Here is a 60,948-nt window from a genome sequence, read left to right as displayed (position 1 = left end):
GCCACAAAAGGTAAGATGTGGTAAAGTGATCTCAAGCTCTCCATACCAAAAATGGTGAAGATCCAACTCGATCAGAGGAAGAAGATCCTTGGAAGCATGGCTCGTCTTTGCTTTTGCTCAACCACTACAGGAGGTAGCTACTGTAGCTACGTAGAGGATGAGGCAGAAGTTAGGGCAGATGGAGCTGTCATCATCAAGAACTCATCAAGGGCTAGGAATCCTTCTTGGAGTGCAAGTCAAGATGGAAGGCTCGGATTGATGAAGTTTGGTACAAAAGAAAGACACAGAGGTAATTGCATGTTGGGTTTTACATTCAGTTTTCTCTCCTCTCTCTCTGGCTGAACCGGTTTTGGTTTGAAGAAGAAGAAGTTTAGCTTGGTTCAACAGTTTCAACCGTGGAGGCTTCCCCTTCTATAAATAAGGGAGAACAGCCAGGGCTTGAAGCAAGGAGTGAGAGTACAAGGCATAGAGTTCTCATAGCTACCTAAGCTAACAGAAGTTTTTCTCCTTCAATGTTCTTCATTTTGTATTTTTTTGTTTAATTTTGTCTGTCTTGAGTCTCATGGAAAAAGGCAAACAGTGAGGTTTGTAAGAAAAAGCCATAGAATGGAAAAAGGCAGAGTATACAAAATTAAAGAAAAAAGTCATAAATGTTCTAGAGGTCCTTTGTTCATCTGTGTTGTGTTTCATAATTTTATGGGAATCCCCTTACAAGTTGGGTTATCACTTAGTAGTTAAAACCTTGGTAGGTGACCAAGTCAAGTTCAGGATTGGGGTTTAGATTCTGGACTTGTCCCGGATAGGAAGGGTAGTTCCTAGGGAGAATTGGTGTTTGTAATCATGATGATTATAGTGAAATTCCATCATTGTTGTGATGGAGACTGGATGTAGGCTGCATTACACTTGGCAGCTGAACCAGGATACTTTGTAGTGTGATTCTCTTTATCTCTTCTACTCCATTTCTGTTTCTGCTGCATAGGAGACAAAACTAAAAATTATCTCTTGCCTGGTTACGAGACAAAAAGAAAAAGACTCGTGACTAGGTACGAGACAAAAAGCAAAAAGTCTTCTGAAGTTATCTCTAAGACCAGCAAGTGTTATTAAGCGAAAAAAAAGGGACTAAGATTCAACTCCCCTTTTCTTAGCCACTGATAAACCATCATATACAAATTATCAAAAAAATATTTTGAAAAAATAATTTTAATATAAAACAAACTAAATTTAATATTAATTTATATATTATCTAATCAATCTCTAAATAATATAATACTTATTAAAATACACTATATAATATAAATAATTTACCTCTCTACACATCGTATAAATTTCACTCTAATTTATCTAAAAAAGACAAGCGAATGAAAATTTTTTTTTTTGGATGGATTGAACTACCCCAATCCTATACCACACCCACACATACAAGGGTTCTATCAACTACTTGGTTATCGGCAAGATTCAAACCTGAGTGCATATATTACGAGGTAATGCATATAGCCACTCAACCAAAGTCTCAGCAGCAAATTAGTTTATTATGTCATATTTTACGAGAAGTAGGAATGGTAAAACGAGCCAAATTTGTCAAATTTGTTAAAAATGGTGGATTGTGTTAGGATTTGAAACTTGCCAAATAAAAATAAATAATAGACAAAGCGAATCAGCCGGCCAAATTCAAAAAATTTTTTATTAAATAAAAGAGTAATTAGTATTATAAAATTAATAATTATATAATTTTTAAATATATATTTTTTATTTTTTATTTTATTCTTTTTTAGTTATTAATTTTATTTTATATTTATATTTATATATATACTTAAATCATGTAACTTATATTTTAAAATAAAAATAATTTTATTGCCGAATGTTATTTTAAATAATTTTATTAGAATTAAAAATTTAAAATAATAAAAACTTATATTATAATTTAATTATTTTTTATTTGTATTAATTTTTAATTATTATTTTATATTAATTTAAATTAACTTTTCAAAAAAAAAAAAAAAAAAGAGGTTAAACAGACTAACTCGTCAATCCACTGATTCATTATAAAGGAGGACGTGCTAACATTTGAAGTGCACTTTATTTGACGGTGCGTACCAGTCCGCCTGTTTGAAGCAAGTCAATGTAATTGTTCTCTTTGGACAAAAATATTCATCAGCACACAATCCAAAATATACGGATAGTAACAGTATGGAGTATGGACTTCCCTTGAGAACTAAATTCTCCTTATTTTGATTTCTGAGGGTGACGTTCACTAGATGGGGCATATGCTTTAATATGGAGAAAGGATATGCTGACCTATTCCTATTAGAATGGGAGGCAGAGGCTATCCATCGAAGGTCCAAATTTCTGTCCCTTTTAACAATATTAAAATGTCCACTTTGCTTTAATCAATAAGCTTAAATAACTATTTTCTTAACTTTCCCTAAAGGTACGATTGTAATACAATTAATTTAAAATTAATTTAAGGGATAAGTATTGTTTTGGTCCTAATATTTGGAGTAGAAATTGAAATCATTTTTCGCGTAATTTTTTATTTAGAATCATCTCAAACGTTTTATTTCGTATTAAAATTATCTTTTTAATAAAATTTTTAATTTTATTACTAAATTACCCTTATTTTAATAAAAATTTCTTGTTTGAAATAAATTAAAGAATAATTACCCAAATCAGTCCCAAGGATTTTAGAATCGGACATTCTAGTCCTCAAGAAAAATTAATACACAGATCAATCCCAAGATTTTACTCCGGCAGACAAATCAGTCCCCAGTTCATTTCCGGCAAAGTAATTACCCAGATCAGTCCCCAAAGATTTTAAAAACGGATATTTTAGTCCTCAAGAAAAACTAATGTACAAATTAATCCCCAAAGTTTCTCACTTTCTCTCTGCTAGACATAATAGTCCTCCATCCAAATATAGTACAAAAATATCAAATGGTTTTAACCTTGAATTTATTGTAAAATAATCTCTAATAATTTTATTATTATTATTATTATTATTATTGATTACATAATAATATTGTACCATAATTTTTTGTATTTTCTAAATAAAAATAATAATAAATTTATTATATATATATAGTCACTCAATAATAATAATAATAATAATAATAATAATAATAATAATAATAATAATAATAATAATAATAATAATAATAAATAAATAAAATTATTAGAGATTATTTTACAAGAAATTTAAGTTTAAAATTATTTGATATTTTTGTATTTAATATAATCAAAAGATGTACTATTTTAAAAAATATGTTTGTATTAAAAAAAATATGTATTTAATATAAATCCAAATTAAAATATTTTCTTTTAATACATATTTTTTAATACAAACATTTTTTTTTACATAACACATCTTTTAATTATATTAAATACAAAAATATCAAATAGTTTTAATCTTGAATTTCTTGTAGAATAATCTCTAATAATAATAATGATAATAATTTATTATTATTATTATTATTATTATTATTATTATTATTATTATTATTATTATTGAGTGACTATATATATATATATATATATATATATATATATATATATCTAATGAATAAATTTATCATTATTTTTATCCAAAAAATGCAAAAAAAATATAAGACAGTATTATTGTATAATTAATAATAATAATAATAATAATAATAATAATAATTATTATTATTATTATTATTATTATTATTATTATTATTATTATTATTTTATTTTATTTTATTTTTGGACGGAGGACTGTTATGTCTAACAGAGAGAAACATTAGGGATTGATTTGTATATTAATTTTTTTTGGGACTAAGATGTCCATTTTTAAAATCTTTGAGGACTGATCTGGGTAATTATTTTGCCGAAAAATAAACTGAAAATTAATTTGTCTGCCGGAATAAAACCTTGGAAATTAATCCGTGTATTAATTTTTTTAGGATTAAAATGTCAAATTTTAAAATCTTTGATACTGATTTGGTAATTACTCTAAATTAAAAAATTCTTAACTTATTTCCTTTCAACATATATTTCTACTTGGGCGAGGGCCCAAAAAGTTGACTACAATAAATAAAGTAGATTCTAATAAGAACGTGACAAAAAAAATTACATAGCAGACATGAAATTAACTCATTATTTTTTATTATAATTTAATTAAATATAAAGTGTAGTATTATATGATTTTTCCCTATATCATATTCCTATCCGATATTTTAACCCAAAAGGAGTGAGGATTATAAAAAGAATAGTAATGTAGTATCAAAATAAAAAGGAAAAAAAATGAATGCAAATAATACAAATAAATAAAAAATAGTAAAATCTTGAAATAAATACTGACATTAACGGTACAAACTAGGATCTGACTCAGTGCTTATCCAGTAATTGAGGGATATAGAATACGATACATTAGAAAATTATGACAATGACCCATTTGGAATTGGAATTGGAATTGGAATAATTCAGCTTTTCTTTCTGGTAGCCCTAGTAAACATGTCTTTGATGTTATGTGATTCTGTCTCCATTTTTATTTTCTTAGCTTGTCTACCCCCCTTCTTTGCAATCGCATTTGAAACCTTCTTTTCATCACTTCGTTCCTTGAATGGGAAAAAAAAGAAATTATTAAACACTAAACAAATCAACATCCAACAAGGCAAATATGCTAGGGCTCATGAAAGGAAAAAGGTCTTAAAAAGGAAAAAAAAAAATGATAAATACCTGTATATCATTGCATAAATGTGAGCTATTAGTTCCATCAACGCTTGTATGTGCTTTACCATTGACCTCAAGTATATTTAACCTGCAAAACCAAAATTATCCTTAAAAGGGATGAAAATTCAAAATTAAAATGTTCAAAATAGGACATTTTGGAAGGGCATACTTAAGGTGGTTACACAAAAGCTTTAACCAAGGCTCATCCTTCAAGTACTCTCCTAATATAGAGACTGCATCCATCACTACATCAGTAAAATTCAGAATGTTCATAATAATTCATCAACCAAGAAAAGAACCGGTGACCAAAAGTATGATTTTCGCATAGGAGCAAAGTCAAGAATTCTATTATACTCTAGTATTTATATTTCCTAAATTTAAAAACGTACATCACACATCATTTGTTTCAACGCATTATGATGTACATATCTCCAGAAAAGGTTTCAGCCAGCTTTTCACTAAATAGAAACATCAGTTCTACAACTTGCAAACGATGGCACTACAGAATGCTCACACGTCTCTATACAAGACCCATTTGATTGGTTGGGACCCATGTTAAGGAGCATTTGCATAACTTTTAAATGTTGAGAGCATAAAAATTTAGACAGGAGAGACGGGACCACAAAAGCTCAAGTGTCTGGTAGCAGCTTCCATTTGCATATATACCCTCATCATTTTTGTGCAATATATACCAAAGTACAGAAAAATCCTAAATCTGAGACCAAACAATGTGCTTGTGCTCTCACTACCGCACAAACACATATTTCAAGGGCAACATCTATCAGTCTTTTTTTTCTCCATATGCAAGCTATTATTTAACTCCTAATTTGACCTTAACAGAAAAAAATTCCACAGAAGTTAGATGATAGAATGGTCATGGGCACTTTACATGTCTCTTTCTCTCCTTGAACAGCATAGTTTTTGTCCAATTTCAGTAGTGTCTCTTTCAGCTGATAAACCTAACATAAAAAGAACTATAAAACCTCAATAAAACCAAATACTAGCAAGTAGCAACAAAATCAAAGATAGCCAAACAAACACCTTAAGATAAAGAGAAAAGTAATAGATAGATTGCAGACCCTTTGTAAAGGCATCCAAGTATACTTTGGGCGCCTTTCTAGATGGATACTTGTAGACGAGTAATATTTACATAATAAACCTCACGTAGTTAGGCACTCGTTTGCTAAATAATCTACCACCTTCATATCATATAGAGGATGGATCCAATATTCAACTACATTTGTGTAAACTAGATTTCTTAGTGTCATGTGAACTAAATTGATAATTAAGAAAATATAGACACACCTTATAGCACAGCCAACGTAGAACCTTTGAGTCATCAAGCCTAAAGAATTTTGAGGATCCAACTTCTGCATATGCAAATGGGAGGAAGGGGACAAATTTAATGAACAGAATAACATTTAACTTCGATAACTATTACAACAACATGATCTCAGTAGAATAAGTCCAGACTCTATCTTACGTTGCATTCCATTAAATAGTCACCTTTATTGACAGTTTTATTGCAACATTACAAAGAAAACTTATCCTACTAACTCTGAGAATTAAAAAACAAGAGAATGACTAACAATGAGATCACCATGCTACATTGTCATCACCAGTATAAAGAAATAAACAACAAACTCATCATTTTTTTGCACAATAAATTTCTCCATGAGATGACAAGACAAATGAGCAGAATTTTAAATTAACAGAAGGTGTATAAGCAACGAACTACCTTTGACATCACAAACTACTTGCATGCAGTTCTCCACAGTCGAAAATAGTTGTTGATAATCAGGGAACCGATCAATAAACAAGATCTCATCTAACTGTCTGAACTTTCCAGGCTCATCCCCTTTCTGCATGCATTTTGAAGAATCGGTGCTATTGAGAAAGAAATAACTTTTAGGGAAGAAATACCCCAGAACTAACTAATCCCTTCACAACCCTCAGAAGTATAAGTTTAGTGGATCCAGGATGGCAACTAACGTCCAATCTGGTTCATCAACTGTAGTTCATCTTACTCAGATGAACAAGAACATATTAAGAAGAAAAAGAAGCACAGAATTACCTTCATTCTAGCTTCATCAAATACAGGCAACATGATGAAAACAGGATCAATTGGTGTGGATAAATACAACCGACCATCTACCAGAGTGAAAAATAAGAAAGATAAGAAAATTTGCAAACAATTTCTCTGAAACTATTATTTAATTACAGTTTCTTCAGGAGTGACAGACCAAAAGATAGAGACTACTAACACAAGGAGTAATAATGATGTTTCAATCAGACTAAGAAATTATATGGGACTATTACTTTCATCAGATAAGATATTAGTGAGAAAAAGCAATGTATCTAAAGTAATATCAACAATAATGCCCCACTTTGCATCTTAGAAAATCAAACATATACCTTCAGTTATATAATCTCCCAGAAACCAAGATCCATATAAGTTCTTAAACCACTGAAGTTCTTGAAGCACCCCATTTACAAAGAGATACTGTGTTGCATTTCCTGTCAAACAAATGAAACTAAACATTCAAAATCCTCAAGAAAGATCACATGAAAAATAAGTATGACCTTCTTGTCAGACCATCAAATTTAATGAAATTGTCAAGAAATCGAGATAGAAAACGAGAATTAAATCCTATCACGTGTCAAACAACTTGCAAATAGATAACACAATCATCAAAATTCATAAGACAAAAAAAAGGATATTTCTTGACATACCAGATTTGGGATGACGAAGCAATATCGTTCGTGCCAAACCATTTCCACTGCTACCAGGATCTGCACTTCCAACATTTATATAAATAACTAAATAATCAACAGCAGCTCTGCAAAACTGTAACTTGCCTACACTGTTGAGAAAAATACATAAACCACTGAAAAATACATGACTACAAGCCTTATGTTAAGGCTAGTAATCTTAATTCATCAATTAGTGTTGGGGACTCATTCTCTTCATTGTGCTTTGCCCTTGTCTACCCTAACATCCCAACCCTTCTGTATAGATCTCCATATATGATCCAATTTCAGTTAACAATGGGGTCATGCTTATTTATATGCATACTATTGTTCAGGTTCACCTGTCATTTACAATTTCTTCAATTCAAAGACCAATGGTTCCATAAAACTAAAGTTCATAATTGGTACACATATATAGAATATGAATAATCAAGAGTATCAGAAAATGTTAAGACTTCCACAAAATATACAATATTAATAATTGTTTTCCACTAAAAAACATAAAGAGAGGTCATGGCCTTCACAAAAATAAAAATATTAACATTAAATGGAAAAGTAAATAAATAGCCAGGCAATTGGGTGAGTTGCGTAGCTAGCTGCATTCTTCTTCCATTCATATGTTTCCTCTTGAGAATAATGTAGTATATGTCGAATATTAATCCTTTTTTTTTCTCGGAAGTAAATGAAATTCTTGTTATCAACTTCCATGATTCACAAATTACAAAATTTCATAATAATCAACTCAAACAAAACCACCATATACACTGTATTTGAAATTCACAAGCTCCACATTTCACAACTTGAAATGAAAACAATGAATATAAGTAACTTACCGGGTGCAACGAGAACGCGGGGTTCCTTAACGCCTTCGCACCAACTCATAGATTTAACCAAAAAAGAAACTGATTGAAATTTCACACACTTTTCCGTTTTTCTTCACTCACCAAGTGAGAAATCGAATGAATCCTGAACCAACAAACACAGCAATCTGCATTAGGGTTTGAAGCAACTGAAACGAACCGAACACACTTTGGCGCTTTGCAATGAACACACAAAGAGCGGGTTCGACTTTGCGCGCGCGCGCGCATCTTTCAGAGACCCTGAATTTCTTGGTGGGTCAGGCCCAGTGATAGGCCCAAGCCCAATGAAAACTAAACCACGACTGAGCTGACTGAGCAAGCTTCATCAGTCGGTTTTCTGAAAAGGAGGAGGACCCAACCCTTGTGCGTTCCCCACATTTTCATACCCTTTCCTTGTGTTAAGAAAAACGGAATTCATCATTTTTTCTGTTTTTGGACAAGAGACTCAACAATTCCACTTGTCTTTGGTGTGGGTTGGGTTCTTCCCGGCCCATAACAACGACTGAAAAAACCCTCAGTAAATTGCCAAAATCATGAGTTTAATACTTTAATTAACATACACTAATTAATCCCACGTTTTATTAACGATAAACTTAAAAAAAGTACTCGAAAATTTATGTCGTAAGCAAAACTAATTTTAAAATATATAAATAACAAATAAGTTCTCTAAATATTTAAAATTTTTAAAAATAGATATTATATAATTTTTAAAAAATAAAAAATTATATTTTAATATAATTTTTTATCAATATTATTAAAAAGTTGAGATATTTTAATTCTTAAAATTTGATTCTTTTAAATTAAGTGAATATTTGTTAATATTTTTGTGAATGACCAAAGTACTTTAAAAAGTAAATAAATAAAATTAGATATCGAAATTTGTTCTAATTTTTGTATGCAAGAGATAATTATTTAGAAGATTCATGCAAAAAAAGAAAAATAGAGTAAAATTTGATCTCTAAACTTTTTTTAACAAATTCTTTTAATAAAAAATTGGTCATTCATGAAAAAGATATTAAAAAAATATTCACTTAGTATAAAATTACTAAATTTTAAAGATTAAAATATCTTATTTTTTATAATACTTGTAAAAATTATATTAAAATATAATTTCTAAAATTTTTTAAAAATATATATTTAATATTTGGTTATTTTTGTCACGCTTTTAAATATTTTAAAATTTATTTATTATTTATATTTTTTAAATTTATTTTTGTTAGTAATATAAATTTTATAATTAAAAAATTATAATTAAAAAAAAGATCAAATTTATAGTATTTCTTATAGTTAAAAAATTTATAAAAAAATATAATTAAAAAATCAAATTTATTTTTTTTTCATACAAATAATTTTAGGATTATTTTTATGAAATTATGTAAATAAATAAATATTAATGAAGGTAATTGTATCAGTAGTAGTAATAAATATTCATTGGGTTATTACTTATTACATATTTAAGAGGAGAAGTAAAGTAACGGTAAAATGAATAGAAAAGAGACTTTTAACGAAGATTGTAGTGCCTTGTATCCCCTTTGAACGCACTTGTAATGGCGAAGAAGATAGCATGTAGATTATCAATTTTGAGTAAATTTTATAATGGTCTTTGAGATTCAAGATATTATTCAATTTAGTTTTTGAAGTTCTAATTTTATTACGGAAAATGCTAGTTTTCCTTTAACTTTCAACTTTTAGTCAGTCTTTTTAAAGATTTATTATTATTTAATTAATTTAAATACCTACTTTCACGTATTAGTTAGTCAAAAAAAATCAGGAGAATTATTTGCTTTTTATTTTCTCTTTTCTCTAAAATTTGAATAAAGGACAATATTTAAAAAATACCTAGTTGTACTGATTTATTATAATAGTCCTTTAGATTGAGTTTCGGGACATTATAATGATTCTTAGACATCTTTTCGATGCTAAACTGTCAAAATGTTGATATAGTCATCCTTTGCCACGCAAGATATGCAACAGCAAATTGACATGATAAAATTGTAATTGGACCTAATTTAGTCCCTCCCTCTCTATTTGACCCTAATCTTATTTGCTCACTCCCAATCTAAATGTTAACTTCGAGTTAAATCTCAATTTGGCCTGATGCTCAAAATGCCCCCCATAATTTCGTTGGCCCCAATTAGAACCCCTAAATTTGCATATGTGGCTCCGCCTTGTCCCTACGATTATCTCTGTCATCGGAATGCTGATCTGGCGCAATTATATGACATGGTGGACTACACGTGGTCTGTTACGTGCTGAGTGGGATTGCTAACAGTTATATGACCTGGAGATGGAATTTTTTCTCTCAATCTAGCCCATATGATTGAAATAAATCTCTAGAAAAAGGCCCGAAACCCCCAAACTGATAATTCATCATCGTCTTCATAGAGATGATTGGGAGCAGCAGTCAAGGTTCAGGGAGCTCAAGTAGGTCACGTTCACATGGAACGTGGGCGAGGACCACCAATCGCATTAGAGCAGGAAAGGTTCCTCAATGGCGTGGATGCGAGATGCGCCCTATTCTTCGTTGGTCTGGTACAGACGCCAATTCTGAGCGATCATTTTTTGGTTGCCCAAACTACAATGTGAGTTGTTGAATCCTGGGAGCTTATTGGAACCTTCTTATTAATTATTTTTTATGTTAGTTTTTTTCTAGTATTGTTGCAAACCATAGGGAAGAGATGGTGCAGGCTTTTCGTATGGGCGGATGAGGAGGATGAAGCTATTGTTGGGAGAGTTGACTCTGCAAGAGATGTTGACCATTGGAAAATGAATTTAAGCTGGACAATTAGGAATTTAGAAGCTGATGTTAGGGTTTTAAAAATATGGAACTGTGTTTTAAGTTTGTTTGTGTCTTCGATTGTGGTTTTATGTATTGGTTATGACTTAGTTGTAGGAAAATAATATGTGAAATTATTTCTGATTGTACAAATAATATTGACTTGAATGCAATAGATATGTTGAATATCACTTTTTGCAAGTTTTATTTTCAAGTTGGCTAATATGGTGATGTTGAATATTATCAATTTTTGCAATGTAGTGGTATGAAGTTGCAGTAAAAAAATAGCACCTAATTAAACATAAATTATTATAATAACTAATATGTAAGTTTCATTTTCAACTTGGCTAACATGGTGATGTTGAATATTATCACATTTTGCAACGTACACGTATCAAGTTGTAGTTAAAAACAACACCTAATTAAAGATAAATGATTATAATAACTAATAGGCAAGTTTCATTTCCAAATTGACAATAAGGTGATACTAGAACTGACAGTTATGACAGTCATCAGCATTGATGTCTATCTAGTATCATCATTATACAAAATACTAAAATCATTCAAAATAGAACCACCTATTTAAATCCAAACTTAAACACTCTATATCAGTTTACTGTTTCTGACTTGTACATAAACAAATCCCAAAATACAATCATCAAGATGAACCCAAGTTTAAGATAATTGGAAACTACAAAATAGAAAGCATCTCATCACTTCTTCCTTAGAGGTATGAAGCCTGGCGTAGGGATAAACTTCATGACCCCTGCCAATCTTGCTGCTGCCCCAGAACTTGCTCCCTGCATTGGGTCTATATTTGCAGCAGGTGAGGGTTGAGCTGATCTTCTCTTTGGGGGCAACTTCTTTGGCCTTGTAGGTTGAATTGAAACCGTGGAGCAACTTATTGTAAGATAGTGAGTCAGTTCTGCTACAGAAATGTGTAGGCAAGAATTATTGTTTAATTCTTTGGAGTGAGTTGGGAAGTCATATCCCTTCATTAATCAATGGTTGTGAATAAATGGGTTGTGTGATTTCAACCTCTGAAGCTGCAGTATCATTTTCAACATTGTTACCAGCATCATTTTCAATATATTAGCAACATCATGTCCATCATTACTAGCAGTATCCCCATTATGTTCATCAGCACCAACATTGGCAGCATCACCAGTATTTGCAACAACAACAGCTTTAGCAGCAGCAACAGCTTCAGATGGCTTCATCGTCAGCCTTTGTATGACTGTAGCTCCTTTTAGTGTGGCCTTTTGTCCCACAATAGGTATAAGTAAACTGCTTGTACTTTCTGTTCAACTTAGTTGCACTTTTTTGCTTTTTACTACCTGAAGATTCCTCATTGGCATCTTTTCTTCTCATCTTTTTCAAAGTTTCTAGCTTTCTCTTTACTTTAGGAGCTAGAGGCTTAAGGTATTGAGATTTTTTTCATAGTGCTTCTCCTGGAATTGGATTCAATGAGTGCAAGTATGTAGCTCTATAAGAATCCATAGTCAGTCATTTGTGACAAAAGTCCTTAGGATCTTTGTTTACCCTTTATAATGCAGCACATGCGTGAACACATGGCATTCCTACAATTTATGTGACTTGTTAATGAAATTTACACAGTAAGCCCAATAACATTAACAAATATTTTATGGCTAATCTTATGTACTCTAACTATAATTAATTACCATCAATATTAAACTAATAAAAAAATTTATCTAGGTAATAGTCACCTCAACAACATAAACAAATCTATATATATTAATCTGGCTCAACAACATAAACAAATACATATATTAATTAAATTTGCCAAAGTAGTTCAAGTCAGCTCAACAACATAAACAAATATATATATTAATGAAATTTTTAAAGTACATATATTAATGAAAGATGGATCTATTATTTGCCAAAATCTGCAGGTACAAATGCTCTTTCCCAAATCAACTGCCATATTGGTTGGCCACCCATGAATTTCAAATCTTTCATAGTGTTCATCTCCACTCCAAATAGGAAGCCACTTTCCAGCTTCTTTCCTTATTTGTTGTAGTCTGCTATGCTGAACTGGGGTAACTTGAATATGTGATTGGCTAATTTCACTTTGTTCTTTGCAATTGACCTCATTGCAAACATCCTAACCTCCTCCAAAAATGTTATAATTGGCTTTATCCGGTACTCCTTGATCCTAGAGTTAAAAACCTCACATGCATTATTTATGATGTTATCAATTTTTGGTCATGCCTAAAGAATGCCTTGGTCTACGATTCCTTAGGCTATTTGTCCAAGTAAGCCCACGCTTCTTCACTTCGATTCTGAATTCTATCCATTTTCTGCTAAAATCCATGCCTTGTAGTTTCTCTAGCACACTCCCATAAAAGACCTCTAAGTTCTAACTCCTTCCATTGCTTATTAACGTTCCTCCACAAGTGTCAGACATAGAACCTGTGGTGGGCTGTCGGCATTACCTCCCATACTGCTAGTATAAGTCCCTGCACCATTCAATTTATTTAATATCGTGCCTCAAACAGACCCCTCAAAATATATTAATGTACTCAATAAGACCCCTCAAATATTTTAATGAACTCAATTAAAACCTTCAGCAAGTTCAGGAAATTAAATAAATGAATGAATTCTTTTACCTTCTGCATGTCTGACATTATGCACCACCCATGATTTGGTTCATCAACATCATCAACCAGTAGCTCCAAAAACTACCTCCAGTTCTCTTTGTTCTCTATCTCCACTATGGCCCAAGCAATGATGTAGACATGATTGTTGGCATCCTGGCCAACTGCAGAGAGGATTTGTCCTCCAAACTATGTCTTCAAGAATGCTCCATCTAGGCCGATTAGTGGTCGACACCCAGCCTTGAATTCCTTCTTGCATCCATCAAGGCAAACATATATTTTTTTAAAAATGGGATCTGAATCGAGTTGGGGACTAACACCAACTTAATGGTGGATCCAGGATTATTCTTAAGAAGAGTCTCTGCATAGTCCCTCAACCTTAAATACTATGCAACCATATCACCATATACACATTTTGTGCACCTGTAAGGGCTCTAGTCAATGATGATTTGTTCAAATTCAAGTCACATCTTCTCTTGAAATATGTTGTTTCCTCTCCATGTTTTAGGTTTGGCTACTTCCTAAGCATCTTGACTAATTTTCCTGCAAGCCACTTTCTATTTGCAGCTCTGTTTTTGCTCTTTTTGGGACATATATGATCATTATAAAATGTCTTCATTTGCCAACATGTCTCCTCATGATCTTTGCTTGCATAAGCCACCCACTTACATCCTTGTTTTTTCACTTATAGATTGCTTTTGCCATATAGCTCTCATTCGTTCTCCATTTGCTCTGCCTCCCCTCTTATATAGTGAATTCCCTAACCGCTTCAATGAAGTCTTGTTTAGTGTTGAACTTCATTCCTACTTGAAGGTTGTAGTCTCCGAATCTAGCTCCCTCATTAAATTGTGGGAACACATCATCACTATCATCTGCTGTGTCCTCATCTTTGCTGTTTGGGGGAGTTTTCATCTCTTCATAGTACCAGGAGGCATTTCCATCCGAATCAGCAAAATATGGATCATAGGTATCATATTCTCCACCCTCGGCAACAGTTTTATTACCTAACACTTCTACCAAGTCAACCTCCTCATCAGAGTTCACCACTAGCATATCTTCTTCCAATAGCATTTTTTGTTTTCCCTTGCTCCAAGCAGACCCAGGTGCATGTTTCAACTTATGATTCTTCTTCGTCACTTCAAATCGTCCATTGTCAGTCTCAATTTTACTTGAGCTTTCAATAGCCCCTGGCTTATAAAGAGAGTCTTCAGCACTCTCATATGAATCATTACTACTGCTGCTGTCATCCTCATTACTATGCTTATTTTGTTAAACTTTAGGTGTTGATCTACTAGCTGACCTGGTCACAGGGGGAGTGAATTTGACAGTGGTTGTTTTGGCAGCTTTTGGTTTGTTAGAATTTGGTGTAACTTTTTTAGTTGTGGGCTTAGATGACTGGGACTTTGGTTGGGTTTGCTTGATAGTGGTGGGTTGACATAAGTTGGGCTTGGAGATAGTGTGCTTCGTAGTGGTGGGCTTAGATTGGTTGGCCTTGGATGTAGTGGGATTAGCAGTGGTGTGATTAAATGAAATAGGCTTGGATGTAGTGGGCTTGGCAGTGGTGAGCATAGATGACTTGGGCTTCGATGTAGTTGGTTTGGCTTCATTGGTGGTTGTTGACTTTGTTGGGGCATTAGCTGATGCATTAGGTGGGGGTTCGGTAATTGAAGTATGTAGTCTCAACATTTGATTTTGTGCCTGCATTAAAGATGGGGATTGTTGGTGTTAAATCAATAGTGGATTATTTGGTGGTGGTATGGGGTGGGTGCTTGTATTTGGGTTTGGGGTGGAAATTGAAATGGGGTTTGGAAAAATCTCATACAAGTCTGGACCTCCTCATCATCAAATTCTGGTTGGGACACTCCATGTTCAAAGTAAACATGTACAATTCCTTGGTTATTCTTCGCGTGAAAACACATCTCCAACAACTCAGAATCATGTGAAAGAGATCTTAACCCAGTCTTCAGAGGTCTTCCAAGAGCCAGCCACCAACATTCCACAATGTTATCATACCCTAACACTTTGTAGTAGTCCCTAATTGAAAACACATCCATCGTGTCTTCATCTAACCCAATCAACTCATTAGTGTTGTCTCTAACATATACTACATTACCATCCTCCTTGGTAACAAACCTACCTCCATGGTGAAATACTATAGTTATATGGTCATCCATCTGCAAAGAAATTTCAAAAAAATTCAGACTAATCTTTATACATACGACATTCATAAGAAACCATCCCAAAAGCACCACTGTCAAATCTTTCCATTACAATATTAATCCTAGACCTACAACCAACTAATATCTCACTCATCAAGAAAACTAACTTTGTAGCAAACTAAAAAAAAAACAGCATCAAACCCTAAGTCCTACATTTCATGTGTACATTAACCACAACAGTTTATTAACACAATGGAACACAAAATATAGGGAAAATCAGTAACCAAAATTAAAGTAGAAGATAGCACATTGGTAGCAATGGATTTCATAACTAACCTCTTTATGAACAATATAGTTTTATGCTTGTGGTTTCTTCACTCTTGCCAAAATTCCAAGTTTGCATAGATTTTCAAAATGGTTAGAAGGAGCTCATTTGGATTTCACAGCAACGCATCAAGGAAAACAAGGAAGAAGAAGAAGAAGAAGTGTAATGGTTTTCTTGATGTTTTGCAACTTATGATCATCGTAGTGGGAAGAAAGAGAGTTTTAACCCACAAAAAACTGAAACGACGTGGTTTTCAAAGGGTTTGGGCGCAAAATCAATACGCCGTCGTTTAATAATGTCCATCGTGTAATGTAATTGCGCCAGATCAGCATTCCGGTGACAGAGATGATCGCAGGGGCAAGCCAGAGCCCCGATTGCAAATTTGGGGGTTCTAATTAGGGCCACCAAAATTGTAGAGGTCATTCTGAGTATCGGGCCAAATTTCAGGGGCCAAATGGAGATTTAATCCGTTAACTTCTAGTGCTTGCTTCTTCCTCCTTCTTCCTCCTATCCACTCCGATAAAAATTCATCACAACCAAATAATCTTGTCACTTTAATCACACAAAACACTCTCACTGTTGTTTAGCACAACGCACTTTAATCATCTTCGTCCCTCCAAAACCCTCTCAATCCCCTTTCTTCTCTCTCAATTACCCTCTTCATTCTTTGTTCTCTCTTTCTTTCCCTCTCTTTTGGATTTCTCAAATTCTATGGTTAGGGATTTCTCCTTTTTCTTCAATTTTTTACGACTCTAAGAGTTACCCACATGGTGCAGACGTGAGGGCACCCTCACGATTTCTTCTTCAATGGTGGCCACAACCGCCGTTGCCGCTACCGCCAACCTACTGCTGTTGCTCGCAGTGCCTCTCTCCATAACTCAAGGAATGGCATGCTATTTCTGAGAACCATCATTCGTCGAGATACCTTGAGGACAAGGTGTTGGTTTGGTGTGTCAACATCTTTTTCCAAGAACGATGCTGGAATATAAGCGTTGTTCTAAATCGAAAAAAATAGATGATTCCATCTTTTTGTTTGTTTTGTTGCTAGGATTTGGCAAGGTGTTTTAATGCTATAGTCCTTTTTTTCTCATTTGAAAACAGATGTTGTTTGGCGTATTTTATGGTGGACAGTATGATCATTAGTTTAGGCAAGTTGCAACGAAGCATCTAAGTTCTAAATACTTGATATTTGATTTCTAGCTCTTATTTATATTTAATTGTTTATTATGTTATTTGTTATCGAGGGAACAAGGCCTATACATTTCTAATGTCTGATAGAATGTTGTCTCATATCAATGTTGAGTAAATTTCAGTAACTGCAGATACTCTGAAGGCTTTGATTAAGAATAAGAAAAAGAAGAGCAAGAAGAAAGGGAATCCAATTTGAAAGTTGGGATGAACTAGGATTTTATTATGGAGGATGGATTAAATTGGCTCTAATTGCAATCTTGCCATGTCAGCTTGCTGTTGGACACTCCTGCATGGCAAAGGATGATCATATCAGCACTTCGACAACTGAGTCAGCACCGAAAAGATACCCAGGGACCATTATGGTGTCTGAAGCTCAATCCGAGGGACTATTATAATGAATTGGAATCTTGAGGATTAAATTAGGTAATCCTGTGAATCTCAAATACCGTTATGAGGATTTACTCTCTCAATCTAATCACTCTCTTGCGGGTAAAGCAAAGCAGTCACTAACACCAAGCACCATGGTGTGTGGGTTAGGTTCTGCTCTTCTTTTCTCTTTACTTTTCTCTTCTCTTTTGTTATCAATGTTAGCATTTTTAATGGTGCCACCAATTCTCACTTTTGCTATCAATGTCGATTTTTATGATTCTTTCTTTTTTATCAGGGTGTATAAAAACTTTTTCTTTCTTTAAGTTCTCTATGCTTTAACATCTTAATTTTGACATGTTAAGATTTTTATTTTTCAATTATATGTGTGAATCGACTTAACCAATTTGGCTCTTTCTTGATTCAACTTTTTCCAATATTGGATGTGGTATTGCAGAACATTTTCTTGAAGGCAAGGGCTCTTGAGCAAAAAGGGACAAGGGGAAAAGTTGGATAAAGGCTAAATTTTGTGGTATGAACGCCTTTTTCTTCTTTTTTGTTTGTTTTCTTGAATTGCTTCACTTTATTTCTTTTGTGAGTTGGGGTTGGGGTTGAAGCATGATATTAAGGAAAGATCAAAAGTAACAATGATTTTTTTTCTGTGGGGGTAATCTTTTAAGTTTTAAGAATGAAATCATCTTTAAAAATATATTTATCAAAAATCCAGATGTGAAAATTACAAGCAAGGGTTGATTCTAACCATCTCTTACATAACATACAAAGTATTCTATGTCCTGCAACACTGCCATCTCTATTTGCTTGTAATTTATGAAAAAGTGAACATATATGAACCTTTCTAATCCTTGTATTCATTCAAACTGGCTATATAACAGATTCTTGTTTGCTTCCCTTAGGTATATTGATTGTTTCCAACTATATTTAGACTATTGCTGCAAGTTAGCTATTACTCTCCTCGAATTATCATAATATTGTGTCTTGTATAGTCTTGTAAGCCTCCTACTTTTATTTACTCTTCTTGAACTTTTTCTTGATAATAATCCTTTTTTAAACATGTTGGGTGTTACTTACCTGACAGACAGTAAATATTGTATATTAAGTTTATATACATACATCTTTGCGATAGTTTTAAACCACCGCAAAACGACATACTGGAGGTTTCAGAAACGTTACGGTTTAGTGGGTGGAGATTTGATTTTGTGGCGGTTCTAATGAACCGCTGGCACAATTGCAGCAAAATCATGGATTAGTGTCGGTAGATTTAAACTGCCGCTATTTGACCAACTTTGAATTCGACGACACTTTGCTGACGGTTTTGAACCACTGCTATTTAAGGACCGTTGAGTTTTTCAAATTTATTTAGCGGCGGTTAAAAATCCCGCTATCTGATATCCATTATTTTTAAAATTATTTTCGGCCATATTGTAACCGTTGCTATTTCCCCGGCAATGGCCGCAAAAATATTGTATTTTGCATCGACAATCAATGCTTTTTTTTTAATTTGAATGTATTTGGTATTATTTTTTATTTCTTTTGTTATTTTGGAATTTTTAAATATTACAAATCTTAATTATTTTGTATTTGAAAAAATAATTTGATGAGTAAACAACATTAGCAAAACTATAAAGCAAATTCATATATTTATCCAAATATCAATAAAGTGTATTCCTTAATAAAAGTTGCATAGTTAATAATAAAAAAGTGTATATTTAAAAAAAAATTTCCAATCCTAAGATGTACTTTTCACTTTTTCCCTCCAACGAATTCATCCATGCAGGGAGGTCTAGTGGCAGCTCCCCACATTCCCTTTGAATTAGACATCTCTGAGCACTCTCCATCGCCTGTATATTTATTTTTCCGGCTGCTACTTCATCCTCACTACCTTTCTTTTTAATTTCTCGGTCGCTAGCTCTGCTTGTAGTTCAAGCAACACCCTTTGGGTTTCCTCTCTTTGAGCTCCATTACTCGACTGATGGGAATTCGTACCGAAGACTTGACTAGAAGTCAGTCTGATACCCATGCCATGCACTCTACCCGAGTGCTCCTTTTCGAGAGCTTGAGCAAGCGAATCATTCTGAGACAACAGTCTAGAGGATTCATCATGTTGCTCAATCTCCGCAATTATTTCCTACACACATAGATAAGAAAATATAAGCATTTATTAGCTAGTTGCTAACCGCATAGACTTTCAACACAATTTTAAAAAATAAAATCTACGAGAAACAACTTAGCAATTCTTAACATATTACTTATACCAATAGACCGAGTTGCATCATGGAGATAGGAGCCATTAGGTCGTTTGTGCGTTAATGTCCACAACTTTCCTCTACCAACTCTCCTCCCTTGTCGTTCCGACGGTAACAATATAGTTTAAAAAGTGAATATGTAGATGAAGAGAAGGTTCAAAAAGTGAGTCAAACGTAAATTACCTCTTCTTCTCCGAGCCTTCCCAAGCTTTTCGATCTGCTAGTGTGAGTGTATAGCTGCTTCGATCGATTCACAGTATTTTCCCTACACTTCTCCTATCATGCCAACAAAAGTAAAGGTTACTAGACACCATTTTTTACTAACTCAATGTAACATAAATAGACTTTTTCTGTTATGAAATAAAATTATATTACCTTTGTGTCTTCACTATTGCGATAATCAAGATACCATCTCCAATGATCTGCAGTAATCCACGGTGGGCGGCCTTCAATATTTTGTTCAATAGTCAGTTGTGAGTCATAATGATCATGGTACAACCTGTTCCTCGTTTCCTTCCAAGCCCTCCCTAGCATTTTTAAAATTGTACGCTTGATAATTCTCCCATTATCTTCATCAAAATAGAACATTTCCTACAACAGTAAAATTAAATTGTTAGTAGGTGTCAAATTAAGATTCTCGAATTCTACAAAAATATAAGTTTTTACCTTTACACATTCATTATAGATCTTGTCCTTGGAGCGAACCTTTCTCCAGTCTTTCTCGCAAATTGGGAATTTGGTGTAGTCAGATCCGAGCAATCCGAGAATGTCGCTCAGTATACCAGCTTCAGCTCCAATTGGTTGCAGGTTCCTGTTGTACCTGAGTACAATCTTTCTACTATTAGGTGGCTTCATAGCTTCCTTACACTCAAATGAGCTTGTTTGATTGTGCCATCGGATTCTGTACATCATAGAACTACAAGAAAATGGAACATTTATAACAAAATTTGTATCAAATTTAAAATTGTTACAAAAAATTAGTATTTTGTAATAACAATTTTTGATTGTTACAAAAGAATAATGTTTTGTAACAACATTACAAGTTGTTACAAAACATGATAATATTTTGTAACAACCTGTTTTATTTTGTTACAAATCATGTTAGTCTGTATGAGTAACATGTTGTTACAAAATATTATTCTTTTGTAACAATCTGTTTTATTTTGTTACAAATCATGTTAGTCTGTATGAGTAACCATTATGGCTAAGATGCGATGAAATCATAGAAAAATAGAGAAAAAAAAATTTTATTAAATAAATTCTTGTATACCAATTGTTTTTACATCCCAAAATTCAGTGGTCTTGCTTCCCTGCGCTTTTGAGCCTCCGATGTAACAAACAGGTTATCAACGTGTTGCTCAAAAGAATCTACCTCATCTGCTTCTGGGTTTAAGTATTCATCGTTTGAATCTGAGTTTTGAACACCATCCGTACAAGTCTGTGGAGCAGGTGGTGGTTCGCCACGGGGCGGATGAAAGGGGCGTAAAGATGAGGCTGCAAGGGAACCACCGCCACTGGATAGGGAATTGGGTAGTCCACTTGATGGGAGGATGAAGCTGCAGCAGATCCTACTTGAGGTTCCTGGCATGCTGTGTCTAACTTGGATATCTTCGTGTAACGACCTATCCTGGACATCTTAATATACTGCATTTAGATCATAACATATAGAAAAAAGCATTTGAATATTTTTTTTCTCATATAAAAATGCATCCATACATAAACTAAAAAATCTTCACTGCCAAAAAATATAAGCACAACAGCAAAATTTATGTTATAAGTGCAAACTATATGTACAAAATTTGATATTTATTAGCACAACAGTAAATCCAAACCAAAATATAGAGAAACATAAAATCTTTGAATCAACACCAGGTTCAAGGCAAAAAATAGCAGCAGCCTTCAACATAATAATGCAAGTAGACTTGTTCAACACTTCAACCTCAACACAAAAAAATTATTAGGTTATATAACATATTTGATTATTTTAATAACTGATTATTATGATCTAACAAAGTATTTTAGCATTACAAATACTCTCACATTGGACATGGGATTGATTTTAAACAAAAAGTGACCAAGATAATGCTCAACAATCACAATCCAAGGACAATTTTGATAACTTTTGTGGGGCTATATTTTATGTTAAGCAGGATCACTACATACAAAGGATAGATTATTAGTTAAACTAAATATTGTACAAGCGAGTGATACTTACTGTAATTTATGCATGTATAAGCAAAGTGAATTAAAGGGAGTACCTCTTTATTCATTGTAGAACAAAGCTCAAATAACACAGGTGTAGAAATGTAAACCGGTCTAATCCAAATAATACAAAGAAATTCTTTGAAATATGAACAGAGGAAAGGATAGGTAGCCATAAACATAGAAAATGGTTATGTATATACTTTGCAATTATTTAAATAGTGTAAAAATGCATGCAGGAGGAACATGGTCATTTTTGAATATAAAGCGTACGAATATTTAACAACTAATAGAGTGTAGAGTTTGGCAAGAAGATGAATGACTCAAATTTTGGGAGGAAGCATGTTTGCTACAAAATTATTTTTTAAAAAGGAATATATATCATAATGTTTTTCTCTTTTCACTTGAATTGAGTGTGTGTGGCAGATGAATAAAGCACAAATAATGAGAGAGTCACTTCTTCAACACTTATTTCTCCCTTAAACATGTTGCATTTCTAGAATTGCAGTATTAGAAAATCAGGAGAACAAGCGGCAAAAAAGAATACAAATAAACTAGGTAACAATAAGAAAATTAAAAGGGACATTGCAATTACAATATTGTGACTACCCAAATTGTATTGGCTTTACACAGTTTTCAATTTTTGATTATTTACATACAAAATTAGAATTTAAGAATAACAATTAACAATATGGAAAGCAATAACTCCTGTTAGATAACAAACTCAAATTAAATTAAATTAGCAACACCAATATAAAGAATATACAGTCAACAATAACTATGAAGTGTATATGCAATAATGACAATTGAAGGAGTAATAAATTGAAAGAGGGAACAATAGAATACTGAAGCTAAAAGATTAGAATTGCTGAGAAAAACTTTCTCATTAGTCTCATTATAAAGCAATCATATTCAGCAACAAAATTCAGGATTAAGAAATTTTTAACACAATGAATGGCACCAACATATACGCGCACCTAACAAATCCTACTCAGCATTAACTCACTTAAAAACACATTAAAAAATACCATAAACCCAAGTCAAAACTCCCTCAACAAAATAACTTAGCTAACAAGATCAAGAAAATCATGCATGTCAACTATAAGCTCATTAATGGCCTCACTTTCTCTAAGCAAATCAGCAACCACACAGAATGAATAATTGGTGCTTACCAGCAGCAGGAGGAATGGTATTGACGGCAAGAGAGGAATGACGGGGCCTCGGACAGAGATAGAAGGGGCTCGAGGACAAAGGCTTGCTGTGGGGACAAAGACGTCTTCTTTCGGCCGACGATGACGACAATAGATACCAGCTTGGGGATGACGACGGGTACAGCGACGCCACACCTTCAAGCACGACGTGGAGAAGAAGACCACAGCCGACGGCAATGGATAGAGGGGCTGAACTATGTAGGGTTTAGTAGTAGTGAGAATAATAAGGATTATATGAGTGGGGTGAGTTCCACGATTTGAGAAGTGAAGGAGTAATATATTAGAATCCTCATTAAGTGCTAATGGTAGCATCAAATTATTATAATTAAAATAATAATAACAATAAATCATTGCAACAGGATAAAAGAATGCAAATAATAATAATAATAATAATAATAATAATAAGAAACTAAAACAAAATACTAGTAATAATAATAATTATAATTATAATTATAATTATAACTATACTAATAATGATGACAATAATTTAAGTTATAATTATAATAATAATTACCGATTTTAAATTAATATGAGTACATTAACTTTGTTGCTTAAAATTACCGATTTTAAATAATTAATTTTTTAAAATCCGGAGTAACATAATTAACGGGAAAAGTATAATAATGCTACTATAATAATTTGGAGCAAAATAAATTAAATCATTATTTTAAATTAAACTTAATTGAAATTTTAGGTTATAAATTCTATGCCTAATGATAAATCTGTATTCTATTTCGTACCCAAAATCCACGCATGTCTTTTAATTAATCCATATTATCTCAACGATGTAATAATCATGATAATAGACAGCAATGCTTTAAGCAGATTCACTATTTAGGGGATATATATTTATATTCTTTATACCATAATTACATATATAGAAGAAAATAAAAAATATAAAAGCCTTATATTCAAAGGAATCATGTCTCCAAATCATTCCAAGTTACAAAATACTAACTGCGGTAACTCAAGTCAATTTGAGTTCAACCTCCAACAAGTTCATTGCTACTTTATCAAATTCAACATCCAAATACAAAGTTACAATCAATTTAGTCCCAAATTTTCAGGCAACAAGTCCAACCAAGGTTCGTCAGAAATCAAAGGTATCTAACAAGAAACAATTGTAATCTAAAATCCAAGTCAAACTATCAAACAAACATGGCACTGGATTCGATGGTCCCAGAACGTTTGGACCATTAAATAGTCCCATAACAAAACATGTTTTATAAATTTTTTTAATAACTGTTAAATAGTCCTTATTTAATTTTAATTACAAATTAATCCTTTATATATTATTTAATTATAAAATTTATTTTTTATTTTATAAATTATTATTTTATCATTCATCTATCATGTTTATTAATAATAAAAAACTAAAACAATAACAAATTAGATCTTCCATTAATCGTAATAAATATTTTGCAATCTTAATCGATCATAATTTTATCATTGATCCATTTACATACATATTGGATTGAGAAAATCGTGTTTGTTAGAAATTCAATCGATTGGATGCACAAACCAATCGATTGAAATTCAGGCTTTCTAAACTTCAATCGATTAGAATTGATACACGATCGATTGAATTTTGCACGGCATGTGGGGTTTTTCTATTCAATCAATTGAAATCATCAAAGCAATTTAACAAGAATTTTTTCATTATAAATTAAAAAAAAAACCATTATTGTACTTCTATATACTCTGGAGACGATGATAATTGTTGCCATTGTGTATTGTGAAGCTTAATAATTTGAGTTAGCCATTTTTTTTAGAATTTGAAATGAAATTCGCCTTGCTCTGCATAAAAAAAATTCGTATTTGAGGAATTAAAGTTGAAAAATTGAGTTTTGGAAAATAATAATTTTTTTTATTTTATTTCAGAAAAAAATCCATTACTAAAATATAAAAAAATATTTTTTCATTACACAATCAATTTCATAAATAAAGAATCGAAATAAAGAATTGCAAAATTAGAGATTATATTCACTAATCTCGATTTTGTAATCAAAACAATGGATTGTTTTCTAAACACTATAGTAAAAAAATTGATTGGATCTCTATCGCCAACTGTGATTATATTGGATATTAAAGAGATGGATAAACAATGAAGAAAAATTTGATATTAAGTAGATGGATAAACAATGAACAAAAAAATGAAAAAATTGATAATCAATTAGGATTGAGTAATTGTTGATAGATTATTCACTAATTTATAATCTTAATATTAAAGAAAAGATAAGATTAGAGTATCTAAATCAAAATAAAAATTTAAAAATTGAAGATAGAATTTTAAAGATAAGATAGATGAATAATAAAATAATAATTTATAATCACGAGTAGAAAAATTTAGAGAAGCGTAACATATAACGCATTGCACAATTCAATCGATTGAATTGTGAAAATCTATATTGGTTTGAAAACTTAAATCGATTGGGTAATATGACCAATCGATTGAATAAGAAAAACCCTACATGCCTTGCAAAATTCAATCGATTGTATATCAATTCCAATCGATTGAAGTTTGGAAAACCTGAATTTCAATTGATTGATTTGTGCATCCAATCGATTGAATTTCTAACAAACACGATTTTTCCAATCCAATACGTATGTAACGGATCAATGATAAAATTATGATTGATTAAAATTACAAAATATTTATTACGATTAATATAAGATCTAATTTGTTATTGTTTTAATTTTTTATTATTAATAAACATGATAGATGAATGATAAAAAATAATTTATAAAATAAAAAATAGATTTTATAATTAAATAATATATAAAAGATTAATTTATAATTAAAATTAAATAAGGACTATTTAACAGTTATTAAAAAATTAAAAAAACATGTTTTGTTATGAGACCATCAAATCTTTTGCCAACAAACATGAGTCAAAAGACCTCATTCTCTTTTGGTGTTTTATTGAGGTCAAAAGTTAGCATGGAAGCATTGTGTCCAGTAGAAACAACCTCATCAGAACTATCGGCTGGCACAACGTCTTCTTCTTGCATTGAATCTTGAACTATATCTCTTGTCTCTTCTAGAGTCCCTTGAATCCTATCCCAAGCTAAACCTGAAAGATACATCATAAGCAATCAAGTCCAAGGTATTACAAATTATACAAAAAAAACATGGTTAAGCTTAACACTATAAACGTCTTGTTTGGCTTACGTTCCCAAATTCGTGTAAGACCTCTTTCTATAAGAATGAATTCTTCTCGAGACGTAATTTCAAGTTCAACAATCAGACTATTCTCATAGCATGCCTGCACAATATAAGAAAGTACAGTTTGAAGCAGTGCAATAATTGGAAGCTAGAAGTCATCAACACAACTAATCAGAGGCACTTTTCATTCAACATCGACAACATTTTAAGCTTCGAGACAACTAAAGAATATGTCAACTGGAAACCATGGTAACTAATTAAATAATAAAGTGCAAGAAACTTATAAAAAAGTAGAATTTGATATGGACTAAATTTTTGTTCAAAGCAAGCAGAGTTTGATATGTAGTTCAAAGATTCAAAGGTAAGGACTGATACATTCACTACCAATAAATTACAATAGTGAGTTATGGATTTCAAAATATGCCATTCACTAAACAAAACAGTCCCAATCAACATCACTAGACTATCAAAAAGTTTAAGTTTGCAGTTAGATGAACATTATTTTATTAATGATTCTCCAAAAGGGATACATGATTGATCACGTTAAGGAACATACATTGCAAAATAAAAATCAAAATCAAGCTCCAGATAGTCCATGTTATTCTATTGTGGACAAGAACTTGGAAAAAAGCCAAAGAAAACAAAAACAATATCAGAAAGTGGCAGAAGCTATAATGAATTATAAAATGAATGAGGAGACCGTATTTGTAACTGGTTGCAACTGCAAGATACCTCTCACGAGGTTTCATGTTTCACTATTAACAAAATTACAACCACAATTTCTTTCTTTTCTAATTTATATATTATATATTTATTCAAGACTTAGTATTAAATTAGTAGTAGTACCACAATAATGGTAATAAAATAAGGTTTAATTACTCTGTTGGTCCCTATAGTTTTGCGAAATTTTCAATTAGGTCCTTGTACTTTTTTTCCTTTTAATTGAGTCCTTGCACCAATTTTTTTTTAATTGAGTCCCTACACTTTTTTTTCCTTTTATTTAGGTCCCTATACCAATTCTTTTTTTTTTAGTTGAGTCCCTATAAAATTAAGCCAATTACTACTAAGAGGGACTTAATTGAAAAAAAAATTTAGTGCAGGGACCCAATTAAAAAGAAAAAAAGTATAAGGACCTAATTGAAAATTTTACGAAACTATAGGGACCAACAGAGTAATTAAACCATAAAATAATTCAGTTTTATCTCTTTTTTCTGTAATGCAATGAATAATAATATTCCACCTGAGTTATCATAAATCGCAATGTCTTGTCTACTAATTAATGATATATATATATAAAGATACATAACATAACCACTTGGGTGGTGATTAGTTTGTGAATTGCAACTGTTATAAACAAGTACTATCTTGATTGATTTCTCTATTACAAAAATGAAAAGTATGACTTGAAAATTCATACAAATGAAATGGACCCAATACTTTCAGCATGAAATCAAGAGCATGTGTTAATAGAAAATTCTGTAATTTGACTTTGCTAAACTATTGAAGATCTAAAGCACTTTACTCTTATAGAAAAAGATCAGGAGGTGAGGGGATCCTCTTTGTTCTTGAATTGAATTAGTAGGAAGAAGTCAGTCACTAAAAATATATTTGTTTTAGTTTTCGTAAATTTGAGTTGGAAAATATTTATAGAAGAGTTGGTCAACATCAAAATATGCCATTTGGCGCATGTTGTGCCCTATGGGGCTAAGTGGATAAATATAAATGGAAAGACACAGCATATTTGAATGCCACCTCTAACAATAATAACATGCATTGGGACATGTAATAGCACGGGTCAATGTACTTTCATATTGACAATTCATACACTTGGTTCCTAAATCCAGATTTTACCTTCACCTCCTCCAGTATTTGGTGTGAAAGAAATATCTTTGCTCTGAATTGAATCAATTCCTACAATGTTGAGAGTCTCAAAAAATGTAAGACCTTTGGTCGTGTCTTTTATTTACAGGATAATAAAACCATTACATTGATTGTGGCAATTTAAAATAGTAAAAAAACCCTTTTTGCGGGCAAACATATGAGATCATACCGTCCTAATTTCTTTATGCGCTATACTAATAGTATCACCTATGTTCCTGTGTGCTGAGAATGCATCCAGCCATGAGTTAATAGGCGACCTGCTGAACCAGAAGTCTCTTGCGAATGATGTTGCATGCTCCAGTGAAGAGAACGGAGATACCTGTTCTATCGCGTTGCAAAACGAGATGCTAGAGCCACAAAGAAAGAGGTCCCTCTCTTCCAATTTCCCTGGTAAGTTCGATCATGTCAATCAATATATAACTCCAAGTACAGTAGGTTAAACAAATGACAAATTAAATAACTTTAGGATAAAATAGATTATTAACATCACTTTCTAGGTGGATCAATTGTCACTAATGAGTAATACGATTCAAGTGTTTTAATGTTCTAATTTCTATTATATGCTAGTTGCTAGTTACTAATATTGCAAGTGTCTAACTCTCAACTAGACTATACATATAATAATAGTGTACATTTTCTATATTGGTAACTAAATACATCTATAAATCGGCAGCCTTTTGGCAAGTATCGATGGCATCAGTGGTAGGTTCTTCTAAATCGCCATTCCTTCTTAATGACAAACCTTCGACGTCACACTCAGACAACCCAGTCAAACTTGGCTCAGGAGAAAGTGCGACCTGACAATGTTCATTGTCTTCACCCATGTCAAACAAATCTCTTGACTTCACATGGACTACTACACTCCATTCCTTATCAACTTCATCATTCACATGGTATACAAGGTGAGCCTCGGATGCAAGAATATACGGTTTGTCATCTTTTCAATCACTGGTATGAATCGGATGAGAGCACTTGACCACTGTGTGTCCCAAAAAGTCTTGTTTTATGCCTCTACCAGAGGTGGTGTTTTCCCAGATACATCTAAACAAGACGACTGTGAATTGACCACTGTAATTCAACTCAATGATTTCCACCAGTTTTTCGTAATACGAGACGCTACAAAACCCGTGAGATTTTGAACCTATTTGATTGGTTGCATCTTATCAACCAATATTTTATTTTGGTGTGTGTTGTTCTCTCAAAAATTGTGATCTTTGTCTTGCTTGATTCTATATTTCCATTGTTTGAGTATGCATGCACCTACGTGATTGAGGCCTTTGTTTCACTATAGCTTAGCTTACATACCCATATGGCCTTACCCTTTCATTATCCTTTGCAAACCAATGTTGAGCCTATTTTACCCCATTTGTTCTTTACTTTAGCACATCATTAATTCTAAGCAAAAAATAATGAGTGACCTTAATTTAAATCCTTGGTTAGCTTAGACTAGTAAAACTGCTCATGATTTAAGTGTGGGGAAGTTAGGTTTGGAAACATTTGGTTTGGAAATCGGGTATTGTATATTTTTTGTGAAAATGTGAAAAGAATGTTAAGGACATGTTCATGCATTCAATACCTTAATCGTATGCATTGAGAAAAACAAAAGAGAAAGAAAAACCAAAAATAAAAGAAAAATGAAAAAAAAAGAGAAAAAAATAAAAAGGGGACAAAATGCCCCAAGGTAAATGGTGATAGTAATGCATATGTACTGTACTCAAAATTGGGATGCATGAATATGTGGACAACATAGTTAATGGGTAGTTAGACTTTATATTCGGATTACATGGATTGTCTTAAGTTAGGTGGGAAGTTTAGGTTAATCAAGGATTTAGATTTTAGTCCACTTGACCTAATACAATCCTACCTTGACCCTAACCCCATTACAACTCTTAAAAGACCTCTTGATATGTGTATTTGTATTTTAAATTTTTGTTGATTGGTAGAAGAAGAGCAAGCCTTAGAAAGCAAGGTTAGTAGAGAATTGAGAGAATCGAACCTTAAACACTTGAATGATTAGAGTGTATACACTTCTAGTGAGGGTTTGATGCTCGATTCTTTGTTCCCGGCTTTCACGAGCTTTCTTCTTGCAAGTTTATTTGTACTTCATTTTATGATTTGAATTAGTGAGATCCAGTTCATATTTATTCTTGAAAGATTTATCTACTTTTAACCAAGTAGGTAAAAGCATTTTGCATGTAATTGCATTCATATAGATAGGTTGCATTTCATAAATTCTACCATTCCTCTTCACCTCCTTTATAGCTTCTCTTGAGCTTAGCATGAGAACATGCTAATGTTTAAGTGTGGAGAGATTGATAAATCACTATTTTATAGTTTATTTTGTATTGAATTGAGTGGATTTTATCAATTATTCATACATTTATTCATATGAATTGCATGGTTTTACAAATCCTTCCTAATTTTGTGCTATGGTTGAAAACATGCTTCTTTGTCTTTGAATTTGCTAATTTTTAATCCTCTTTTATTACCATCGATGTCATGATATATTTGTTAAGTGTTTTCAGGGTTTATAGGACAGGAATGGCTTAGAGGATGGAAAAGAAGCATGCAAAAGTGGAAGGAACACAAGAAATTAAGAATTTCAGAATCTGGTAGCGACGCGCACGCATGGGCGACGCATATGTGTGACCGGTGTAGCAGGCAAGTGACGCGTACGCGTGGATAACATGTACGCGTGACCAGGAATTTGTTCAGCGATGCGTACGTGTGGACGACACATACGCGTGACGAGTGTCACGTGCTGCATTAAACAGAATTCGCTGGGGCGATTTCTGGGCTGCTTTTGACCCAGTTTAGGTCCCAAAAATACATATTAGAAGTTGCAGAGTGTAGCTGGAAGGAAGACTAACTTTCATTCACACAAATTTAGGTTTGGATGTAGAATTCTAGAGAGAGAGGCTCTCTCCTCTCTCTAGGTTTTAGGGTTTTTAGTCTTGTTCCTTCTCAAATTCAGATTTCTACCTTACTTTAATTTAGTTTCTCTTTTACTTTTATTTTTTCTAGTACTTTAGTTTATCTATTTCTCTCGTTGATTTCTTTATATTGCCAATTTAGTTTATGAATTCTTCTTGTTTCCTTTAAGCCATATTAATGCAATTTATGTTTCCATGTTTATGATTGCTTTCTTTAATTTGTTGTTATTGTTTCCTCTTGCAATTGTTAGTCTTAGATTTTGCTATGTCTTGTTAGTTTTTTATGTTTTTATTTTGTGCCTTTCAAGTGTTTGATAAAATTCTTGGGTGGATTTTAATTTATATTTTTATGTTCTTGACTTGGATTGATTATTTAGAGACTCTTGAGTTATCAAAAGTCTTTTGTTGGTTGGTGATTGAAGATTGCCGGTTAGCTTGAACTTCACTAAAGCTAGTCTCTCACTAAGAGTTGACTAGGACTTGTGAACACAAGTTGATTGTATGCACTTGACCTTTCTCCATTGGTTAGAGGTTAACCAAGTGAAGACAATTCACATTTACCATCACAATTGACAATGATAATGAGGATAAGACTTTTAATTCTCAATCCTTTCTAAGAACTTTCTTAGTTATTAGTTTATTTTTCTCACAATCTATATTTTTTTGTTTTTTATTTCAAAAACCTCAAAAATATACTTTCCCATAACCAATAATAAACTACACTTCCCTGTAATTCCTTGAGAGACGACCCAAGGTTTGAATACTTCGGTTAATTTTATTGGGTTTGCTTAAGTGACAAACAATTTAAACATTGATTGAGGTTTAATTGTCAGTTTAGAACTATACTTGCAACGCGATATTTTTGTAAAAATCTTTACCGACATTTTTCCTCCGTCAAAGTTTTGGCGCCGTTGCCGGGGAATTGCAAATATGTGCCTTATTATTGGTTATTGTGAATATTGTGAATATGTTTGCCTTTTGTTTCTTTGTTAGTTGTTTCTAGTTTTAGGAGTTTATTTTCATTATTTCTTACTAGTTTTTGTTTTTATTTTCTCTTGTTACTATGAATTCTCATCCCTTTGGCTATGAGTTTGGTTCAAATTATGTTGTAGGGAATGGAAGCTACAATGAGAACATGCATCAAAGATGGGACAATCAAAGGTAGGAGGAGCCTCAAGCTTATGGACAACCCTCTTGGCAACAACCTCCACCAACATACTATGAGCAACAACCATTCCATGATGCATACCAAGATAATGGTTATGGTGGACCTCTCTGTGACAATCAACAACCACCATCATACACCTATGACCCTTATTCCCCACAACATAGCCTTCAACCATACTTACAAGCCCCGTTTTACTAAACACCTCCCTATGACTAATCCTCATCCACTATACCAACCACTATATGAGTCATACATAGAACCACCCCAATTCCAACACAATTACTCCCAAGAACCACCACCTCAATATACACCACCTCCAATGTATGAAAAATTTCAACCACAAGATGAATTTTCTTTTCCACCACAACCCTGCAAAGGAGAATATCCATATTCATCAATCCAAGAGCACTATGATCCTACTAATGATAGCCAAGTAGAACAAGAGCCAATGAATTATCTCAAGGAAGCAATGGATCGACTTCAAGCAACCATCCGTCAAAAGTTCGACCCATAGGACTCATGCAACAAACAAAGCATTTCTACGGATGAATGTGGAAAGTCAACCGAAGAGCGGAGCATGAAGGAGATCTTGAAATCTCAACTTGAGAACAAGGGACTGGAGTGTGTTGTACAACAAGTGGAAAAGATGGAGAGTGTTGAACCGCCACATCCTTATCATGAAGAACCACCCTCCTATTATGAACCCCTTCTCCCAACTGATGAACACTTCCATCCACCCCAAGCCCTAATAGATGATTCTCTCACTTCACTACTTCAAGGGCAAAGCGAGATGAAAAGGGCGACACTAGAACTCACGGCTGCCTTGACCGAGTTAGTAAGTCGATTCGCTTCCCAACGGTTGGACACTCAAGGAACTCCCATGGCTACATGTGGAGAATCTAATGAAGAACGTAGCATGGAGGAGAGATTAGGAACTCCGATGGAAAGTGAGGAATGTGACTTTCTATTGGAATAATTGGAGGAAACTGTAATTGTTGAAGAGGAAGAAGTGGTCGAAGACTTACGAGATGCTGAACCTCCATGGGAATCTAGAATTGTAAAGTATTCCTCTAAGAAGCTTGAAATTGATGTTGAGGAGGGTAGTGCACAACCTCCAAGGCATATTCCCTATGAAGAATTGGATGGAATAGATCAAGAGGCAAGTTCCCTTGGTGATGATGATCGTGAATCAAGTCTTCCTAGTGATGAATCTACATCTGCAAATGAACTCCTTGAGTATAAAGAACCTTCTCTGATTGAGTTTGAGAATGATGTGGAAGTGGAAGTCCTTCGAAAAGGATGGATGGGGGTTGAATATGCTTTGTCAAGATCGTTGGAGACCTTTCTACCTAGGTTGCTGTCTATTCCTTCATTTGAGTGGGTAAAACTTATCTCTATTAGCTTTACTATCCCACTTGAGTATGGTATTCTTGAAACGGATGGCCAACTTAGAGGGCTTTGTGGAATTAAGCGTAAGAGAAGGATGTTTAGTGGTTGGAATTACAAATCAAGACTCATCAAGGTTGAGATTTCAAGAGCTAGATACAAGGGTTGGACTAGTGATCAATTGGTTGGATCTAAGAGAAGAGTTTGGTACTTCATTAAGAATTCGGATTGCTTGCCACCCGGTTGGAACAATGATGATCCACTTAAAGCCGGGTGTAGAAACAAGATTTGGGATCCCGGCATACAAGAGGATCAACTTTGGGAGCTCAAAGCTTGTGGAGAACTTCATCAAAGCTTGGTGAATTCACTTGGAAATGTTGGAGCTTATTGGAAGTCCAAGCATTGGTGGAAGTTTCAAGATGAATTCAAGCACAAGCCACCATGACAAGGAGCTCACCAAATGTCCAACTTAAGGACTTTAACTAAAAGTGATAGGTGGGAGACACCCCACCATGGTAAATTCTTCCTATTTCCCCTTTTATTTATATTGGTAATAAGTTGAATTTTCAGTTTTAGTTAAGTTTATTTGGTTTAAGTTCTGGTTTTACTTGTTTAATAACGATTAACATTACTTTGATAGCTTGTTAGTTTCTTAAAAAAAAAAAGAAGCTCACGCGTGCGCATGGCCGACGCGCACGCGTCATATTGAATTTTGTTCTCTAGTATAAAAACCCGAGAGTTGTGCGGGAACTGTGCGAGTGTTGTGCGAGGGGCACAATTCACACCCACGCGTATGCATGACTGACGCGTACGCATCACCTTCTCTTTTCTGCTTTTCACATGTACGCGTCGACTCCTCAATCTGCAACCCACGCGTGCGCGTGGACGACGCTTACGCGTCGCTTCTTTTTTTCCTTTCTTCCTTCTTCTTCTCTCCTTTCTTATTCCTTTCCCCTTCTTTCTTCTTCCTTTCTTACTTTCTTCTTCTTCATTTCTTTAACTTCTCATCCTTATTCTCCTTTATTCTCTTTTGTTTATTGCATTTGCATACTTTCATTCATTGCATTTTAACTTTGCTTTTGTAACTTATTTTTATTTTCCTTCTTACGTTTCTTATTTTACCATTGGTGTTAAATTTTCTAATCATTTTGGTGCTTCGTGACTTGTTTAGCATTAATGGAAATTTTTACCCCACAGACACAAGATTAGTGCTTTCATCCCTTCTGACCCATTAGTCTTTGTTTTTGCGCTTCATTATCATTGAGTTAGGATAGGACCAAATGCTCCCATGCTTATCACTAATCTTGTCTGTGTCAAGTCTTGTTTTAACTTGATGTTCTGAGTATTTTTTTTCATTTACTTATGCTTTGACTTTACTCTTGCATCAAGTGTTAGTTGATATGCCATTTGCTTATACTGCTTTCTCACTTACATGTTGTAGCTACCATGTAGTTGAGAACCTCATTATTATTTAGCATTAGCCCACCCATATTTTATTTCTTTGCATATCTTTGTTTGTGGGTTATTCTTCTTCCTTTTCCTCTTCTTTTAATATGGCCACCAAGAAGGGAAACGGAAAACTTCTAAATGGAGCGACAAGAAGTCTTGCTGCACAATCTTTGGGGAAAAGCATCAGTTGTAGCAACCCGTCCACTTGCACATCTTTGCATACACCGAGGATGGTGCCATCTTTAAGTGTGGGGAGGACGATACCGACTTCCGTGGGTAACTATTTCCTTTTCTAACACCAATTTTTTATTTTCTTTGTTAGATTAGTTGTTGCATTGCATGATAGACTGCATGTGTAGTTAGTTTTTTGCATTTATGTTCTACTTGGTTGAAGTGATGAATTCTTTTCCAAGAAACTATTTTATAGCATTTCACTACTTTGAATTAAAATTTTGTTGAACTTGCTTGAAGAAATTTATTTTGGAACATGGGTTTAGAGCTCGAACACACAAAACCCGTGAGATTTTGAACCTATTTGATTGGTTGCATCTTATCAACCAATGTTTTATTTTGGTGTGTGTTGTTCTCTCTAAAATTATGATCTTTGTCTTGCTTGACTCTATATTTCCATTGTTTGATGTATGCATGCACCTACGTGATTGAGGCCTTTGTTTCACTATAGCTTAGCTTACATACCCATATGGCCTTACCCTTTCATTATCCTTTGCAAACCAATGTTGAGCCTGTTTTACCCCATTTGTTCTTTACTTTAGCACATCATTAACTCTAAGCGAAAAACAATGAATGACCTTAATTTAAATCCTTGGTTAGCTTAGACTAGTGAAAGCGTTCATCATTTAAGTGTGGGGAAGTTAGGTTTGGAAACATTTAGTTTGAAAATCAGGTATTGTATATTTTTTTGTGAAAATGTGAAAAGAATGTTAAGGACATGTTCATGCATTCAATATCTTAATCGTATGCATTGAGAAAAACAAAAGAGAAAGAAAAACCAAAAATAAAAGAAAAATGAAAAAAAAGAGAAAAAATAAAAAGGAGACAAAATGCCCCAAGGTAAATGGTGATAGCAATGTATATGTACTGTACTCAAAATTGGGATGCATGAATATATGGACAACATAGTTAATGGGTAGTTAGACTTTATATTCGGATTACATGGATTGTCTTAAGTTAGGTGGGAAGTTTAGGTTAATCAAGGATTCGGATTTTAGTCCACTTGACCAAATACAATTCTACCTTGACCCTAACCCCATTACAACCCTTAAAAGACTTCTTGATATGTGTATTCGTGTATTAAATTTTTGTTGATTGGTAGAAGAAGAGCAAGCCTTAGAGAGAAAGGTTAGTAGAGAATTGAGAGAATCGAACCTTAAACACTTGAGTGATTAGAGTGTATACACTTCCGGTGAGGGTTTGATGCTCGATTCTTTGTTCCCGGCTTTCACGAGCTTCCTTCTTGCAAATCTATTTGTACTTCATTTTATGATTTGAATTAGTGAGATCCAGTTCATATTTGTTCTTGAAAAATTTATCTACTTTTAACCAAGTAGGTAAAAGCATTTTGCATGTAGTTGCATTCATATTGATAGGTTGCATTTCATAAATTCTACCATTCCTCTTCACCTCTTTTATAGCTTCTCTTGAGCTTAGCATGAGGACATGTTAATGTTTAAGTGTGGGAAAATTGATAAACCACTATTTTACGGTTTATTTTGTATTGAATTGAGTGGATTTTATCAATTATTTATACACTTATTCAAATGAATTGCATGGTTTTACAAATCCATCCTAATTTTGTGCTATGGTTAAAAACATGCTTCTTTGGCCTTAAATTTGCTGATTTTAATCCTCTTTTATTACCATCGATGCCATGATATGTTTGTTAAGAGTTTTCAGGGTTTATAGGGCAGGAATGACTTAGAGGATGGAAAAGAAGTATGCAAAATTGGAAGGAACACAAGAAATTAAGGATTTCAGAATCTGGTAGCGACGTGCACGCATGGGAGACGCGTATGTGTGACCGGTGCAGCAGGCAAGCGACGCGTACGCGTGGATGATGCGTACGCGTGACCAGAAATTCGTTTAGCGACGTGTACGCGTGACGAGCATCACGTGCTGCATTAAATAGAATTCGCTAGGGGCGATTTCTGGGCTGCTTTTAACCCTGTTTTAGGCTCGAAAATACAGATTAGAGGCTGTAGAGTGGAGCTGGAAGGAAGACTAACTTTCATTCACACAATTTTAGGTTTAGATGTAGAATTCTAGAGAGAGAGGCTCTCTCCTCTCTCTAGGTTTTAGGGTTTTTATTCTTGTTCCTTCTCAAATTCAGATTTCTACCTTACTTTAATTTAGTTTCTCTTCTACTTTTACTTTTTCTAGTACTTTAGTTTATCTATTTCTCTTGTTGATTTCTTTATGTTTCCAATTTAGTTTATGGATTCTTCTTGTTTCCTTTAATCCATATTAATGCAATTTATGTTTCCATGTTTATGACTGCTTTCTTTAATTTATTGTTATTATTTCCTCTTGCAATTGTTAGTCTTAGATTTTGCTGTGTCTTGTTAGTTTTCTATGTTTTTATTTTGTGCCTTCCAAGTGTTTGATAAAATGTTTGGGTGGATTTTAATTTAGATTTTTATGTTCTTGACTTGGATTGATTATTTAGAGACTCTTGAGTTATCAAAAGTCTTTTGTTGATTGGTGATTGAAGATTGCCGGTTAGCTTGAACTTCACCAAAGTTAGTCTCTCACTATGAGTTGACTAGGTCTTGTGAACTCAAGTTGATTGTATGCACTTGACCTTCCTCCATTGGTTAGAGATTAACTAAGTGAAGGCAATTCACATTTACCATCACAATTGACGATGATAATGAGGATAGGACTTCTAATTCTCAATCCTTGCTAAGAGCTTTCTTAGTTATTAGTTTATTTTTCTCGCAATCTATATTTTCTTGTTTCTTATTTCAAAAATCCCAAAAATATACTTTCCCATAACCAATAATAAACTACACTTCCCTGCGATTCCTTGAGAGATGACCCGAGATTTGAATACTTCGGTAAATTTTATTGGGTTTGCTTAAGTGACAAACAATTTAAACATTAATTGAGGTTTAATTGTCGGCTTAGAACTATACTTGCAACGTGATATTTTTGTAAAAATCTTTACCAATATTTTTTCTCCGTCAAGCCACTGCAATTTACGTATTTTATCAGTTTGGGATACAAACGACAGGACACGATCAAATATGTAAATGGACTAATCATAATAGGATTCACCTTACATTTGAACCACTCGGGAAATTCTTTGTCCACAACACTGTCTATGTGAGACTGGGACCTTGTTTTACTTCGCAACTTTCTCTTTGTGATGGCCCTGAAATCACTGGATAGATCACAATAATTTCATGTTAGAATCTCCAACTATAGTAGATCATTATCGTATTCCATAATTTCAAATGCACCTACTCTAAGAATTTTTTCACGTCCGGCAATCTACCAATACGTGACGGCCAGCTTGAAATTTTTCAGTTGGTGTGAGAGTTTTAAAAGTCGCAGCCCCCACAACCTTTCCAACCTCTGGGAACTTGGTTGCACTTTCACTAGGCATAGGTTCACGTGGTCGATCGTCAACACACATTGGTCGATTAATCCTACTCTCAACATTATCTAGTTATCTTAAACAGAATATGAGAATCTACTCAGATAAATATCCCTCTGCAATTGAGTCCTTTGGTTGTGATCTATTACGCACGTACTGCTTGAGATGACAAAGGTACCACTACAAGAAAATGGAACATTTGTAACAAAAAATTTGTATCAAATTTAAAATTGTTACAAATTATAGTTTTTATGTAACAATAATTAGTTACTGTTACAAAATAAGAATATTTTGTAACAATAAAAAAATTTGTTACAAAATATTTCAATATTTTGTAACAACTTGATTTCTTTTGTTACAAATTATATTGGCTTTCGTATCGAATTGTTGTTTTGTTACAAAATGTTATAATGTTTTGTAACAAAAGATTATATTGCTGCAAAAGTTCAAAATATTTTGTAACAAAATATCTATTTGTTTCAAAAGCTCTAAATATTTTGTAACAAAAAATTAATTTGTCACAAAATACAATATTTTTGTAACAAGTTATTTATTTGTCACAAAATTCAAAGATTTTTTGTAACTAATAAAAAAATTTGTTTCAACATACTAAATGTAAGACTTTGTGTAAGACCTAAAAATTTTAGAAGATTTTATTAAGAGCTAATTTAGATTTATTTATCATTAAGTATTTTAATCTCTGAAATTATTTTATTAAAGATAATTAAAATAAATTTTGATTAATTGAGTTTAAAATATATTTAAGGTTTTATCTGATTTTATAATTATCGAATTATTTTCAATATTTAAATTATAAAATTTAGCAAACGTAAAATAATAAGAATTTTATATGATTCGGTTTAAATAATTGAGATTTCAAAATTTAATACTAATATTTTTATAAATAAAAAATTAATTATATTATCTTATAATTTCAATTAAAGTATTGGATTTCAAATAAATAATATTTTGATACAATAAATAATATATTAGAATAATTTTAGAGATTTAATTAGTTTTCAGATTAATCCAAAAATTCCAATTTACCCATAATTCTTAATTTCACTTTTGCCCAAAATTAAACATTAATTTTCAAATTAAATCCAAACCCTAAATTTAACCAAATTAAACCCTAACCTCACCCATTTAACCCTAGCCACCATCCCTTCTATTTTGCCTAATTAACCTACTGGAAGAAAGAAACAAAAATGAAAAGGGGAAGGGGAAACAAAGGAAAGGGAGAAGAGAGAGCGCTTGGGATCAGAGAGGAAGAGAGCGACGGAGAATAGAAGGATCGGAAGGGAGGGGACCGTGTCCTGCTGCGCCGCCACCGCCACCCCATCATTGTGGCCGTCGAGTCACCATCGTGGAGCTGAGTCGCGGAGAGTTCACGAGAGAGAGAGCACGACGTGGAGGGCGAGAGTCATGAGCCTGGGACCTCCGCGACCGTCGCAGCACCGCCATCCTCGCGTTAGTCATCGCCGCTGTCAGTAATGAAGCCCGTCGCCGCCATCTGCGCCTCTGTGGCTGTCAGAACACCGCGCCGCCGCTGGAAGGATCTTCGTTGCCGTCGTTGAAGCGAACGAGAGAGAAGGAGACGTGGAAGGAGGAGCCGTTGAAGCGAGCTTGCTTCCGTCGTGTCCTGCCTAGCCACCGTCATCAAAGCCTCATTGCTGTTGATTAAGGGTATTATCGTGGAGCTCAAGGATAACGCGCAGTAGTTGAGTGGAGCCGACTTTCTCGCTCACATCAATCTGTAAGTTCTTTTCACGCTGATCTCTGATTTCGCTCATTGACTTCCTTTGACTTGTCCATTTGCAATTTGGGATTTGTAGCTACTTATATTGTACATAAGTATAACTATGTAAGAATTCCCAAATTTCCCATTCTAATTTCAGGAAGAAGCAACTGAAGTAATTACTATTGTTTTGGTGTTTCTTTATTTAATGTTAAGCAGGTGTTTAGCGTGTAATTAGCTAATTGGGATTAAACTAGCGTTTGCCTTTGATTTAGTTTCTTCTGAGGAAGAAAACACTATGAATATTAAAGATGAATTGATATTTTCTGATAAATTAATGGGAATGATCAAGTAATCTATCTTTTCTAGGGTTTGGTGGCTATGCCCAAAGCTGACTTGAGTTCACTGTGAGTCACTATTAATTGCCACAAGCTCTTCTCTTTTTTTTCTTTATTTGTTTGTTTGGATCTTTAATTTCGAGAAGTTGTGCTATGATTTATGATCTATTCCACTCTCGATTTCTTTTGATGCTGTTTTCTTCCTCCAAGTTTTTTTATTGTTCATTGTGTGAGTTGTTGAGCTGGGTCAATTCGATTTTTTTGTGTCTAGGGTTTAGCAACTATGCATTTTACCTTCCTCTGCATTTCTATTCTTAGATGTGCATAAGAATTTCGTTTCCATTTGATATTTGGGTGACTGACATTCCAAAATTGCTGTTGTAAAAATAAAAGGCTTTATTTTATTTATATTTTTAAATGTGGATGGATTTTTTCTGTTGTTGGAGTTGAAAATTGTCATCTATTTTAGGGTCTTCCAGCTAGTTATGGATTCTAGACATGGATAAGTTCACATCTCCTCAAGGAGAAAGGGTAGGTGATATTTTGTTTTGTGGAGGGTAAGAGTGTAAGACTAAGCTATTGAAGTGACCATCACTGCAAGTTGGAGATATACCATGTAATTAGAGGAAGAAGAAAGATTTTATTTTATGTTGTGTCTTGAACTACTATAGAAATCAGCTTGATCCAGTGAATTCTTAAAGGGTGTATGTGCTTTAGTGTTCTTCATGAACCTAGTATCATTAAATTATTTTCAATTTGTCTTTCATTTCTGCCAGGTGAAGAGAATGATTCTTCCAAAGCAGTTTCGCTGCATACACTCAGCTAGCTGTTAATGCACAAAAGGACATTTAAGTGAAAATGTCTTATTTTTAGTGTTTCAACATTTGAATTGGAATCCCAAGCTAATTGCTGCTCTGTCAAGTGTGTGAATTAATTAATTATCAATAATGCTTAAGCTTGCATGGGATGTTATACATTTAGTGAATTAATTAATTTATCAATATTATTTGGCAGCTTTGAGTTTTTCTGTTATTACAGTTACCAAAATTAATTAATTGGTTAACACAATAGGTTAGCAATACTGAAGATCGGGATAAGATGAATGAGGTTGAAGGTGTGAAATCTGAGTTGATTAATGTTGATGAGAGCAAGGACAGATTTCACAAAATGCGCAGGTTCACTAACTGTTTTCTTGAGTCAGAAGTTGTAGATTTCTTGTCTGAAGGTCAGTATCTAGAAAGCCCAGAGGTATGGATTTAATTACCCTATATACAACTAAAACCCATGCAGAAATCCTCATATGTAGTCATTGTTTCATATTCTTTGATCATTTTATATTTGTTAATCATATGATCAGACAAATCTGCTGAATATTTTAATTGATTATCTTGGTACAATTCTTAGGTGTCATTACTATCTTTATGATTATTGTCTGGTGGTGTAGGCTGTTGAGTTTGGACGAAAGCTTGCTAGCAAACTCTTCTTTTATCATATTCTTGAGTATGTCCAAGCATTTTATTTGACGCTTTCAATTTCTGTTGTTTCAATTATGTTTTATCAGAAAGTTGACAATTCTATGGTGCCTTATTATTTTACTCTAGTGCCTTATTATTTTGATTCTATTTTTTGCATTTTTTTTGGTGATTTTGATACTTTTTGTTTTCTTAAATTTTTATGTTTTTAGGTAACTACATCATCATTATTAACATAGAAATATTAATTCAATTTTGTTATTGATTTTGTATTTTTTACAATGCATTGAATTAGGATAGTTTGTATTGTGGAGTTATAGAAAACCGCCTTGGAATTTAGTTTACATAGAGCCCTTTGAAAGTGATAGTCGCTGTGATGCTAGGTTATGGCATAAAGACTTAGAAATCTAAGTTAAGGATTCAAGTACAACTTCAAGAGGCAATGCAAGACCGTGAGGAGCTAACAAAGGAAATAGATGTGCTCAAAGAAAAACTTAAAAAGCAACAAACACGCCAAAAGGAAGAATAAGCTCGAGTGAAAGCTCAATTGAAAGTTCAACAAGCTGTTGTGAACTTTCTCATAGCGCGCTTTGACAACGAAACAAACTAGACCCTAAAGGTACTCCTAAAGTTGCTTATGATTTTAATACATTTTCGTAGATAATTCCCATTTTATATTAGTATACTTTAATTTGTATATGAATCTATTTATTACATTTTACTTGTGTCATGGTTGAAAAATGACAAATGTCCTATTATTTGGTTTGATAAATTTGGTTGGGTATGGCTGAGACATAAGTTGTGAATTGGTTGTGTTTGTTGGAACCGTGGACGGTGGAAATATCCAAGTTTTAGGGGAGGTTCTGCCAAAATTTTTCTAAACATTTTGGATAAAACTTAGTGAAAAAATTATAATTAGTGTTATATCTTGTTTCTAACTTTTTTGTTTTGGGTTTTTCTTATTTACAAGAGTGCTGAAATGGTGACCATATACTACCTTGAGGGCTCAAGAATGTTTTGATGCATAGAGACACTAATCTATGTTAGAACTTTTATGTTTTGGTTGAACTTTTATGTTAGAACTTTTATGTTTTGGTTGAACTAATCAATGTACTCACTAGCTAATGTTATTTTGTTTCGAGACAATTTTAGCTAAAAGGATCTTGTTTGACTTATGTATGTTTTTGCATATTATATACATGTAAACTTGCTTATTAAAATCGTTAATATATTAGTTAATTTAAAAAATAATTTAGTAAATTATGCATGTAATTTGTAATAAAAAAAAGTTGTTACAAAATAATTAATTTGCTTTCGTAACTAAAGAAAAAAAATGTTACAAAATCATGTTACATTTTGTAACAAAATTTTTTGATAGGAACAAAATTGACTGTCACGAAAAATACCTTCAAGATCAAAATTTGTTATCACTTTTGTAACAGTTTCTGGTTTTTTGTATCAGAAAAAATTGTTATAAAATATGGTATTGAATTGTAACAGTTCCATTTTTCGTTACAAAAACTTTTTGTAACGGGACTTACTGCAATGGACCCTTTTTTTGTTACAAAAAATATTTGTTTCAAAATTTTGACGTTTTGTAACAAAATTTTTTTGTTACAAATGCGCCTTTTTCTTGTAGTGTACCTTTGAGAATATAACACGTGACTTAGTATGTGCGAGTTACCGAAATATAAAACAAAAACACAAATTTGTTTGATAATTACCTTTCAATTGGGTACATCCATCAATAATGTACTGGGCCACCAAGGTGCACCTCCTCGACCAGATGCACAGTCAAGTGAACCATGACTGTGAAGAAAGAAGGGGAAAATCATCTCCATGCAGCACAAAGTATAGACCACATGATCCTAAAGAAGAGGAAGTTGTTGAGGGTCTATGAATTTGCTGCATATTCTGCTAAAAAAGGATGATCAATCCGCCAGGACAGAAGACACTGGGGCAGGTAATGCATTCCTTATCGCAGTTGGCAGTAGATGTTCCATTAGACTATGACAGTCATGACTTTTCAAGTCCGACAACTTGCACTATCATAAGTCAACACAGTGAGAAATATTGCTGAAGTACCCATCTGGAAACACCACATTCTTGATAGTCCTTAGAAAGACATCCTTCTTTGAATTGGACATAGTAAAGACGGTGGAGGGGTACTTTCCATCTTCCTGTGGCCACAATTCATGCTTGATTCCCATCAACTGGAGGTCTTTTCGAGCTTTGAGGTGGTCTTTAGGTTTACCTTTCTCGTTCAGTATGGTAAAAACTATGTTGTCGCACACATTCTTCTCTATATGCATCACGTGAAGATTGTGACGCAGTTCATTGTTCTCACAATATGGGTGCTCAATGAATATACTCCTCTTCTTCCAAGGAGACTCGTCTTGCATGGTAGTATGTTGTCCATGTGTCCTTTTCCCAGCAACCGATTACACCTTGCGAAGTTGGACATGCACATCCTCTAATTGTCTCATAATGTCTCCACCAGAGAATTTGACAGGTGGACCTCTAGCTTCTATCTTTCCATCAAATCTACCCCGGTCTTTTCTATATTTGTGATCATGATTCAGAAAGCGACGATGACCCATGAAACACCATTTCTGACTGTGTGTGAGCCGGTTAGTCTCAACGTCCAAATTGCACACAGGACAAGCTCTCCCACCGTACGTATTCCACCAGGATAAGTTGTCTAAGCCTGGAAAATCGTTGATTGTCCACATCAATATAGCATACATCTTGAAGGTTTTTTTTTTCATTAGTATTGTATGTTTCAACACTAACCCACAACTGCTTCAACTCATTGATCAAGGACTGTATGTAGACATTTATATCATTTCCAGGCATTTTAGAACCAGGAATAATCATGGAGAGAATAAAAGAGGTTGGTTTCATGCAAATCCAGGGATGTAGGTTGTACGGAATAAGAACCATGGGCCAAATTGAGTACTTTGAGCTCATGTTTCCAAAATGGTTGAAACCATCACTAGCTAAGGCTAAGCGAACACTGCGCAAATTGTCAGAGAAGTTCAAAATATCTTCTGTCAAATGCTTTCCATGCCTCGCCGTCCCTTGGATGACTATACATGCCTTCAGAGTTACGACCTCTCTTATGCCATAACATGTTAACGGCTGTCTTACTAGACATGTATAACCGATGCAATCATGAAACAAGGGGGAAGTAATGAAGAATCTTTATCGTTTGCAATTTCCCATTCTTCTTTACAACCATGTTGATCCTCACTCTAGAGTTCTTCTTAGTCTTTTGCTTCCATCTCGATGTCCCACATCGTTTGCATTTAGACAGCTCTTCGTCATTGTCCTGGTATAGCATGCAGTCATTTGGACATGCATCTATCTTTTTATATGGATTACCGAGCTTTTGTATGATCCTCTTGGCATTGTGCATATTGCTTGGAATCCCTCATACTCAAAGGCGTCTGCCAGCAACTCCCATATCATTCCGAAGGCCTTGTCGCTCACTCCACACATGGACTTTATATGATACAACCTCACCAAGAAAGAAAGCTTAGAGAACTTTAAACATCCCGGGTATAACTCCTGCTCTCTATCATCGAGTAAGTCATGAAAATTGCAGGCCTCACGACTAGGTTCATTGTGTAGGTACGACAACTCCTCCGCATCCCCTCCAGCATGTTCATTCACTGAGTCTTCTTCATCGCCATGAAGTCTTGGGAAGTTGAATGCCTCGTGGACCATATCAAGCATTGGGGCATTGAAATTTCTATCGGGTTCTGCTTCTTATCCGTCACTAGATGTCTCTTCCACGCGTCTCTCACTGTGATATATCCAAAATATATAACTAGAGGGGAAAGGGTTTATCAGCAAATGATTGTTTGCAACCTCTCTATTTTCAAAAAGGTGGAATCCACACTTCGGACATGGACAATGTATCATCCCATCGGATGATACATTGGCAAATGCGAAATCTAAGAATCTGTTCAAACTGTCGCTATATTCTGGACCATCTCGTGGCTTTGAAATCCAACTCTTATTAATATTTAATTTAATGATATAATAGAACAACGAAAATTTAAATAATAAAGTCAGACTACCAGAAAAATTAACAATAAATGTTAACTAAATTAAGGGAATGTATACTATGCAATAGTCATACTGCTTGAAATAAACTGGGAGAATAACTCTTAAAATAAAAAACAGAAAACAGAGTTACTAGCATCCAGGACAATACGCAGCACACAAGATGATTTGAGAAAGTTGCTTATTCATAGAAAATTTTGCACTTTCTAAAAAAATTACTGAAAGAAAGAATCACTGGTTCCAGAGCCAAAAAAATGAAATGGAAAAGAAAACCTTCCTTACAAAAAAAAAAAAGAAAAGAGGAGTAGTGGTTAAAGTTAAGAAAATACTTAAGACAAAAGTATCAAAGAGGTAAACAATCAATTCTTAAAAAAAAATAAAGACTTTAAAATTGTTATAGTTAGATAAATAAAAAAAGCTAATAGAAAAAGGAATTAAGTTAACTAGTTTTAACATGCACATCAAGCTTATAAATATATATGAGTTTTGTTACCAACTATGTGTACTTTTCACGGGTTATTGTCTTATTTAGATTGTGGACCCATTAATTTAATTGAATAAAATTAAGTAAGGTGCAAATCTAGGTAATCAACATAACTCGAGTAATCAACCAAAGACTTAGTTGAGTATCAAGGTAGAATAGGACAACTGCAAATTTTTGTTAGGAGATGAACTACAATTCGAAAAAGCATCAAGAACCTGAAACTCACAAAGTTAGAATTAGCACAATAAATGGCCAAGATCATTAAAAGAACCGAAAAAAATATAGACAAATTACATGGTAGTTCTCGTAGGACAGAAAATCTTCACCAAAAATTGCACTAAAATGTTATTAGGCAACGATACAATAAACTAAAAAATGTAGCAACTTATCAAATTAAAAGGCTTTGTGACAATGATGACCACCAATGCAGTCACTTTAGCCATAACAAAATTTTTTCAACTTGCATTTATACATAATCCAGTGGGTTCCCTTATGTATGCATCTATTGGTAATCTTGATTATACTATTTGGTAACACTTGCAAAAGGAGACAACTCATCTATCTACTCACTTTTTCACGCACATTTTGTCCTGTTCAAATTCAAGTTCAAATTCAAACATATTTAAGATTAGAACAATCTCTTTACAGTTGATGGCTCCTTTAAATTTTCGCTCAACAAATCATTTTGCTTAGACCATTTTAAAATGCTTATTAAAGGTAAATGAATGTATCATCAATGCTCTTTAAAACTTTACCCAAATAGCAAGTTTTCTTGATTTTATTACTTTTATATTATATCATGCAAAGTTGTATTTTTAATCCTCACTAATAAAATAGATTTTTTTAGAAATCTATAAATTGTAATGATTCTTTTTCATGTTATTAGTTTATTGTGAATTAATTATTAAAGGCTTTCTCCCCATGTGATTAATCACAATTTTTAAACATTTCTTTCTCCTCTTCATATGACCATCTCTAAGTTTTCACTATTTCACTTACATTATGAAAATAAATAGCTTTATTTTTAGTGATAAACCACAAATCAATATAGAAACTATCATATTAAACTAAGATATGGATTCAATCATAAGAATCTATTATCAATGTCAATTTAGGAGTTCACTTCCAAGTTTGCCTTACTCTATTTTTTATATGAATTATTATCTCAACTATCAATCGTCTATAATAAATTCATAATTTTCTCTTGTCCAAGAAATTCTCATTGAACATGTTTCCCAACATGCAATTGGACTAGGTGCCATATGTAGAGAAGGGAGCTGCCATATGCAGTGGTCTTCAATAATTACATAACAAAATGGCCCTATATATAACAATATGAGTTATACATGTTCATAACAAACATTTCCTTTTTTATAACTATAGACAAAGAATTACATATATTTATCAAATCAACATGTCATTAACCAAGGCATCAAGGTAATTATAGGAGGAACCACCTCCTTTCAAACACAAATTTGCCTTTTTCTTCAAATTCAAGACATTTTCTCTAATCTCCTTTTCTTCATCCCCACCCATTATTCTCTTAATAACTATCTCTATCTCAACCCTCTCAACCTTCCCTTCCAATTTTTTTTAACCTTCCAAACATCACTCACATATTTAGCATTCACCTTTTGATCACCAAAACAAGGCATACAAATCATAGGAAACCCTTCACAATCACTTTCCAAAGTTGAGTTCTAACCACAATATAATGAGTCCAAAATGCACCAACAACAGCATTAGGTAGATCACAACAGTATCAATTTGCTTAGGGATTTTGTCCCATAACCATAACCAGCTGTTTAATAGTTTGTCTCACAAAAATCATTTCATAAATCTCTTAGATACACGCATACAAACACAAATACACCCATTTGGACATAATCAAAATCCAAATAAAACTGAAAAATAGTAATCAATTAAGCTACCAAGCTTGCCCTTCATCTTTTTTCACATTGCACAATAATTCAGATATTCAAAAATACACATTAAGGTTTGGTATTTTCTAAGCCACCCTTGGGTTCAGGAATGAGGTCTTCTTCTTTATTAGTTTTATTCAGTGATGACCCCAAGCAATAAACACTAAAATATCAAGACTCAAGGGATCCAAAAATTGGGGAAAATTAAATTAGAATGTTAAATTAGGGAAGGCAAATTTGGGCAAAATTAATCGATCAACATTGTTAGAACCAAAATTCAGAAGGCACAGAGATGAAATTGATGCAAAATCAATTTATCAACAACCACTAAAATTAAATTGGGACAAGGGAGAAGAACGAACCAGAGAGAGGGGAAAGGGGGTGATCAGCAATGCACAATAGGGCAAGGGGAATACTGCCGACGACGACACCAGGACAGATGGTTGGGGAGGATGCCGATGATGACACGGACATGCACGGTGGAGGGAGAAGACTTGGACGACCCCTTCCACTTTACCTTCACACGCAGGAGCTACACGGCGGAGGGAAGAGAACAGTGACGGGAAAAAATAATGACATGGACGTGGCGACTGGAACTGACGGAGGGAAGAGTCATGACGGCAGGGTATCTCAGGGATGGTAATTGGCGCCTTTGCTCTGCTGGGATTTGTGCGCAAAAGGTGAAGAATAATGGTGCCGGGTTATTTTTGTTTGTTTATTTTAATGAAACACCCCCCCAAAAGGTTATTGCGGCGATTAGGATCCAAAACCGCCGCTACTCCGATCAACTAGAGCGGAGCCTTATTACACTACCAGAATTGCTGCTATTCTGCCAATTCACCGCGGTTCAAATAGTCGTTGGTAAATAGCCGCTGCAATTTCCCGTGTATCTTGTAGTGAGGGGAGGAGGGGAAGCGATAGGTGGGTCGGGCGGGCGGTCAGCCGAGGTGGTTGTCCGTCCAGGGGAGAAAGGAGGGGATGGGCGGGTGGCTGAGGTGATCGTCTGTTAGTACGGCAAGGAGGGGAGAGGCGGGCGGTCGAGTGGTCCATCCATCCAGGGCAAGGGGGCATGGGCGCAAGCGGCTAGCCAAGGTGGCCGTCCGTCTGGGGGGTAGGAGTGGCTGTCCGTTCTAGGGAGGAGGGGATGGGATGGGATGGGAGGCTGGTGGGATGTCCTTCTGAGGGGGGAAAGGAGAGGCGGGTAGCCAAGGTGAGGGTTGGGGATGGGCACAAGCAGACGAGGTGGTCGTTCGTCTTAGGGGAGGGTAACGGCATGCTGCCGAGTAGGCCATTTGTCCGGGGTGGAGTGGGTAACGACCGTGGGGGTAGGCTGATCAAAGGGGAGAGGCGGTGGGCTGCCCGTACGGGGCATGGGGTGGGGAAGGGCACAAGTGAAGGGCAGAGGTGGCAGTCCGTTTCGGCGGGAGGGGAAAGGCGGGCGGCTGAGTAGGCGTCTGAGGCAAGGGTGGAGGGGAGGGGAAGGCTGCCGAGTGGGGGGAGGGGGAGGGGGCGGCCGAGGTAGGAGTCCGTTCAGGGGGGAGGGGAGGGATTGGCGGGTCGAGTGGGCCGTCCATTTATCCGGTGTGTCGAGCGGGCAGGTGAATGGAGGGGCGAGTGGCCGAGGTGGTCGTCTATCTTGGGCGAAGGGAGGGGTCGAGATTTGGGTGGGGTGCCTTCCGTCTGATGGGCGATAGGGGTCGTCTGTTAGGGGTTTTTTTTTCTTTGTATTAAAACCTAGAACAAAAAAGCATAGCTTTTCTTAGCCAGTCAATCTGTACATCTATTACCTTCCTTGAATATCTTTATAACAAAAAAACTGCAATAATTCGTTTTCAGTTAATTTATCCTTCTAATTAAGGTGTTGGGTTGCTTGTCAAGGCTTTTTTGTGCATTCAGGAATCTCACCACTATTAGCATCAGATTCCACTGTCACTCTTATCATTCCCATCATCCACGCTAGTTTCAACCCTTCGGCGATTCCTCAAAGTTTTGCCACAAATGCCGAACAACACCTAATCTTATAATTGAATCCCGCAACCCAGTTGCCTTCATTCCTAAACAGAGCCAGCGTTATCGGAATTTTCTTGCATTGCTCTGTCGATGTTCAATTTCACCTAACCAGTCGAAGGAGGCACCTACCCAACTTGGATTTCTCTTCTTCCCTTCGGATTCTCTAGCAGGTAAGCCCTTTCAAACGCCCCTTTTATCTCCTGCACTTATTTTATAATCTCTGTATATGGCTGAATTGATCTAGTATAGCTTGCATTATGATCTTCTTTGTTTCTCTAGCACCATAAGCGCCAATAGGTAGGGGTGTCCGCGGATCGGATCGGATCGGATATGGCCAAAATTTCGATCCGATCCGCACTAAAATTATCAGATCGGATCGGATCCAATATCCGCAGTTTTTAAGGTTGGATCCGATCTGATCCGATCCGCACATTTGCGGATCGGATCGGATCGGATATCGGATATATCCGCAAGACACAAAAATATTTTTAAAAGCTTATTTTTATTAAAAAAATATCAATAAAATTTATTTTTTCTATTCTTTTAAATATGTTTACTCTTAAAATAATATTAAATATACTTTTCTTGAATAATAAATTAAAATAATTTAACATATATGATAATTATTAGTTAAAATAAAACATAAAAAGAATATTTTACTTATTTATTTCTTTATTTTTGCGGATACGCGGATATGCGGATACCAACACAAAATCCGCAATCCGATCCGATTAGTGTGTGGATCCGATCCGATCCGATCCGAAAGCATTGCGGATCGGATCCATATCCGCAAATTTTGGATCGGATTCGGATAAACACCGCGGATATGCGGATCAGATTCGATCCATGGACACCCCTACCAACAGGTTATGATGAATATGTCCTTCCAATTTATTCCTTGAGTTTTTCCTAATTGGTGTGTTAAATTAATTTTAATCCAATCATTCTAATTTTGTTGAAAGAAGCTATGCATCTCGTGGGTTTTAGAAAATTAATCCAAATAATGGTAGCTTTAGTACAATACATGTAAGCGATCTTTTTGGATTCTTTAGCAAACTTTACAATCACCACTCTTTCCAAAAAAAAATTAGCAGTTCTTTAATTTGTCAAAAGTCTCTTATGTATCAAGGTCCACATAAACACTTTTGTCCTTTGTGGTGCTTGCCAATTTCAAATGTAGCTCCATACGGTCTTTATAGGCACTGACTAACTATTGAAGACTTTGTATGTTGATGTAGTAGAAAAGTTACCATTTTCAGTGTGCATTCATACTCTTATATCTTCCATTCCCTCTTGGTAAGGGGAACCATCGTTATGATTCTCTGGACCCTTACAGGTGGAAGGTTGTGGCTGAGAATAGCAAAACCCCGTTCTCCCATGTCCTTAATCCAATCATTCACTCGGCTCTTGTTGTCTGTGATTTGGTTTAGAGAGCAATCTTTCAAAAGTCCTTCTTTTTCACCCATAAATCATTCCAAAAGAGAATATTTTGGTCATTTCAAATGAAATTCATAGTGTTTTTTTGTTTTTTTTATTTGAAAATTTGGCCACATTTTGAGCAGCTCCTTCCATGAGCATGAGTTCCCATTTTTTTAGCAATTATGTTGTCTAAATTTCTGTTTCCATTACAGTATTTGTGATCAAGCACTTGAACCCACAAATTATTCGAATTTCCTTCCATTTTCCATAGGATTTTGACTAGAAAAGCATCATTCATTGAGTAAAGTCTCTTGAAATCCAATCTCCATTCGTGCTTAGGTAGATACATAGTTCTCCAACTAATTAGCTGAATTTTTCTGTGGTTTTCTTCATTTCCCCCAAATGAACTCTCTTTGGAGCTTCTCCACCTTAATAAAATTGTGAAAGAATAGGAAAATAAAAGAATTGTGAAAGAAAAAGATGAAGAAATTTTATTGATTATTGATTGAATGAATTGTAAACTATGAAGGTAAAACTAAGTATATATAGAGTATTGGCCTATGAAAGATAAAATTAGATAAAGATAAGATATAGATAAAGATAAAGATAACTATAAGATAAGATAAAGACTAAATTATAATTTAATTTGTGTATTCTGTTGGGCTGAATTTGTGGGCCGTGAGACGTCTTTATTGTTGTCATGGGCTAAGGTGATTGATTGGTTTAATACGCCCCCGCAAGCTGGAGGATGAAAGATGTCAAGAACACTAAGCTTATTCAGATTAAGATGGAAGGGTTGAGGAGACAAAGGCTTGGTGAAGATGTCAGCTAGTTGCCCAGAAGAGGGAATTGGGAGAAGTTTCATCACTCCAGCTTGAGCTTTTTGTCGAACCAAGTGACAATCAACCTCTAAATGTTTGGTCCGTTCATGAAAAACCGGGTTAGCAGCAATATGAAGAGCACTCTGATTATCACAATATAAAACTGGTGGGCGAATAGGAGAGATGCGTAAAAATTGTAACACATTTATTATCCATTGAAGTTCACAAGTTGTGTTGGCAAGTGCACGATATTCTGCTTCCGTGGAAGAGCGGGCAACGGTGGTTTATTTCTTGGTCTTCCAAGAGACTAAAGAACTGCCTAAGAAGAAACAATAACCTGTTAAAGATCGCCGAGTGTCAGGACATCCGGCCCAATCAGAGTCACTGAAGCCGAGAAGCTGAATTTCTGATTCCCTTGGAAAGAAAAGTCCTTTGCCGGGACTAGTTTTCAGATATCGTAACACATGCTTGGCAGCTTGAAGATGAGATTCAGTAGGAGATGCCATGAATTGACTTAATTGTTGAGTAGCATACATGATGTCCGGTCGAGTAGTGGTGAGATAGATAAGACGGCCAACCAAACGACGATATACAAAAGGGTCGGATAGCAAGGGACTTTGGTCTTGATATAGTCTTGTGGTACTATCCATTGGAACAGAGGCAGGTTTAGCACCTAATAAACCAGAATCCTCCAAAAGATCAAGACAATATTTTCTCTGAGATAAGCAAATTCCCTTCTCTGATTGAGCAACTTCAATACCCAAAAAATATTTTAATGGGCCCAAGTCTTTAATTCGGAAGTGTTGGTGTAAAATAGACTTTATGGCAGCAAGTTCAGAAATAGAATTACCAGTGAGAACAATGTCGTCAACATAGACTAAAAGGATAGAAATTTGATCACCAATGAATTTGACAAATAAACTATAATCAGATGAGGTCTGCTGATATCCATGAGATAGCAAAAGATGAGAAAGTTTGTCATACCACATACGACTAGATTGTCGTAAACCATACAGTGACTTTAGTAGCTTACAGCATTGATTCGGTTGAGGAGATATAAATCCGGGTGGCAGAGTCATATAAACATCCTCAGAAAGATCCCCATGTAAGAAAGCATTATTGACATCCAACTGATGTATAGGCCAATGCTTCATAGAGGCCAATGCCAAAACTAATCTGATAGTGGCAGGCTTGACAACAGGGGAGAAAGTTTCCAAGAAATCAACACCTTCAGTTTGAGTGAACCCTTTAGCCACAAGGCGTGCTTTATATCGATCAACTGAACCATCAGGCTTGCGTTTGATGCGATAGACCCATTTACAGCCAACCGGCTTAACCCCTGCAGGGCAATCAACAAGACGCCAAGTTTTGTTCAGCTCAAGAGCATCCAACTCATCTTTCATAGCACTACGCCAATTAGAGTGTTGATTGGCGTCCTTAAAAGACTTTGGCTCAACGTCAGAATGTAGAGATAAAAGAAACTTTTTATGTGAAGATGAAAGAGAAGAAAAAGACATGACTGAAGATAAAGGATACTTGCACTTTGAGGGAGATTGATTTGTAGAGATGAGAGAGGAATTACACAAGTAATCAGAGAGATATGCTGGAGGTCGGTGAGGCCGGTCGGAATGACGAGGATGGGGTTGCTCAGGTGGTGAAGAAGGTGACGGGGGATGAGAAGGTGATGGTGGGCTGGTGTCTAGTGTTGAAAGGGATTCGGTGGTCATGGGTTCAACTTGGTTAGGAAACGATAGTGAGGAAGAAGGAGAGGTTGTTGGAGAAAATAAAGAACTAGGTGGAGTTGGGTCAATGGGTATAGGTGAGGGTTCAACTGGAAGACTAACCGAATCTTGTTTTTGAGAAGGTGTGTTTGGCAATGTTGGGCTAAGTGTCTGGAATTGGACATTTTTTGTAACTAAGGGCAAGATCTTTTCATAAAAAATTACGTTTCTAGAAATCTCAATTCTTTTATCTTCTAAAACATAAACAATATACCCTTTAAAACCAGATTGAAAGCCAATAAATACAGCCTTTTTGGCTCTTGGATCAAATTTTGATCTATTTGCCATTTGGGTAGAAACAAAACATAAGCATCCAAAAACTTTAATGTCATGATAATTTGGTGGAAGATTGAGTAAAATCTCAAATGGTGTTTTAAAATTAATTGCGGATGATGGAACTCTATTAAGTAAATAAACAGCATGTCTAACAGCATAAGACCAAAAAGATGATGGTAAATTAGATTGAAACATAAGAGCACGAGCTATATTCAAAATATGTTGATGCTTGCGTTCTACCCTTCCATTTTGTTGAGGAGTTTCAACACAACTACGTTGATGAATAATGCCCTTTGAAGCATAAAAATCAGGTAAAATAAATTCTGGTCCATTATCAGAACGAATAGTTTTGACTTTGGAGTTGAATTGTGTTTCAATTAAAGTAATAAAATTTTTTATTTGATTCTGTACTTCTCCTTTTGATTTTAATAAAGTAACCCATGTAAAGCGGCTAAAATCATCAACAATAGTAAAAAAATATTTATGATTATGAATAGAATTTTGTCGAAACGGACCCCAAATATCAAAGTGTAATAAATCAAAACTTGCATTGGCTTTGTTAAAACTTTGAGAAAAAGAAAGTTTCTTTTGTTTAGAAAGATGACAAATGTCACAAGCCTCGTCATGATGCATAGAGATAAAAGGAAATTGTTTATGTAAATGATTAAGTCTTTGCCCAGAAAGGTGTCCTAAACGAAAATGCCATATATTGGAAGGTGTAATGGGTGGAGATTGGATGGAATTTATGGAGTGTGTAGTGGATGAATTTTTACCGAAATTAGGTTCAAAGACATATAATCCCTCTCTCATTCTGGCCAAATCAATTGTCCCCAAATTGTTGCTCTGTAGAGTGCAAGAAGAAGATGAAAAAGTGAGTTCACATATGAGTGCTGAAGTAATTTTTGAAACAGAGATAATATTAAAGTTGAAATGAGGTAAATAAAGAACATCATGAAGAACCAAGGATGGTGAAAATTGAACGATGCCTTTATAAGAAACAGTAGTTCGAGAACCATTTGGTAAATGAACAATAATAGGAGAAATTTGTGTGTAAGAAATAAACCAAGACAAATTTGATGCAATGTGATCTGTGGCACCAGAATCAATGATCCAAGTATTCAAGAATGAATCTCGATTTGAAGAATTGTTAACAGTAGAAAAGGTATTGAAAGAACAAAGATAATGAGTAGTTGGACTTGGCAGAAGCTCAAGTTGGTTTGAAGGACGAGCTTCTTCATTGAAAGGAAGTGTCATGAAAGAAAAGTGTTGGGCTGACGAAAGGTCCAAAAGAGACTCCGGATGAAGTTGCTGGTGTGCCATTTCTCCTTGATTCATGGATGTCAGCAGAGCTCAAGAGGAGCTCTGATACCATAATAAAATTGTGAAAGAATAGGAAAATAAAAGAATTGTGAAAGAAAAAGATGAAGAAATTTTATTGATTATTGATTGAATGAATTGTAAACTATGAAGGTAAAACTAAGTATATATAGAGTATTGGCCTATGAAAGATAAAATTAGATAAAGATAAGATATAGATAAAGATAAAGATAACTATAAGATAAGATAAAGACTAAATTATAATTTAATTTGTGTATTCTGTTGGGCTGAATTTGTGGGCCGTGAGACGTCTTTATTGTTGTCATGGGCTAAGGTGATTGATTGGTTTAATACACCTCATAACAAATACTCTTAGAAATTCTATCATCCTACATCTGATAGTTTGAAAACTGGACTGACAGGTGATTGAGCTAAAGTTAATATTTTTACGAGAGACAAACATTTGCTCTTCCACCCTTTGAGTTTATTCTAAACTCTCCCAATGACATCTTTATAATTTTTTTTTTAATTTGTGATAATGACTTGTAAGTATTTTTCTAATTTTTTCTGCTCTTTATAACTAGAGGTCACTACTACATACTTGACTTTTACTAACATTTAAAAAATGTTACCAAATCATATTAAAATGTTACCTATGTATATTAGTAATATTTTAACAAATGTTAAATATACTCTATGTTACTAAAGAGTTTTTCTAACATTTTTCAAAGATTTAATAACATTTAATAAAAATGTTACAAAAGATATCCTATAGTAATATTATGAGAAATGTTACAATAGACCATTCATGATAACACTTAGAAAAATGTTACAATTAATATTTTTTGTAACACTTAAAAAAATGTTACTATAAATAATTTTTGTAACACTTAAAAAATGTTACCATAGATATTTTTTGTAACATTTAGAAAAATATTACCATAGATAATTTTTATAACATTTAAAAAAATGTTACCATAGATAATTTTTGTAACACTTAAAAAATATTACCATAGATATTTTTTGTAACATTTAAAATAATGTTACCATAGATATTTTTTGTAACACTTAAAAAAATATTACCATAAATATTTCTTTTAACACTTATAAAATGTTACAATAGATCTTTAGTAATATTTTTTAGTTCTATTATACTATTTTTTATTTTATATTATACACAATATAAATATACTAAAATTAATTACTACAACATGAAATATTTCATTAAATACACAAATTCACAAAATAAAATTTTTATAGCCTCTTTAATCAATAATCATTGTACAAGTTTGTCTCTTTCATTAAATTCACAAATTCATAAATTCATCTCGATATTACAAGCACACCACTTTCTTCTTCTTCTTCTTCTTTTTTTTTTTTTTTATCTTTTCTTATGTTGGTCATGCTTCATTTTCTCCAATTTCAAGTCAAGAACTTCTCGAGTAAGAGAAGAACAAAAAATCTGCAAAAAAATAACTATTTTAAGACACCAATACCAATATTTCTACAATAAATCTCAATATGATATATTATTATAAAGCATGAATTATAAATGCTATTTTAAATTTTTCAATTTTAGGTATAAATATACCTGCTTCTTTTTAGGTAAAAGAATCACATTCTTCTCCCTTGTTTGAGGTAATGACTTAGTATGAGATTTAGAAACACCTTCTGTTATAGTAGATGATTTACTTGGAATCTAAAATATAAGAAAAATAAAATATTATTAGACCACCCATAATATTATTAAACCACCCATAATAAGAAAGGGAAAGAAAAAATAAAGGGGCACTCAAAAGTGCATGCACGACTCTCTGTTTGTTTTATGGCTTCATTTTTTTAATATTCAGTTCACATATTAATTTGTTAAGAAGTTTTATCGTGATAGTTGTTGGTTATTAAATAGAATAGAAAATAATAATATTGATTCAAATTGTATGTGTTTATGAAGTGAAGATAAAAAATAAAGGAATTAAAAACAAGAGATATATTAAATCAGAATCAAAATATAATGAACAAACACATTAGAAATGTAAAGGTTTAAAAAATCTTAAGACAGGTCCAAAGGCGTGCATCAGCCCACTATGAGCCCACTATGGAAAATTGAAAATTTACAAACAAGTTAAAAATTATTGAACAAAATAAAATAATAAAAAAAATACTAATTTCCAATATTTTAGTAAAAAAAGAAGTAGTTAATATTTATTTAAATATAAAACAGATATAATATAGCTTGAGTACTGCTGTACAAATACTTTGAGGGTAGCTTAAATCTAAAACAGGAAATTATAAACTTAGATATCATTCTTTGAATTCCGAATGAATGCTAATGATACTATTAGTCTATACACGCTAAGATTGGTTCATTGTAGATTAAATGATTGAATACATTTAACACTATGAAAAGTAAATTTTATAAATTATTATTAAGAAAAAATGCAAAGAATAATATAAACACCTCTTTTTTAACAGCAAAAACTTCATGATTTGTTGTTACAGTAGCTTCTACTTCCTTCGTATTTGAAGTAGTTGACATAAAAGAGAGATATGAAATTTCTACTCCTAAAAAATTTTTCTGTAGTTAATTCAAAAACACATTAAATCTACACAACATCTGTGACTTTATGTCCTCCACTCTTTCTTGAAGTTTTATTTCCATCTCCTCTTGCATCTTTTGTTGTATATTCTGAATTTCTGTTTGAGCATTCTCATTAACTTCTTCAATTAACCTCTCCGTCTCAACTTGAGATCTAGGTCCCCACAAATCTAAAGCTACAACACCTCTACCATAAGTACGGACACGACTGGGTTGATCTTTTCTTAATACTTGGAAAAGTATATCATCTTGATTTGTGCTTTCTAATTTTTTAGGATGTGAAACTATGGCATCCTCAAGCTTGGACTAAAATCCAAAATTCAAACTACATTAATCTATGACAAAAAAATCTTCCCTTTAGCTCTTGCTCCAATGTCAAACTTTTTCTGTACTATGATGTAGTAATACTTAGTTTTTAAGATCAATAAAGAAAAAAAAAACACCTAAGTTAAAAGAGGTAAAAGTGTAATGCAATGGTAGCTTCCTACAAATCTTCCCAATTATCTTTAAGTCCATGCCAACTTGTGTATGTCAATGGAGCAAGATGTGCATTTCTAACCAAAGTCCCTAAATGACTACTTAACTTGGCTCGATTGCAACCAATTGGTTGACCATACTTATTTAATCTTATTGGCAGCCGATCCTCATAGCTTAAACCATGAGTTTTAAGGCACTTTGTCGGACCCCTTTTTTTTTTGGTTGCTGGTCCTGTTATGGAAATAAATAAATAAAAGACAATAATGCAAAAAATAATATGCCTTGATTATAAGTATTAAACTAAACATAAAACATAATTACTTATTATCATCATCATTAGTTTGGGGTGATGCTAAAACTGGTCCTGTTATCAAGTATTAAAAGCAAAAGTCATTTGAAAGGAAATAGATTAACCGTGACAAAAGTCAAAATTATCTCAGTTTCCTAATTTGTTTGTTTCTGTGGTTTTTTTTTTCTTTTTTAAAAAAAGAATCGGGCAATAGTATCAAGGTATTATCAAATTCAAGAATAAAATACACATACACAAGCAGGAAATTAAAAATAGTATTATTTTATTTCTTTCAAATCACATGAAATAAAGGCACACTTACTGTCATCATTAGCATATGGTACTAAAGGTGTTTGATGAGAAGGGCTTGATGCAATATCCTCTAACTCACCAATGATATTAACCATAAAACCACCTTTCAATCCTCTACTTTTCTTCACGGTTGATATTAATCGGGATTGACAAGGACCTAATCTAATTTGCTCTTCTTGTTCATAGATAATATATCTCATTGAGATGCTTGACCTTAAAGCTTTGTCTTTCTTGTTTCCCATAACACTATAACAATTATAGAAAGTACGTAAGATAAAATCTCAAGGCCAAAGCTCAAAGATATATAGTTTATAGTTGATGCATGAAGAAATAGAAGAATCTCCCATCTAAACTAATAATTGTAATATTTTTGCATGAAAGCAGTATTAGCATACATACCAATTTGATATATAATCATTCAAGCAGAACAAGCAGTATTAAGTAGAAAATAACAAGCATGTATTATTACATTCAAGCAGAAATAGCAGAACAATATTAGATAGTGCTAAATCTTTTTCTACTCCAAGAAAATTATACATGTACTCCATCACAAGATCGATCTCACAAAATATATATTACTCATTACTCATACATATAGCTACATGAATTATTATTGG

The 60,948-nt window shown here is 33.8% G+C and overlaps 2 protein-coding genes and 1 pseudogene across 6 annotated transcripts; all 3 read right to left on the bottom strand.

Moving 5' to 3' along the window:
• Nucleotides 1-4,277: 4,277 nt before the first annotated feature.
• LOC107623916 (ribonuclease H2 subunit B) lies at nt 4,278-8,659 on the bottom strand. 2 transcript variants are annotated; one of them, XM_016326319.3, is made up of 10 exons: nt 8,271-8,659; nt 7,420-7,479; nt 7,102-7,203; nt 6,761-6,837; nt 6,425-6,548; nt 5,992-6,056; nt 5,576-5,645; nt 4,856-4,931; nt 4,693-4,774; nt 4,278-4,571 (listed from the first exon to the last, which is right to left on the bottom strand). In XM_016326319.3, the coding sequence occupies exons 1-10, from the start codon at nt 8,317-8,319 to the stop codon at nt 4,437-4,439; spliced, it is 840 nt and encodes a 279-aa protein (XP_016181805.1). In that variant the 5' UTR covers nt 8,320-8,659; the 3' UTR covers nt 4,278-4,436. The 2 variants fall into 2 exon arrangements, with proteins under 2 accessions (XP_016181805.1, XP_016181806.1); XM_016326320.3 differs by having other exon boundaries at nt 4,856-4,919; nt 8,271-8,515.
• A 10,731-nt stretch (nt 8,660-19,390) lies between these two features.
• Nucleotides 19,391-23,654, bottom strand: LOC107624253 (uncharacterized). 4 transcript variants are annotated; one of them, XM_088483247.1, is made up of 6 exons: nt 23,371-23,654; nt 21,267-21,623; nt 20,663-20,912; nt 20,372-20,587; nt 20,180-20,272; nt 19,391-19,878 (listed from the first exon to the last, which is right to left on the bottom strand). In XM_088483247.1, the coding sequence occupies exons 3-6, from the start codon at nt 20,906-20,908 to the stop codon at nt 19,615-19,617; spliced, it is 819 nt and encodes a 272-aa protein (XP_088339373.1). In that variant the 5' UTR covers nt 20,909-20,912; nt 21,267-21,623; nt 23,371-23,654; the 3' UTR covers nt 19,391-19,614. The 4 variants fall into 4 exon arrangements, with proteins under 4 accessions (XP_088339373.1, XP_088339361.1, XP_088339363.1 ...); XM_088483235.1 differs by having other exon boundaries at nt 21,267-21,640; nt 23,371-23,638; XM_088483237.1 differs by having other exon boundaries at nt 21,267-21,631; nt 23,371-23,638.
• A 36,083-nt stretch (nt 23,655-59,737) lies between these two features.
• Nucleotides 59,738-60,948, bottom strand: part of LOC110268100 (uncharacterized) — a 3,155-nt pseudogene continuing 1,944 nt past the window's right edge.

Source organism: Arachis ipaensis, chromosome B10 (assembly GCF_059453495.1).
Source record: "Arachis ipaensis isolate K30076 ecotype BB chromosome B10, ASM5945349v1, whole genome shotgun sequence".
Classification (NCBI taxonomy): domain Eukaryota; kingdom Viridiplantae; phylum Streptophyta; class Magnoliopsida; order Fabales; family Fabaceae; genus Arachis; species Arachis ipaensis.
The sequence above is the reverse complement of the archived record's forward strand: the minus strand, read 5'-3'. Positions and strand labels throughout refer to the sequence as shown.

Coding starts and splice junctions, on each gene's coding strand:
- LOC107623916 (XM_016326319.3), bottom strand. CDS start 8,319: ATGAGTTGGTGCGAAGGCGTTAAGGAACCCCGCGTTCTCGTTGCACCC. Junction 6,057..6,424: donor AGTAGTTTGTGATGTCAAAG/GTAGTTCGTTGC, acceptor TTGCATATGCAG/AAGTTGGATCCTCAAAATTC. Junction 4,932..5,575: donor TCAAGGAGAGAAAGAGACAT/GTAAAGTGCCCA, acceptor TTACTGATGTAG/TGATGGATGCAGTCTCTATA.
- LOC107624253 (XM_088483247.1), bottom strand. CDS start 20,908: ATGATGTACAGAATCCGATGGCACAATCAAACAAGCTCATTTGAGTGT. Junction 20,588..20,662: donor TCTATAATGAATGTGTAAAG/GTAAAAACTTAT, acceptor TTACTGTTGTAG/GAAATGTTCTATTTTGATGA. Junction 19,879..20,179: donor GAAGGCTCGGAGAAGAAGAG/GTAATTTACGTT, acceptor CTATGTGTGTAG/GAAATAATTGCGGAGATTGA.